The 72,089-nt window shown below is 39.2% G+C and overlaps 3 pseudogenes; 2 read left to right on the top strand and 1 right to left on the bottom strand.

Annotated features, from left to right (window-relative positions):
- Positions 1–42,407: 42,407 nt before the first annotated feature.
- On the bottom strand, positions 42,408–61,854 carry LOC134481219 (ralA-binding protein 1-like; annotated as a pseudogene).
- Positions 61,855–67,704: 5,850 nt separating this feature from the next.
- On the top strand, positions 67,705–67,896 carry LOC134481237 (thioredoxin-like protein 4A; annotated as a pseudogene).
- A 108-nt stretch (positions 67,897–68,004) lies between these two features.
- LOC134481234 (N-alpha-acetyltransferase 11-like) lies at positions 68,005–69,828 on the top strand (annotated as a pseudogene).
- The last annotated feature ends 2,261 nt before the right edge of the window (positions 69,829–72,089 follow it).

Raw genomic sequence — 72,089 nt, 5'->3', positions numbered from 1 at the left:
AAAAAACTGCATGGTATTGGTATAGAGACAGACAGATAGACCAATGGAACATAATTGAAGACCCAGAAATGAACCCACACACCTATGGGCACCTGATTTTTGACAAAGGAGCCAAAACCATTCAATGGAAAAAAGATAGCATTTTCAGCAAATGGTGCTGGTTCAAGTGGAGGGCAACATGTAGAAGAATGCAGATCGATCCAAGCTTATCACCCTGTACAAAACTTAAGTCCATGTGGATCAAGGACCTCCACATCAAACCAGATACACTCAAACTAATAGAACAAAAACTAGGGCAGCATCTCGAACACATGGGCACTGGAAAAAATTTCCTGAACAAAACACCAATGGCTTATGCTCTAAGATCAAGAATCGACAAATGGGATCTCATAAAACTGCAAAGCTTTTGTAAGGCAAAAGACACAGTGGTTAGGACAAAACGGCAACCAACAGATTGGGAAGAGATCTTTATCAATCCTACAACAGATAGAGGACATATATCCAAAATATACAAAGAACTCAAGAAGTTAGACCACAGGGAGACAAATAACCCTATTAAAAAATGGGGTTCAGAACTAAACAAAGAATTCACAGCTGAGCAATTCCGAATTGCTGAGAAACACCTAAAGAAATGTTCAACATCTTTATTCATAAGGGAAATGCAAATCAAAACAACCCTGAGATTTCACCTCACACCAGTGAGAATGGCTAAGATCAAAAACTCAGGTGACAACAAATGCTGGTGAGGATGTGGAGAAAGAGGAACACTCCTCCATTGTTGGTGGAATTGCAGACTGGTCAAATCATTCTGGAAATCAGTCTGGAGGTTCCTCAGAAAATTGGACATTAAACTACCTGAGGATCCAGCTATACCTCTCTTGGGCATATACCCACAAGATGCCCCAACATATAAAAAAGACATGTGCTCAACTATGTTCATAGCAGCCTTATTTATAATAGCCAAGAGCTTGAAGGGGCTCGAGACCCCTTATGATCAACAATGCCAAGCAACTAGAGCTTACAGGGACTAAGCCACTACCTAAAGATTATACATGGACCGACCCTGGACTCTGACCTCATAGGTAGCAATGAATATCCTAGTAAGATCAAAAGTGGAAGGGGAAGCCCTTGGTCCTGCTAAGACTGAACCCCCAATGAACGTGATTGTTGGGGGGAGGGTGCCAAAGGGGGGAGGGTGGGGAGGGGAACACCCATAAAGAAGGGGTCAGGGAGGGATTAGGGGGATGTTTGCCCGGAAACCGGGAAAGGGAATAACATTTGTAATGTAAATACAAAATACTCAAGTTAATAATAATAAAAAAAGGATGTATGTTCAATGTGTCAACATCTGGTGTTGGGGATTGTCTCATTTTGTCCCCCCAAAGCCTCACTTCTACACCTGAGTGCCCCTGTGGGCTTCAACTGATAATAAAGAGTTGCCATAGCCAATGGCTGAGCAGAAATACAGAAAGACAGGTCAAGGGAATGGGAGAGAGGAGAGGATGAACAGAGTCACCATGATCCAGAGTTAGAAGGATCAGATAAAAGAGCTACATGAGAGAAAGCAGCCTATGATGTAGGTAGAAGGGAATAGGACCCTATTGGAGGAGTGGGGTGTTTCCCAGAAGGTAACAGGGCAGCAAAGATAAAACATACATTTAAAGCTGTGAAACCTGGGATGCTGGGTGGAAGGGAGATGTATGGTAGCTGTCAGGAGAATTAGAAATGTGTCTTTCATTCTCGGCACCAGAGAACTCTTGAGCAGGTGCCATGACTGTACTAAGGAGCCAAAGTTGATTGATTAATTCACTGCTACAGTCTGGTACATTTAGGTCCCAAGTGAGGGTCGCATTACACTGGACACGGGTTACACAGCCCAGTTAGCCAATAAACAGTTTATTCAGTTTCAACTTCTTTTAAATGCAAAGCATGATAAAAGTTTTCCACCATTTCTAGTTCTCACCAGCTGCTATTTCTCTAGCAATAGCACATCTTGGATCAAAGTGACCCAAACCTCCTTGCAGACTGAGAAATCTGTCAGCAGCCCAACTCTTAGATGTGTTAGAGGTGCTGCTGTCTAATTAAGCTATAAACAGAGTTACTTTCTCACAAGAAAATGACCGTGAAGTCCATGTCCTCAGTTTCGCAGCTTATTTGGGAGACAGATCACCAGGATCCTCTGCTTGAGGAAGTTGCCTCCTCTATATCTCAGTGTGCTGAGAGTGACCGAACCATCCGAGGGTGCCCTGCAGCAGGGAAGCTAGGAGAAGTCTCCTCATGACATTTCTCTAAATTAACGAAAAATAGTGTCAACCCTAATCCCTAGAGAATGGCCAAGCAGACAGAGGGACCTGTGGCCCTGAATAGCCAGAGAAATGCTGCCCTCTGCGGATTGGCTGCCTACTTTTGGACTATCACAGGCAAGGGAAAACTCTCAATATTTGCACCAGGTCCAGTCTTTTCCAATAGTTTGGCCTGTGCCCTAATTAACTTAAAAACACTTAATAATTTTAGTATTAATAATTTATTCCACATTTCAGCTACATAATTCAGTCTGTGCCTAAAATGGGAAAAATGAAAGGAAGTAAATTCTTAGTAATCTCAGATGTAAGAGTCAGGGACTTTAGAGAATTAGCAAGCCTTTGTTGTATAACTAAACCTTCAAGAATTTCCTCTTAAACCTTGAGTGTAACCAAGCAAGACTGAGCCAGAAAGCAACATTCTGGTTCACTTTTATACTAGACTCAAGGACAGTCATATACAATACACACATCAATCACAGACATTTTCTTTTGTCTTCTCCTGCTTACATGGAAAGCCATGGAGCCAGAAACTCAGATGATAAACTTCAGTCCAAACACAAGAAGCCAATTAAAATAACAACAACAATAAAGAAACTGGTTTGATGGCACACACTTTTGCTGGGGGGACAGAGACTCCATATCCTCCCTAGCCAGCCAGACGGGCTGACCTGTCCTATTCCTAATCAAATGAAAACTCCCATTTTATAAAAACTGGTGGATGGCACCTGAAGAATAAACCCCAAGGTTGTCCTCTGGCCTGCACACATGCAAGCTCACATATGCAGAGCCACAGGACCAAACTAGCCTGTAAAAGGTTTTTCATGAGCCAGGAAGATAGCTCAATGGGTAAAGGTTCTTGTGTGGCCAAGCCTGACATAATCAGTTCACTACCTGGGACCTACACAGAAACCTGACTCCTATCAGATGGCCCTGACCTCCATCCTTTGAGGTTTGGTCTGTTGATGTGTATTGTAATGCTAACTGCAGGCCTCCACGGCCTGATTGTCCCAGAGACAAGAGAGTCCACATGTAGACCCAAGTGATACTATGTAAACTTGTGTCCCCAAATTATTTCTGATAGATGAATAAAGATTCCAACAGTCAACAGCTGGGCACAGGCAGGGTTTAGCATCCAAGGACTTCAGGCATCCAAGAAGAACCATGAGTAATAAAGAAGGTGAAGGGAGGAGGAAGCCGCCATGGGTCAGGTGGATTGGCTAATTGGAGTTAAGAGCAGCTCAGATGAAACACAGCAAATTATATAGTGGAATTATTAGCATTGAAACAGACATAACAGCCAGAGGATCCATGGCTTCCCAGCTCCTGTGCTGATTAAGGCTTAATGTAAATATGAAGCTTGTGGGTATCTTTTATCTGGGAACTAAGTGTTCAGAGGCAGGGGAGAAAACCTGGGTTGTGATTAAATAATTTCTACCACATCTACACTCACAATTCCTACTCCTCTACACACACACACACACACAAAAGTAACTGTAATTTTAAAAAAGGGGGATAAGTAACTTGTCATCAACCATGGGGTTCCAAGTTCTATTACTAACACCCATGTGGTAGGAGGATGACCTCCTCACTCATTGTCCTCTGACTTCCATATATGCACACTAACACATATAGGCATATGCACACAGAATATGATAATGTACCAATTAATGGATTAATAAATTAATTAAAGGTTTTTCAAATCATCTATTCTTGGTCCCCGCTCACTTCTGTCTTTGGTTTACACAGCTCTCTTCCCCAAATCTGCCTCTCCTTCTCGCATGCCTTTCATGCTTGCATGTGTGTTTCTCCTCTCTTAGTGTCCATGTTTAAATCTATATTCACTTGTTTATAAATTACAGATCTGGTGGCTAGACACATGGTTTCCTGGTTAAAAGAACTTGCTGTGTGATCATAAGGCTTGGAGTTCAAATCCCATCATCCTGCAAACACCGGCCACTACATCTGCCAGGAATCAGACTACATCCTCTGGGGCAGAAATAATGAAATACTGCCAGTAATTTGGAGGATCACACACTTACAAATATATGGCAAAAATGCAAAATTTCTCCTTTTAAAATGTAGCTCACAAAAGTGTTAGGACCTGGGCTATGAATCAAAGGAAAGTAAAAACCGTGGTTCCTTTCATACCATGTGAGCCAACCAAGTATTGTCATCTCTACAAACTTGTTCATTTCTCTACCCCAAATTTAAATAGTGGTTTGGGATATTAAATGGGAAACCCCTTTGCAAAGAGTCCTGGAGCATAGTCCATACTATGGAATTCACCAATTATTATTAAGTTTTGGAACAAATGTTAAAAAACAAGTAGGGTTTCATGTTCATGTTTAAGTGTCAGGCACAAGGCTTACAATCCTATGACATAACGGTGAGACTAAAAGGAATTACAAAACATTATTTGCCAAGGAGAAATGCTAAGTAAAATTACGCTCCAACTTGAGAACCAAAATACAACATGTTGGAAAACTCCTTGTAAAAATGGTAGAAAACATCACACTAAAGATAATAAGACACCTCTCCTTCCTGAACACTACAAGAAACAGAATTCCCTGAGATCTTCTAGGTTTTCCTGTCTGGATAAGGGAAGCCCCAGTAAGTTCTCTCGTCACCACAATCTATTTCCAGTAGAACATCAAAGCAAAACCTAGGAAACGCATCTGTAGCTTTCCTATTTCCAGCAATTCATTTTTATTTCATTCTAGACTTATGGATAAACTACTTAGAAAGGCAATCAAATTTTGGTAGGCAGCAAAATTTCCCTCAAAAAATAAATAAAAATGAATTCTATTTTATCTTTGGACAACAATGAAAAGTGTTAGAGAACAAGAAACAGTAACACACCTTTAATCCCAACACTCTGGAGACAGAGGTAGGTAGACAGATCACTTGACTTTGAAACCAGGCTGATCTATAGGCTACTCAGGAAAAGTTTGCGCATCACTGAAAAATCCAGCCTCCAACAAAAGGAGAGAGAGAAAGAGAGAGAGAGAGAGAGGGAGGGAGGGGGGAAGAACTGATTTTATTAAAAAGATTGAATTATCTGTTTATGTTTCTTTGCTTGGGGACTGGAGTGCAGAGGGTTTTCTAGCAAAATAAAGCAAGCAGAATTTACTTATGAAGCCTGCAGGCTTATTTCCCACGGGAGTACTATCCACCCCACTGCTAAACTCTGCAGAGCATTGACAGAGTGGGTATGAAACTCCTCCAGTTTTCTTTCAAGCTGTAAACTGCAGGCCAGTAGCATCCTCAACGCTGCCTCCCAAAGTGGCATCTCCATCTTATACCATCTCATCCCATGTGGTTGGGGGAATGAGAAGGATATGCAGGCTCTGATGCTGTTTCCACTGTGTTTACTTTCCAAATGCTTTTATATCCTTTCTGTTTTCATGTTCCCCTTATAACAAAAGCCTCTGTGGCACTATTTCTATGTAATTATCTCTAGCTTGTCACTACATGAGTACATGGTGTCCAGACTCTGCTGACTTTAATAGATACTAGAGAAAATTCGAGATCCACACCCCAGACCCCTTTGCCTTTATCTTGCTAGTTTCCACCCAAACTCAGTAGTGCATCGTGAGAGGATTCTCAGAGAGGTGTGTGCACAGTCTAGTTTCTGATGAACAACCTCTGTCTACATCAATTCCTCAATGACAACCCCTCAAACCCTAGGATATGCATCCTAGTAATGTGAGGCAGCCAGTATGAAGCCCCTGACATTTGCTTAGGGCAAACATTTAAGCAGGGCATACCCTGATCTCAGGTGCAGGGAAGTTTGTCTGCATGACAGGTGGCTTTGTGTCTTCGTGAGTAATCCCTACTTAAAGGTGGACTTGTTACAAGAAAGATACCAGAGCTGAGTCTTACATTCTTAGAACTTCATATCTTATCAATTACACTTCTGGGCTGCGTGCTTTCAGTCGCCACGTATTCAAGACACCAGTTTTGTCTGTTTATTTGTTTGTTTGTTTCTAGTATTGGACAGAGAGAGGTAGCAGTTCTACTGTGTTCTGTGTTTCAGACATATGATTCGATGGTTGCCTTTCTGTCTCTACTTCTGCAGTTAGACCATCAGGCTGACTTAGTAAATTGGAATCCTCATTTTGTAGTTCAAAAGTGATTTTTTCCCACTTCTAATTGTAGCATCAGCATCTCGTTACATGTTTAGTTTATACATAGTCTAGGATTTCTTAACAGAAAACATGTTGATACCCTCAGCTTTAGAACTGAGACATAAAGCTTTGCTAATTTTCAGTTCCTGTTCTTGAGGCCATTGTATTTGGAGAACATCATGTGATTAGTAATTGCACGGCAACTTGGTCAGGCATAGGATGCCCAGGAGCTGACTAAATATTATGTCTTACCATATATGGAAGAGTGTTCTAAAGAGCTTAGCATCCACACTGGTGGACTAAAGGACATAACTGCTCCTCTGTGTGTGTGTGTGTGTGTGTGTGTGTGTGTGTGTGTGTGTGTGTGTATGTGTGTATGTGTGTATGTATGTGTGACATCAGGCCAGTTGCTGGCTGAATAGAAAGAGGAATATAGGTGAAGGTTGATACCTAGCTTGGTTTGGGGGATTGATCTGTCAGTGACATTTTTAATTCTCAGGCTGTCAGGCTGACTAGATCTTAACTGTGAGCTCTACTGTTTTTAGATTTCTTTCAAACATAACACTGGCTTTACAAGTAGACACACATAAATAGCCACATGTAAGCAAGGGCTGGAATACAGACTGAGAAAACTGTTCCTAGGCAGTTTTGTACCTTGAGTGTGAAATACACTATTGAAAAAAACATTGTGCATCATATGACTGTGTATACAAAACACACATACAGAGAGAGACATATACAATTGGTTCTGTTTCTTTCATTTCTTTGAAGAACTCTGACTAATACTTAGTACTTGAAATCTAAAATTCATAGTTTTCTTTATGAATCTGTAAGTCAGAGGCTTTGGAAGGCAAGTTACTTGCTGTAGGTCATTCTTCAAAGGAAGGCAAAGATAAACATGAAGGAAAGGAGAACGTCATGGAGGACGTTAACACTGGGCTTGCATAGTTCCATTGGCAGGACTCATGTCTTTCAAAACACTCAGTCTTTACTTCCTGATTTCTACACATGTCTAAATGTTTTCAAAGGGAGTTCTAAGAACTCCATCTGTGCCTGGTAGTAAACTAGACAAGGCTCACACCATTCACTGTAGCAAACAGAAGTCACTGAAACCTGGAGACTAGATTTAAAGGGTGTGCACTGTCATTCACACAGTCCACAGAGTCCTGTGAAGTTTCTATGTTGCTGGCTATTGGATGTTTGCTATCCTGCAGCACCATCAGTCACTATCCTTGGTTTTGTTTTGAGCCTGAACCTGATTGAGGACCTGCTAGAACGGCAGTCTGAGTAGATCTCTGGTCATAGAGGATGAGAGAAAGATGAGAACCATGAAGGTAACCTAGAACTCACGAAGGACTGAAGCCTTTGAGGATACACTGGATGTGCACATGTCTTAACGTCTCCAGCCTTAGTAGCACCAGTATCCTGCAGAGTAGTTCAATGATCTGAAAATGTACATGACTTGAGACTTGAAGAACCATTGGTGGAGACCGAGGAGTTCCAAGTGCAGATGATGTCCTATGCAGCAGGATGAGCCAGCAGGTCAGGGGGAGTGTGGGATGCCACCAGCATGCCCAGAGACTTGCATTTTGTTTTTAGAGTGGGGACACAATGATGATGCTTCTCTGCTGCCTTTCAGATGACAGGTAACATGACACTTGCTCAATCGCAAGCGAGTGCTTGTCACAAGGATTCTGGATGGTGTTTTCTTCTCCTCTGGAAGATACAAAGAAACTCTACCATTCAGCTCCTCCAAGGCTTCAGGCATCTGCATGGAAGGCACAGCAAGAGGAGAGATAGTGTCAGTGCATCCATCCACTGCTCCACCACAGTCTGCTTTCTCATTAGGAAAACAAAAGGCCTCCCAGGAATTCTGAGACCTACAAAGAAGGAGGTAGAAACAGCTTTCAATGACTCAAAAGCGTTTTTTAAAAAAATCTATTGAGTGAGTTCTCATTTGAAGTTCATAGAACACTCACTTCCTAGTTTGAAAATTGGTATTTGAGGAGCAAATTAAACATCCAAATTTGGTAAAATCTTCCTAAAAATGTATTTTAAGGAAACCAAATAGGTCCAAATGATGACTGTTTTACTGTATAGAAGACTGTTAATTAAGAATATGGAAAGCAATACAGAATCAGAGGAGCCCACATTCTGTAATTCCTATTAAATTTAGCAATTTAGTTACTATGTTGAATTTTAATTAAAATGTTGCTGTTGGGACCTAAGAAAGTCACGTTGGACCAAAAGTAACCCTGCAGAGATTGCTTTCTTGTTGCTGATGGGGAACGAGGGGCTAAGGGTTAAGTGAAAGCTCAGACTGGACCAACAAGCTCATCAGGTAAAGGAACTTGCTACCAAGCTTCTCGACTTGAGTGTGCTCTCTGGAATCAGGTCCAAAGGACAGAACTCCTCCCAAAAGTTATCCACTGATGCCACACAGTGCACAGTGGAATTCATGTGCACAAGTGCACACACACACACACACACACACACACACACAGAGAGGGGGGGGGGACATGAATAAACATAATATATTTTGCAAAGGCTCAAATGTCACAGTGCCTAAGAATGAATCTTAGCATCCAGTCAGTGTTGCAGAACAGAAGGCAGAAGCAGGCCAAGTCTACAGCAAGCTAGAAAGTTTCTAAGAATGTGGGTCCTGAGGCAAAACAAGGTTTGGAACCAGGGTGTGTCCAAACAGATGGACCATAATAGGATTTTTTCAGAACTTGATGCAGACATTTGCACTTGCACCAGAATTATTGTTAATGTTGGCATCCATTCTACACTCCACTGAGCCAAGCTCCCTGGGCAAGCCATCCCCAAATAGGACTTGGAAGTGCCATTTCCACATCTAGCTACTAGGATAATGAGTCCCACCTCTAAATCCCCTGCCTGTGAGTTCAGAGCACTCCAGGGTTATCTGAAAAGATCTTCCCAGTACAGGCCCAATACCTCTGAGACCGTCTCATGCTCTTCCTACCCCAGCTTTAGTCTCCTTGATGGTGACCTGGGCCCTTGAAAACAAAAGAAGTAAAAAGTTCTTAAGAAGCCGTGGCTTTTGGTAAGCTTCTGGTTCTTAGTGGCTTTGATGAAAAGCTGGATTATAAGAAAAAGGTTTTGCACATTAATTTGGGATCATAGAATTCACATCCAACAAACTGGCGAGACTGGGCTCAGAGCTGGAGAGGGGAGGCTCGGATGGAACTTGAGAACTGTCCAAAGCTACATCCCATTTCCCTTTGCAACTGCAAGAGCGGGAGAGACCCATTTCTGAGTTGTGCTGATCTGTGCTATAGTAGGCTTGGTAATGAGAAAGCACAGTGCCTCCCTTTGTAGCCTTAAACTCCAGGCTCTCCTGTCTCAGTTCCCCAAGCATCAGGAGGGCAGGTGTGCACTGCCACAGCGCTAGCAGGAACAGGAAGATTTCTGTGTTCTGTCATCTTCTTCATGGGCTGAGGCTGAGCCTGGAGTCTCCCTGTCAGTAGCATCTTCCAAGGCTGTTCCTCTGCAGCTCTGCCACCTTTCTTTTTTTAATATCAACCAAGTTTATTTTGCCTTTTAAGTAGTGTTCATATAGCACTACAGGTAGGTAAACAATGTGAATTAGTATACATCATTTCAAAAGCCAGAGTTTTGTTATCATTGTTGTCATTTTTTAATGAGTTGTGAAAAAGATGCAGCCTATTCTAACAGGATAAATATTTTTAACCATTTCACTTTGAGTTGATGAAGGCTCACAAATGAATGACACTCCTCATTGAGGAAAACAGAAAACTGTTCTCGACAAGGGACAGCTCACACACACACAAGCAAAAAAAAAAAAAAAACTGTGTAAAAATAACTAACTGTTCCCATATTAAACCTTGACCACTGGGGAGATGCCTGGAGAGGTTCACTGACAGATTATTCAAGCACTTAGGCACCCTCTAGAGGAACAACTTGAAAACCTTCAAAACTTCTCTTGGAGAGGTTCACTGTCAGAATATTCAAGAACTTGGGCACCCTCTAGAGGAACAACTTGAAAACCTTCAAAACTTCATTTGGAAATAAGAAAAATCTGATTTTACCTAAGCTATCAAATTTTAAGCTCAGAGGTACCACTTGGACATTTTTATGTGGAAACCTCTTCAGAAGGTGTCTTGCTCTAAAGCACCCATGAAATGGGTGCAGCCACTGTCTTTGCTACTGTTCCAGTCCTTTCTGTACAGCAACACAGGGACAATCATCTCCAGTTTCTGAACTGCAGTAAACTGTAAGCACTGCTACAGTGTGGGACAGCTAGCTTTCCTCCTGTTCTTAGGGATAGCATTCTTAACATTTGAATGCCTGTAGCATCGCTCATCTTTGACCCTTCTTCCACCCTCCTTCCTGTCTTTCTATTTGTCTGTGCTAGACAAGGTTCTGCCATTGGACTGTCACTCCATATCTGAGTTTCTTTTCATAGGATTAAATCACCAAATCATGTAAAGTGACATCCCCTGAGATGACATCTTGTTTCCATGTCACTTCCTTATGGCTGTTCTTTTGAGAAAGGCTCTCAATGCACAGCCCAGATTTAACACAACCTCGAGATCCTCCTGCCTGTGACTCCCAGTCCACATCGCTTTCATCTGAAATGAGATTAATAGCTCAAGTTTCAACTTTTGTCCCCAGTACTGGGAGCTTTCTCTCTTGAAGATGCTCTGATAATTTAGTGGGCCAGCGTTGATTTGAATCAGTTTGACTTTGGGTTGATAAAAATTTTCACGGAGTTCATGGACTTCATTTCTTCTCTTTGAGAGTCTCTAAGAACCTGGTTGCTATTTTGTTCTTCAGGGCCCAAGAGTCCAGAGATTAGAAATATACCAAAGGTGAAGATTCTAGTAAGAAATCTTGTCCCGTAAACTCAGGCCTTAAATAGAAGGCTAAGGATGAATTAGAAGTAAAGGCAATGTATTTTTACACTCTGTTCATGGGGAGAATAAAAATCAGTAAGATAGATGGAAAGAGGACAGTAAAGAAAACAGAGACCTGCCCATGAGACCTTAAAGGTATCTGTTGGTTGGGGTTCTCTGTGAGCTTGTAGCCACAACATCATCTCACCTGGATGTTCTACTAACATCATGCCTGGTTGAGTTTACAGTTGTTTAATATCAGACATAGTACTAGTGTCGTAGTCAATGTTGTATTGTTATGAAGAGACACCATGACCATGACAACACTTACAGAGGAAAATTTTTAATTGGGACTGGCTTAACATTTTCATGGTTCTAGTCTATTATTGTCATGGGGGGTGGGAACACAGGAAGCCATGGTACTAGAGAGATAGTTGAGACTTCTACATTTCAATCAGCAAGTAGCAGGAAAGGAGCAAAGACATTGGGCCTAGCTTGACCATTGTTAGATTCTCTTTTTGATCACCAAGAAACAAATAGATTTAGGTCTGTGGAGATTTCCAGGCAAATGTGGGGGTTTGGCCCTGTAATTCTAACAACCTGGAGACAGAGAATAAGTCATGGTGAAGACCAACTTCAGCCCAGAGTGAGGCCCTGTCTCAAAAAAAAAAAAAAAACAAAAAAAAAACAAAAAAAAACAACAACAACAAAAAAAAAAAAACAAGAGCCTGAAAAAATGTACCACACCTTGATTACAAAGCCTTCTGGATACCCTGAGAGACTACTGGGGTCAGGCTAGTTGGACAATAAATCTTAACAGTGAACAGCACTGATCAATCAATTGGCCTTGACTGTATATAAAGAGAAAGTGGGTGGAGTATAAGTATTCATTTCTCTCTGCGTTCTCAGAGAGGATAAAATATAGACAGCTGCTCAACCTGCCATGGTGGACTGTGGCCTACAATTGTTGACCAACGTACACCCCTTCATTAAGTTGATTCTTGGGAATGTGATTTAGTAATGGGGAAGGAACTCATGTGGTAGGACATCTACAAATCCGTGTGAACAGGCAGGTGTTTTAAAAATAGGGAAAGGGTCCAGAGGAAGCTTCATAAACAAGAAAATCTCCAAATTGCAGGCTTTAAGTATACTGTATGTAGAACACCAATATTAACATGTAAAACATATCCAGATTTCAAGGAGAGACATTCTAGTCATGGTGGCACATGTTTGTAATCCTGGCACTGGGAAGATGAAGCAGGAGGATCTCTGTGAGTTTGGGTCAGCCAGGACTACATAGTCAGTTCAAAGACCCCTCATAGTTTGTCTAAAATGAATTTTTTTCAGTGAGATAACAAGTCCAGAATAGATTAACAGAAAAGTCCAACTATAGAAGTGTTACTGAGGACGCAGACTGAGAGGGGGCACCCAAAATCCTGGGATGTGGTGTAAGTTGGAAAACATTTTTATGCCAATAAAACTAGGTGTGCACAAACCCTGTGATCGTAAAGGCACTTGCCTGTGTACACTGCATTAGAGGATCTGCCTTCTCAGATCCAAATCCTCCATTTCAAGATGCAAGAAGCAGAGCCACACTGAAAGCTGGGTGAGTCTGCAGGGTGAGTCCAAAGCCATAAGTGCTGTGGACCCCCCTCATTCTGGCAATTCTTGAGGGAACCAGTTACTAATGGTCCAGATTTGGCTCTTCAACATTTCCATCAATTGTTAGTGAGAGCAGGGTATGTTGTCTCTGGGGCCTGAAAAACATTTGACTGTCATTCTTGGAGTTAATCTACTGTGCATGACTAAAGGAATCTGAACCCAGGAACTACTAGCTGGTAGCTTGGTGACATTAAACATGTACCCTTTCCCTGGAGATGCCCCGGAGTGACCTTAGATTGGTCCCATTTCTAGCTGATAGAATTGGAGGTAGCACTTAGATTGGGTATGAGCTCCCTGCTTCTGATCTTTTGGATTATCAGAGTTTCCTACAGAAAAAGACAACATAAGAAAAGTACAATTTATTGAGGTTGGAAGCCCACTGTGGTTGGCATCATTACCATGACATCATTCTGTGAACAGCATATGAAACTGGGCTCTAGCATTCATGTGGTAATTTGTGCCAAAACAAGGTTGCTGAGTGATCATGACAAAAGAGATGAAGTAATAGAAAATATTTGGTAACTTAAGAACATACGATTTTAAAGTTTTAAGCTTGGAGAGTTGTTATAATCATACAAATATTATTTTAAAATGTTTTATGTGTTCAAACATGTATGGCTTAATTAAATGATTAATGAAACATATAAATCTAAAGAAAATGAGAAAACTATCATTATAAGAACTGTGTCTGTTTTATCTTTAGTGGGTTAGAGACTCTGGTGATGACCTATATTCTGTAGCCCCGTTTAGCAGGGTGTCGTGACACTGGGTGCTGAGGACCGCAATATATAGGTTTTCACCATTGGTTCCAAGCTCTGTGTCAGGATCCTCTTTGTCCACATAAGGTTTCAAGTCTGGAACTTTTGGTCAAGCTCAGACATGAGCAAGGGCTCAGCCTTGTGAATAGTCCTTTGTGTCTGTTGCAGGGTCTTTAAGAATGTGACAGGGGAATGGCTAGTAACTTTTACCTAGTGAACATCTCAATATGGGTGGCATCTGACTCTTAGGGCTAAAAATAGGAGGTTAGTCCAATTTTCATAGCTTTCATCGACACATTTATTTTATCCTTCCTGGTTTTTGCAGCCTCTATGCATAATGTAATTTTAGATGAACATTTAGGGCTTTTGCCAGATTTAGGGGAAAGTTTGATCATGAAGGTGAGGGCATTGTCAAATCTCAGAGGTAGAGGCAGACCATATACAGAATGTTTTGTCTTCTGATAACAGCAGAGAGTATGGGTCTCTTGTTCAACAAGAACTGCCATCCATTTGCCTCCTGTTTCTTTTGGTCACTTGGTTTCCTCCTGTGTTCTTTCTGTCAAGGTGAGGAGTCCCCACTCTCTAAAGAGGGCCTATGGACCCTGGCATTGGCAAATGCATGTCAACTGTTTGCAGTATGCATGTCTTTGCCCTTCTCCCAGCAAAATGAATGGGATAAAGCCAGAAGGTCAGCCCTTTGTGCTGAAGTCCATTGGCTGAGGGACTGGGCCAATACCATCCTGGATAGGTGACCACTGCAACCTAGTATACCTGATTTCATGTTGAACAAAGCTGCTCCATATAAAACCTCTTCATGTCTGTAGGAAGTGCAGAGTGCAGCTGCAGTGGAGCACAGAGTGGAAGCCAGAGGCTTCCAGCCAGCCCCAGAGCAGAGCAGGATGCAGCAGCCACAACTGCAGAGGTAGCAGCAATCAGGCCTGGGTTCCTGCTTAAGACAGGAGATGAAGCTGATCACATCCACCTTCTACCACAGCTATGGTTGTTTCTGTATTGTCAGACCCTGCCGGCAGGATCTGAGCTTTGAGATCCTGTTGATCAGAACTGGAGGAGACAGAGCCTGGGGAGTTCCTGGAGTACATCTCCCCTATGTGGGTTGTTGTGGGGTCTCTCCACATCCACGGCTATGTCTCTCCTCTGTTCGGTGGAGTCTGATGACCTGAACTTGGCTGCTGTCCTGGAGTGGCTCCTTTGGGTTATCATCTGGTAGTGGGCTGGGTGGGCTGACGGCTATTGTTTTATTAAGTCAGATATGGGTCTGGCCAGGAAGACATGACTCATAATGGGTTATTTCAATGTTATGCATCCACTTACTGCATTTCCCCTCAGGAGGTCCATTACAATGATGGAGATGTAAGTTAATAACAGTTCCTGGCACAAAGTCAATATATTTATTAGTATGGTTGTAGCAGCAACTGATCGCAAAAAAGCAGGCCAAAAAAGATCAAGTCTTTTGGATAGATAGGCCACTAGCCTCCTCCAGGGTCACAGTGCCTGAGACATCCATCATAGCCATCCTACTCCATGAAACTCCTTCTGGGCCTGTGTCCACCACCCACAATACTGCTCAGGAGCCCCTACTGCTAGCATCACTTTAGCATCAGTAGCACCGACTTGCAGCCACAGTTGCTGCCAGAAGAGGGGTGCAGCATGGATGGGCCAGCATGACCTATGAGCCTATGGGAAGTTGTGTATCATCCCAGGGGCAGCAGTAGCTGTTGTCCCAGGAGTGCTCACTTCCCTTCTCTTTTAGATCTTTGACTCCAATCAATACAAGTGACAGAAATATACAGAGAGATAAATACATAGAGAAAATTATCCGGGTCCCAACCATACATTCATGCACCTGAAGAGACCATATGGACCCCAGTCATAGATCCTCACCACCTGCATCTCATTGGCATCCTAAACAGAAGGTGCCTTAACCAAACTTAACTCTAGAAGTGACAAACCAGGCAACTTTCAATTTTGATCCATTTTTGGGGTGGAGGTGTCAGATTATTTTAAAGCATTGGCCATCAAAGAGATTTCATGAAGATCATCTCAGGTTATACAACTCTCAGAGTTCTTAAGCATTACATTCTTTCCATCTCCAGGAAACTCCAAGACCACCAGTGTTTCAAGGTCTGGACCCGAGATGGAGCTATGTTACTGGGAGTGGATTTTGAGGTTGCAAAGGCCCCCACTATTCCCAGTTAGCATTTGTTTTCTTCTACTTCCTTATCAACATCAGAGCTCTCAGCTGTTCATGCCTCATGATCTTGCTCTAAAACTCTGAAATTTCAAGTCCCCAATTAAATATGTTGTTCTATATGTTGCCTGGGTCACCTGTTTAGTCCTTCTTAGTTCTAGCATTCTGTTAATAGAAATAACAACAAAAATCAAGCTTTCTGATTTTGTAGATTCTTTGCCAGGGCATGGTAAGATCTAGCTACCTTCATTGTGATGATTTTCAAGACTATACTGATTTCTAAATCTTTCTTTTCTCAAAGATTGGAATGGTCCCCTTGTCAATAAGAGATGGGGCCTGCTGATTCTTTTTACTAAGTCAGGTAATAGTGAAGGGCAGGAAAAGGAAGCTCCAAACACCCAACTGCAATTTGCTGTGAACTTAGCTTTGCTGCACATGGAGAAAGCCATCCATTCCAGGCAGTCCAATGAGAGGAAGTGATTGGCTTCATCCAGAGAATAGGTTGAGTAGAGTTAAATTTTGCATTTCTGATAATTTCCAGGTAGTGAAGCTACTGGTGCTTGTCCAGGTCACAGTTTCAGAAGTGTTGGTCTAGCATGCCTGACTGGTAAGTGAGGAGGTTGTTCAGGTTTTGATATTTATGGAATTTCTACTTTCCAGGACTTCTAGGAATACATGGCAAGTAGGCTTCAGTCTAAATGAATAACTTGTCTTCATAGTTTCCATGGTGGGTAATGTTTGTTGATCATCTCCTTGACAGCACCTGGAATCTCCCTGGAGACACACCTCTAGGGACCCAAGTGGAAGATCATTTGATTATTAGCTCTACTATATAAGGCATTGCTAGATTTAGGTTAGCCTCTGGACATGCCTGTGCAGAACACTTTTGATTAGACTAATTGAAATGGGGAGACCCACCCTCTATGGTTGACTGGGATAGTGGACTGGATATGGTCGATGAAGTGATTTGAATACCAGCATCTCCCTCTGCTCTCTGCTTACAGTCAGTACAACAGCTCTCAAGCTCCTGCTCTCTTGACTTTCCACTCTGGTGCATCTTGCAACTATAAAACAAAGTAACCTTCTCTCCCTTAACTGTTGCTTTTGTACACATATTTAGTCAGGGCAACAGAGAAGGGACAAAGCCAATCAACTTTCACTTAAGCTCCTGAAAATCCACAGGAATCTCAGCCAGGAGTCATATCCTATTCTCCAGGAAAACTGGAAATTTAGGAGGAAGAGACACTCTTTCACAGTGCTTCTCCATTCACAAGCATTTTATGGGAACACAGACACTCAAGAGACAGAAAGTGGTCAACTGCAATGGAACTGAAAGGACACAGACCCCAATCACATGGTGGATCCCATGAATCAGACAGTAGATCCCACTAGCTCTGCTTCCTAAGCCACCGTGTACTTATCTCCTTTTTCCCTGCTACCTGACTCCAGCTCCATCTTGCCTGCATCTTTCTGCCATGTGTCATGGTATTACCACTTTAATTTCCCATGATTCTGTGCTTTTCCCTTTGTATTCTGATGGCCATGGTGCCTGTTCAAAAAACACCATGCTGTGATGGATTTACTCCTGGTAATACCCTATAGCCACAAAGTTGAACTCAATCATTAACCTTAGTGGTTTGAATTCTGCTGTGCCTAACACAAGTTTTTGTTCACATTTAGAGGACAGAAGCTTTGACTCCTTTTTATCTTTGAGGGGAGTCTTTCGACTAGGCTTCTCTGCCTCTGCACATAGAGTCTCTATGTCCCCTTTCAAGTACATAAATCATAAAATAACCCTCCCTCTGATTCGGTTGGTTTCATAGCATGAAAAACCAGGGCCAGGCTCTTTACAGATTCACTACCTCCTTACCTTGTCCAGTACAAAGACTGCAGCACTGTATCAGGTGTGACACATACTCTCATGCTCCCTGGTGCCCCTGCCCTCCCCGGTCAGAGTCCACATCCCTGGGTGAGCCTCCAACTCCATCCTATCCCTAGCCTGAGCCTGAGTCCTAGCCTGAGACCCAGCCCATGTCCTAGCCCGAGACCTGGCCCTAGAACTAACCCTTGTCTGAGCACGAGCCCGAGCTCCGGACCTGGTCAGAGTCAGAGACTAAGCCCTATCCTGAGCCAGAGCACAAACCCTAGCCCTATCCCTGGCCCAAGACCTTGCCGAAGCCTGAGCCTGAGCCTGAGCCTGAGCCTGAGCCTGAGCCTGAGCCTGAGCCTGAGCCTGAGCCTGAGCCTGAGCCTGAGCCTGAGCCTGAGCCAGAGCCCGAGTCTGAGCCCGAGCCCGTGCCCTAGCCGTAGGGTCAACTAAAATACTATTTTATTAGTCTGGTCTCTTAGTCTGCAGCACATCTATCTAGGCTCTTACGGCTCTTAGAGTCTCTAGGGAGAAGTAGTGTGTAATTCTTATAGGAGGACTGCATTTATATGTTACTAGTCCTTTTCCCCTTGCAGTTTTTATTACACTTTATTTGTTCTCCATGCTTACTGGCTTAGGTAATATATGCCCAGGGGTATTCTTTTTCAACTCCAGGCCATTTCATATTCTGTTTGCTCCTTTTACTTTGATAAGTCTCTTATTTAAGTTAAGGACATTTTCTTCTGTATTTTTGTTGACAATGTTTTTTTCTTTGTTTTGTTTTTTGGGTTTTTTGCTTTTGACCCGAGTTTCTTTTCCTCCTTCTTATATACTTTATTGTCTTTATCATTTTATTATTATATTTGTTATTTTGTCCAAAACCCCTATCTATTTCTTCGATATTTTCTCACAGGATTGACTTTATTTCTTTCTTTTTCCTTCCTTCCTTCCTTCCTTCCTTCCTTTCTTCCTTCTTTCTTTTTTATTTCTTTTTTTCAGAGCGGGGGACTAAACCCAGGGCCTTGCATTTGCTAGGCAAACGCTCTACCACTGAGCTAAATCCCCAACCCCCTCTTTCTTCCTTCCTTTCTTTCTTTCATTCTTTCTTTCTTTCTTTTTTCTTTCTTTCCATTTCCTTTCTTCTTATTCCCCCTCCACTCTTTTCCTCCTTTTGGATTTAACATATTCCTCTATCTATACATCCATTCCTCCTATCATCTCTTCAATGCCTGAGATTCTCTATTCCATCTGTTGTAGTCTGTTATTAAAATCTGCCTCTGAGAGACTATTTGAGTTCCTACCTTTTACTCATCCACATCTCCCTGTTTAGGTTTTCTTTATTCGTTTCCTTCCACAGTTAGGGTTTTCACAGATTTCTTTATTTTTCTCTTTAAAGACCTCTATCATATGTGCAAATGCTGTTTTACACTCTTTTTTATTCTCGGTCTTCCGTCATGTTGACATATTCAGGGCCTTCTGTGATAGTGTTGATGGTCTCTAATAGACATTTGAATGCCCTGGCTGTGACTGGTTGTGTTTTTATACTAGTCTCTAGGTATCTGGGATTGGGAAGATTGTAATACTAGGTGCTGGAGTCTGGTTTTGTGTGATAGAAAGTATTTGATCTCAACCATGAATTTCTACCTGTTCTTTGTCCATTTAGTTTCTGGATAAAAGATGCATACAAGCTTTATATTTATGAAAATCCTTAATTAGCACATGAACTGGGCAGATAGCTATCCTGTACACTATTATGCATATTTCTCAGTCAATAATTCCATTACATAATCTGCCATGGTTTTGTCTGGACTGCTTTTAACCCTAATTAGCCAATTCACATGGCCATTATCTAAAGATTCTTACCTCATGGTGGCTTCTCCTCTGCTCTGTTTACCTTTTTCTATCTACCCCTGTCATGGTCTCCTACCATCCCCAAGCTGGGAACACCAGGGAACACCGATCTCAATTCTGCACAGCTTTTGAGTGTAGGCATTTTTATTTACAATTCAGAAATAACTTGGGGGCAAGGTCACTTAAGAATATGGATTAGTGTTTTCTTTCTTTTGTTTTATTGTTGTTGTTTTTTTTTTTTTTGGCTTTGTCTGTCTGTTTGTTTGTTTGGTTGGTTGGTTTTTGAGACTGTGTTTCTCTTATATTTTTGGTTGTGAGCCTAGCCTTTAATGGCTGAGCCATCTCTCCAGCCCGAGACAGTGTTTCTCTATTAGTATTTTCAAAAGCCAATTGTTTGATTGAGATATCTGGGGTCAGAGAAAGGACCACCCGTTTCCTTAAATCTTGTGTATGGTAATCAAGAAGTTCTACTAAAACTTCTGATGGTCCCTGTTACCCTTTAGCCCCAGGGCTTATATAGGTACCTCTGGATATTCTCTAATTTACTTTATTGATCAGGATGGTCTTAAACTCAGAGATCTGCCTGCCTCTGTCTCCCGAATGGTGGAATTAGAGGCATGTGTCAGCATGCCAGGCTAGTGCCCTGAATAATTGCAAAAACTGAGTAGTCTCTCCTTGCTAAGAAAGATTATGATATGCATGCTGTGCAGACATTTTCAGGGAGTCATGAAATCAGTATGATCTTGCTGACTCATGCCTGCTGAGGCCTGCCTGGCTCTGCAAGGTAGTGCCAAAGCTGCTGATTCATGTTCACTATCCAGAGTCTACCGAACTGGATTGCTGATGTATCTGTGAAGGGTTTGTGAGTAGATCAAGCTGCTGCTGCTGACCTGTGAACTGAACTGCCGATTTTCCATCTGAAAAAAACAGATGGGAGTTGCTCTAAAGAACCATTTCTAAACAAGTCCACTCCCCCATATCCTTTCTTTCCCACTACCTCTGGTAAAAGTGGCTGACAGGAAAGTTAAAATACTTAAGAACCATCGTTAAAAATAGGTTTTAAAATGTTTCAGTTATACTCCTGCTTTTTAGTTCCTGAGAAACATCCCTGGCTTTTTTGCAACTTGGTGTGTAGATCAGGGTCGCTTGAAACTTACAGAGATATGTCTGTCTTTGCCTCCTGAGTGCTGGGATTAAAGGCATGTACCACCACCCCATCCAGTCAACAGCTCTTGAAAAGCTTCACTCACACATGTCATGGTGCTGTTTCTACCACATGAATCACTAAGAGATAATGACACTCTTACCATCCCACTGGAGTGGTTCTGTTCAGTACCTCTATACCAATGCACATGATCCAAATTATTCTTCTGCCCCTAATGTTGTTTTACTTTTCTTCTGTTGCCATTTGGAAGTTAGTGTTGAAATTAGAAGCTTTAAAAGTCAATAAATAAATCGCAAAAGTTAAAACATGCACATGAACAATAGTCAATACTTTACATGGTACAATGGTCAAGATATTTCTAAATTTAGAAAAATATGAGGGACATGAAACATGTTAAAGAAACATAAGAGTTATCTCTGATACCTCTTCAGTTACCTACTCTAATAGGAACTAATGTTGAAAGCACCATTAGGAAATCTGTGTACTTTCCTGACAGAGACCAGCATTGGCATCCATCTGGTGTGCAAACTGAGGCAGGCAGCCATTGAGGGTCAGTGCTCAGAGCTCCTGATGGTTGGATCCAGATACCTAAAGATGCTGCTGCCAAAGGAAACCAGAAATCAGAGAGGTTACTCGGCAGACCTTTTTATGAGGGAACAACGCTTAAATTACTGGGGCTGGAACTCCCTGAGCGTACTGGAAAATCTATGAACTTTTTCTAACTCCTTGGGGCCAGCAAGAAAGAGAAGGAATGAGAGAACATTCTCTCTCTCTCTCTGTCTCTCTGTCTCTCTCTCTCTCTTTCCACACACAAACAAATACACACATACAAACACAAATACACACACGAACACACAGAGGCATGAACACATGCACTGCATGGATGAAACAAAAGACAATGTCCAGTAATTTCATATATACAAATATATGCATACAAACACACAGACGTATATGCATAGAGACCTATAGACAGATATATGTACATTCACACATAGATTAGTTAACACAGACCTCCAGCAAGCAGGCTTCAAATATTTCATACCTGGATGCATAAGTACACGCAATAGGTGGCCTGAGAAAGCAACACACACCCAGAAAGGCAACAAGCTTTACACATATACCTACATACATACACATTGTTGATGGGTGAAAGGAACAATGTTCCAGACTACTGTAGACACAAACTTTACACATACACATATGTGGTGAATGAGGGTGGAAGCTCCAACCCTCATTCATGCAAACTCTGCACATATACATATATACATACATACATACATGCATACATACATGCATGCATACATGCATGCATACAAGCACACACAATTGATAGATAAAAGAACAATGCTCTAACCATCACATACACAACCCTTACACATATTCACACATACCCCATAGTTTATGTTAGAAGAAATAATGCTGCAGCCCACCACACACAAGCCTCAACAGAGACACATAGTTGGTGGATGCTCCAATCCCCACAATGTATTCTTCATTTCATTCAATATATATCCCAGCAAAATCTTTCATGCAGTATTAAATTACAATGTGTTTGTGTTTTAGTTTTATTGTAGTGAATGGTTAGTGAATGGTGTGCTTTTCAATACCTTATAAGAAATAACATTACAAGTACAGGTAAAGAACAAAAATTAGTACTACAAACCCATGAACATTCATAACAAAGCAACTTATCATAGATTAACAAAGTGTAAGCAAGCAAGATAGTTTTCTCAGCCAGTTTCTCTTACTGGCAGGCAGCAATTAGCAATTAGAAAGAAATGAGTAATTATTTTCTTATTTTTCTTAAAAGTAATCTTGTAAGAATCTTAAAAGGATCACACTAAACTTTTATATAAAAATCAGTCATATATTTCTTATGTCCTCAGAATGCATATTGACTTATCAGAAATTCATAGTAAGTCTTATCAGGAAGCTGAGGGGAAAATGGGTGTAAGAAATTAGTTATCACCAGTCCAGCCTGAGTGAGAGTCATGTCAGCCATTAGTGCCATTGTACTTATTTTCTGATCATAAAGATCCTAGCTTAACCCATACGAGTGTGCCTTTCTGAACTTCAAATTATTTCCTAAGATTTTCTACATCATAGCCAATAGTAGAAAACATCTCAGCCTAGCTTCACTAACAACTTTTATTCCCAATATTTTGATAGGGCGGAGGTCATTGCTAATAATCTAAGTTCTTCACAGGTCCAAAGGCTTTTCCTCCTATTGATGCTGGACAGTGCCATCCTCTGCCACATATGTGACTAGAGTCATGGGTCCCTCCTTGTGTACTCATTGGTTGGGGGTTTAGTGGCTGGGAGGTCTAGTGGGGTTCGATTGGTTTATATTGTTGTTGCAAACCTTTTCTGCTCTTCCAGTCTTTTCTCTATCCTCTCCATTGGGGTCCCCTTGTTCAGTCCAATGGTTACCTACAACCATCCTAATCTGTATAGTAGGCCTCTGGCAGAGCCTCTCAGGAGACACCCTTTATCTGGCTCCTGTCAGCAAGCACTTCTTGGCATCAGCAATAGTGACTGGTTTGGTTGCTGTTTATGGGAAAGATCCCGAGGTGGGCCAGTCTCTGGATGACTGTTTCTTCACTCTATGCTCTATTCTTTGTCCCTGTATTTCCTCCCATAAGTATTTGTTCTCCCTTCTAAGAAGAAATGACACATCCACATTTTGGTCTTCCTTCTTCTTGGGCTTTTGGTCTGAATGCTCTCTGAATCCAGGGAAACCAAGGATGGCGATTGGAGCTAATTTAGAGAGTTCTCTATTCTAGGATTAGAGTGGCTCTTGGAGGTTACCACCACCCTAGAGCCTTAGCTCGTCCCCTGACTCACATGATAATGACTGCGAAACCAAGTGGACAGGTGCTTGAGAACAGCTATCTCAAGTCCTGAAAGATCACCCTGTGGCATCTTTCCTTGGGTGCTGATAACAGGGTCCAGGATCTTTGGCCTCAATCCAAAAGTAACGGGAAACTAAAAGAGAACAACCAGGGAACTTTCCTACCTCATACAGTAAGGGTAGGAAGGGAAGCCTGGTGCACATGCAGAGGCCTGCAAGGACCTGTCCTACCCAGTCTTTGTGCCCTTCCCCTTTTCAGCTTGTCAGTGGGGTTGCCAATGTCCAAGTGACCTAGCCAGGTAGCTCTTTTTTTTCTTAAATTTCTTTTTTTTTTTTACTTTACATTTCAAATGCTATCTTCTTTCCTGGTTTCCCCTCCATGTGAAAGAACCCCAAAATTTGGGGAGACTCTCGCGCCAGTCTCGGCATGGCGGCATGCCCCAGGAAACTTGAGAAGCCGATCTTGATGTAATAACAAGAGGCAGCTTTATTAACGAGATCTCGGGCCGACACCGAGGTCTTGGGCCGACAAGCATTTCACGCAGGAGATAGAGGAGCCGACCATGAGCCCCTTCAGGCAGGGGTTTATATAGGGGAAGCCAGGGAATTTCGAGCGGTTACACAGGATTGGCTAATTCAAAGAACTCACAGTTACTTTTGGCGTGGGATTACATCAGCAAAGAGTACGTGCTATCTAGCCGCTCAGCAATGTGGGTAGGGTGACTCATCTCATTCAGCAGGTTAATGACCCATCCTCAGGGAGTGAAGGAAGGGGAGGGGGTGGCTCTTTTTGAAATTTAACTCTTCACATACACCCCCTATCCCATCTCCCCTCCCCCTGCTTCTTTGAGGGTGTCTCCCAACCATCCACTCACCACTTTCTCCCTCCCTGCCCTGATATTCCCCTGCACTGCAGGGGCCCATCCTTGGCAGGACCAAGGGCTTCTCCTCCCATTGGTGCTCAAAAAGGAGATCCTCTCCTACATATGCAGCTGAAGCCATGGGTCTGTCCATGTATACTTTTGGGATGGTGGTTTAGTCCCTGGGAGATCTGGTTGGTTGGTATTGTCTTTCTTATGGGGCTGCAAACCCCTTGAGCTCCTTGAATCCTTTCTCTAAATCCGCCAATGGGGACCCCATTCTCTGTTCAAGTTGCCAGCCTCTGTTATTTGTCATGCTGTGGAAGAACCTTTCAGGAGACAGCTATATCAGGTTCCTATCAGCTTGCCCTTCTTGGCATCAGCAATATTGTCTGGCTTTGGTAGCTGTATATGGGCTGAATCCCCAGGTGGGGCAGTCTCTGGATGGTCTTTCCTTCAGTCTTTGCTCTAAACTTTGCCTCTGTATTTCCTCCGGTGAGTATTTTTGTTCCTCCTTCTAAGAAGGACTGAAGCATCCACACTTTAGTCGTTCTTCTTCTCGAGCTTCATGTGTTCTGTGGATTCAATTCTTGGTAATCCAAGCTTTTGGACTAAACTCTTAAGGTCTCTCTCTCTCTCTCCTCAGATTTACCCTCAGCCTGTGTCATCGCTGGGTTGTCCCACTTCAATTGTAGCTGCTCTTCTGCACATAGTGGAAACTAGTGCTTATTCCTTGTGAAGATGAATTTCTTTCATCTTGTGTGTGGAGGGGTCTGTGCTTAAGTGTAAGGAACTGCTGACTGGCTATGCACATGAATGGATAGCTAGTGCCCATAGACTGCAGCCTGCTCCATCTTCCCCACCCTTGCCTGAGGAAGCTTGCTAGGGATCCTGGCTTCTGAGGGCACACGTCTTTCCCCTCCATTCACTCTACACTATTTCCTATTCTTTCAAATTTTTTTAGCGAAGCTGAAAGTGCAGTTCAGTAATAGATTCCTACCTAATGCTGTAGGAGTCTGCAGAGTTAGAACTTGTTTATTCTTGGCAGGAAGGCTGCTCCTGTGGCCTGGGAAAGGGCAAGGCCTTTTCTAAAAGAATACAATGTACCATTCTTTTGGAAGTTACTCAGGACCTGCTTAGCTACTGTAAAAACACCCTAGAAAAACTGATAGGTTTAAATGTAAAGTGGATCCAAAACTTCATAATGAAAATTTCCTTAATTTTACCAGAGTTTGGCGTTAAAGGACAAAATTGAACATAGGGAAAATACACTTGAGTGCTGGCAGCTCTGCAGCAGCCTGGGAGGGAAAAAGGAGGGAGGGGCCACAGTGTGAGGGGTTCAGGTATAGGTGTGAGGCCATGTGCTTTCCCATTGCTTCCCCGCCATTGTTCACCCCATCGCTCACTTTGGACAGACTTCCGAAGAGGTGACACAGGTCAAAAAGAGTCATATTAACCAAGACAAGTAAGTGTCCCTACAACAATACAGAAAAAATAATTCAAAGAAGGCATTCTTAACTCATTCTTAACTCTTGATCTGGAATAAAATAAGAAGCTAATGGAAATGTTTATTGGAGACAAATATTTGGCACATTTACAAATAATTAATAGGTGATGCCTAAATGTTGGATATGGAATTTAGTGAAAATGCTTTTGTTAATATTATGTATAATAGCAGAAATCAATTGGCAATAGTATGAGATTAACAGGCAGGGGGATTTTAGCAGGGTTTGTTGAGGATGCTTCTAAAACATGTCATACTTGCCAGAGACACAATCCTGGTGGAAACCACTTAGGCAGGACATGTGTGAGCATCAAGTCTCAAGGCCCTCTGAATACTCAGATGGATTTTATACTGGTGTTGCTTCAACTCTACATGTTCTGCACAAGACAAAGGCAACATATGACTAAAAAATATTTAATACCCTCCTCTCCTCTCTTTCTCAGGCCCTTCTTGTTAGTTTGCACCTCTGAGTGCAAACATTAAATTAGCTATAAGGCATATCGTCTGGAGACGTTATTGAAAATTTGTGCCTCTGTAAAAAGTTGATTTTCAAACGGGGGTTTCCCAAACAGCACAACATAAGACAGAGACATTAAATAATCACTGCAATATTTAGTTTAAAAAATAGAATGATTGCAACGCAAACCTGATGGGTTCTGTTGTAATGTGGGAGATGTAAACATAGAGTGAGCAGTCAGAGAGCAAGAGAAGCCCATGGTGTTTGAGATGACTGAAGGAATACACCACGGAAGGTCTACAGAGTTCTTAGTTCTTGGAGAATTCGTTCTGTATGATACTAAAAAATATACAAGTATTGTGCTGGGTATTTTGGCACCTAATCCTTCTAAATTCCTTACAGACTAATAATATTCTGGCACAGGAGTACATTTAATGAGATTACTCAATTGCTACAAATAATGAGCACATTTTAAATACTGTCCAGCAAAAATCTTTTGCTAAGTATCCAAACATGTTGATCATAGCCCAAATATAGAGGTTGGAATTCTGTCGAGCTTATGGCCTGGTAAAACTCAATACTCTCGTGAAGCTTCAGTAGACTTACTCAGTGAGCCGACACATTGGGTAAATACATATGACAAATCAGCTCCCATTTGAAGTTCCACTTCCTTGGCAATGGCACCAGGCACCCCAGATTTATTGATTACAACCATTGTTTCTATGACTGTTGGAATCCTTAAAGGGGAGCCACATTTTTAGGACAGAACTTCTCCAGAACGCCTTCTTTCTCCACAAGAGCAGTGTTGTAGGTTGCTTCACATACTCTTCCTATTAGGGTAACGCCATAACTGTTAACTTCCTCTATACAGTTGTTTAAGTTCGCATTGGTTGTATTGTGCAGAATAAGAAATCTCATGTTCTTGTATGTGACTTCTACAGGAGCAAGGCGTTTCATTCAAGCCATATGAATTTAGTTTCTTAAAGAAACATGGAATAGGGTTATGAAAGAATTAAAAAATTGAATACAGAAATGATTCCAAGCAAAAACCAAAATCAGCGGTGGGTGGGGAAGACAAACTGAAATCTGCTTCAATATTTATATACTCCACTTAAAAGTTTAAATGGTTGAGGACAGGAAATCAATGTATTTGTCCATTGGCACAAAAGATGTGGTATAGTGAGTGGTGAACAGAATGCCTTCTATGACTAACTATTGGGTTACAATGATTTTGGGAACTGCGTTGTAACGTGTGTATTTTTCCGCCTCACAAATAATGTTTTGTCATTTATCTTAGTGAAAATAACTGGTGTGCAAATAGATTTAAAAAAAATAAAACATTCCCCCAAACTTCAGTTCCTTCTTTTCCCCCCACTGTTGCATTTCAGGACAGGGCCTGCTGGGGATGCGGCTAGCGAGGAGCTCTGTCTGTAGCTCCTGAAATAAAGCTTTTCAGATGTGTGTCCAGAGAAACATGCAACTTTCTAGGGGTAGGAATGGAATGCTGAAGTTGAATTCATAAAGGAGAGTGAGAAAGAGGGAGAGGGGGGACGTTTTTTATTTGAATATCTCTCTCTCTGGGGGAAAAGCACAGGTTTGCAAAGTCAGTTTTAAAAAGAGTACTGATTGTTTCTTGTGTTTGCAAACTCTTTTCAAATGTGTAAGGTGGGGGAACGAAAGTGTTGAACTTCAGGAGAGGAGTTGTTTGGCTTCATGTTTGAGTATTTTGACAACAATGACTACTGTAATAGTTTGTAATATTCATCCAGTTTGCCAGGTCACAGGTAGGCTGAAGGGTGGGGAATGGTGCTAAGCTGAGCTGATTGGTGCATCCACTCTTCCACCTTTTGCAGATCATGGCAGGGGCACCCATGGCCCACTCGAAGGTTCTCCAGCTTCCTCGCTCTGCTCATCCCCCATGTACCCGCTTCTCCCTCCATCTTGCTCTTAAGCATCCTGGAGTTAGTTTCTGGAGACAATGTTTAACAAACTCCCTTTTCCTTCTTACTTATCTGTCCTGTTTCCTATGCAGGTCACCTGTCCCCTGTGATGCTACAGATGCTCCATTCACACCTGTGTGTGCTGTTAAAATAGCAGTCAGTCTGGGCAGACTGAGAGCAGACGTTGTAGCTGTCTGGAAGCACATTCTTCTGTGTGTCTGGTTTGGAAAGCCGACCATCCTGTAGGAAGTTCCTTAATTGTTTACCAAACTGTACAGTTGATGCAGGTCTAGGACTTTGCTGTTTTTCTTGGGCAAGTTGTAACCTAGAATTACCATTCTATGAGTCTGCTTTCTCACACCTACTGAGCTTTGCCCTGGGAAATCCTGCTACAATACCCTTTGTGCCCTTCCAGTGCTGCAGTTCGGACACTCGGAAACTTACCTGAAGCTCTCCATCCAGAAATTCAGTTTACCTGAGTGCACTCAGCTTACTAATTGGCCCAGTTATTGGCCATTTTTCCTGAATTACTCTGTTTTCTTGTTTGTGTCACTATGTACAACTTTGTGTTTCACTATGTGAATCTTTACTTCTTTTTATGATGAGTAGCTGTTCATCTTTTAAAAGTTGGGATTCACTTTGACTTAATTGCTATGTTGTCTCAGGTAGAAAAATACTAATTTTCAAAGATAATGTATTTAAATATATATCTCCATTCCCTTAACCCCAATTGACAACTAATAAACTATATAGGAAAACAACCTCTTCTCGACAACCAATCACTGTGTTTGTTTGTTTGTTTGTTTGTTTGTTTTTTGACATCTGACAGGGTCACCCTTTAATGACTGACAATGGTGAGGCATAGCTACAGTTGACAATAGCTCACATGAATGGGACCATGCAAATGAGCCTCATGAGTATTCATGACAAACTAATGAGGGGAGAAACAGGGCTGTGATGAGGGCAAGGCTTGAGGTGGGAGTAATGAGTTCACTAGGCACAGTAACTATGATGACTGCGGCTGGCCTGGGCAGCGAGTGATTGACAGGGGAGCCATGGCTGGCACTAAACTTCAATGACTGACAGTGGGGGCTGTGATACACTTGATGGACAGTTCCCATGGGCAGAGTCTCTGGGTGTGTGGAGGGGAATGGTGACACCTGTAGCCATCACTCAGGCAGGGCTGGGACCGCACATAATCAAGAAGTGTGTGTGGGGGGGTGCGTATAATATCACCAGCAGCGGAGGCCAAACCCCAGTGTGCGTTTGACGTCAGGATTGCCCCACAGTCATGCACACAGACCTGCCCAATGCTTTCACCATTTAGTGTTATGTTTTCTACCATTTTGTACCAGATCCCATTTAGTTTTCCATGTTCCTTGGTGTTGCCTTGTTAAGTTAATGTTTAGGCAGTGATGTTGGTGAGGCTTTATGGGTGAGGTCAAGGGAACATGGCAGAAGACTGGGAGGAAAGAAGTTTAAACAATCACTTCTACAATATTGTTTCTCCTTATAACATCAAGAGTGTTATAAATTTTATCAAGCTTTCAAAGGATAGAATCAAAATGTTACTATAGGATGGTCTAGAATTTTTATTGTTTAAATCTCACCGATTCATGAACATGTGGGAATCTTTCCATTATCTGATACCTGTTCAATTTATAAGACATTTTGTTTTGTTTTGGGTTAATTTTTTTCATTTTTTTTTGTTTTTTTTAATCATAAAAGCCTTTTATTTCTTGGTTAGAATTTTCCCAAGAAACTTAATACTTTTAAAAGTTACTGTTAAAGACAGGTTTTCATTGATTTACTTTTCAGTAAGTTTGTGATTTTACAAAGAAGGAGTACTCACTTTGTGTGTTAATTTTGTATGTTGCTACTTTTGAAAGAATTTACAAGATATCTGATTATTCTTATGTTATATTTAGGCTCACTTATGTTTACTATTATATGATTTTCAAAAAGACATACTTTGAATTCTTCATTTCTAATATGTCCCCTTTGTCACATGCAGTTTTAATATTATCTTAATTGTTTACACATGCTGTATGAAACAAGAGTAAATTGAGTGTGACCAAAGATCAGCAAAGGAAGCCATTGGTGCCATAATATTTCATAAATAACTTGATGAGGGGCAGCACACACTATAAGGAAATTCTAGGTGATAGAATCATTATCATCCTTGCAGACGTAAGGCACTCACTGTTAAATATTCTTCAATTAACTCAATATGGTAAGCATTCTTATTGCTAGAAATTTAAACTTTTGATGTTTTAGACTATTGTCAATTAAGGCTAATTGTAGATGTGGAAAGAAGAAAACTAAAGTAACCAAAAAGAAGGAGTTGTATATTTATATATTTATACCATATTACTCTAGGAAAATGAATTTATCTTGTCAGAGAGGAGTGAAAATGTGTGACTTGGACAAGTCAAAGGACCTGCACAGATGATCCTAAAGAGAAATAACAAGATACCAAATGTTGAACTTTAAAAGCATACTTAAGAATAACATTTTTTTCTGAGAAACCAAATGAAAGACCCAGAACCATGTTCAATTCTATGGTAAAGAAAACACATTTAAGTCTAATCAAAGAACAGTTGTTTTGAACTGAGCTATTAGTGTCACTTATTGAACCTATTCTGCTATCTTGCCATACTGGTTATCATCGTACTTTATAGGTATTACAGGTGGGTACAACGATCAATTGCTTCCCTAATGTGTCAACTTGCCTACTGTTTTATCTACCTTAGAACTTTGACTAAACCTACAGGCTTCTAAGACATATCCAAGTAGATTGCTGAGATTCCTTGTAAGATTTATTGGGCAGCTGGCACTCAAGCCAACCTTGAGAGAAATCCAAGTGCTACCTGACAAATCCATATTTTGGGGGAAAGCCACAGGAAATACTTTAACAATTGGTAGAATTTCTCTCACCAGGATTGGAATCACGGCTGGAGCTAGATATCTAGTCTGATTTATGTAGCTAGTTTGGTCATAAACTTTAAAATTGATGACATTAATTTAATTTAAATTAGTGACGTTCCTTCCAGCTTTTAAATATTTGTCTTTTATGTACCAACAAGTGGGGCCATCATCCTACATCAAAGAAGCCTCTTTGTATAGAAAATGGAGACCATTACAGAAAACAAAAACTTGGACACATGAAGAGATAATTGCATTATGAAAAATCCAGCACCAGTGAATACATGTACATTAGAGCTAACTGCTCTGTAGCTCAGGGACCATTGTAGAAGAGGGCTTACAAACACTGTAAGACCCAGCATACTTGAAAGTCTGTTCTGAAATTGCCTCTCATAAAATTAGGTGCAAAATCACAATAATAGCAACGTCAATGCAGTGCTAAGGCAATGGTCAAAATTTCACTTGTCAAAAGTTATAGGCAGCTAATTATGACTAACAGAATATTAATTTTTCCAGAAATGACCTGCATATGGATTGTCTAATAACACTGTATATCATGGAAACCATATTCACAAACAGAACAAAACGAACTCAAGTAATATTCATATTTGTAAAGATAAATATATATAAAAACATGTAAAAAACAATATTGAAGTGAGTATGAAAGTGCAGTGACTGTGATGGACTTAAGGGAGAAAAGTCAGGCTACAATGCTATAATTCAATTTTTGATAAAAGTTTAAAATAATACTATTAATAAATGAAAACATTGTAAACTTATAGTAATGGGAGTTCAGGAAAGACCAAGAACAGTAAATATGGAAATTATCAATTTCTTTACTGGAGGTTTTCTCTAAAATTTCTGTTTCTCAAATTTGTATTACAGACACTTTTGAGATAAACAAACCATGAATAAAGAATATTTCATGTTGAGGCCTCAGGTGATGAAGAGTGATAGAACAAATATGCTTTATGCTTCTGTGCATTTCTCAGTGTATGTAATGCATGCGTGCGTGTGTGTGTGTGTGTGTGTGTGTGTGTGTAAAACACGTGCAGATCATATCACTCGTGATAAATATTTTGAGCTTAATTAGAGGTTTGAGCTTATTAACATATGAGAAGCCTCCAGTATTGGTCTTTCTCTCTGTCTCTTTTTTTCGGGGGGGGGGTCTCTTTTGATCATTACTGAACAATATGTCAGAAATATCTGTCCAATAAACTTCTGTTACTGTCTGTGACTGCCATCTCTATTCAGGTAGAAACTTCTCATTTAGAGATGATTGTGCTACAATACCTAGTTTTGTTTGTTTTTTAATGTATGTTTTGATGATCCAAATTCATGTTACAAAGTCTAAATCTCAATTGTTTTAGACACTGGATTATCTTTTCAGGTCATTTTGTATATTTTAAAACCATGATCCAACTCTAAGTTCATCATGTGTGATGATTAATTTTGATTGTTAATGGAATTATATTTATAACTTTCTATGGCACGTGATTCTATGCAGAATTCTGAGGGATTATTCAGTGTCATTAGCTTCTGGCCACACATTGGTAACTGAGGTGGGAAAACTATTACTATAACTGGGCTGTAGAGGCAGAGACTGAAAATTTTTCCAAAGACTGTGTAGGACCATGAACAAGGCACATTGGAGTGTAAGCAATAACCCAATTTAATAACATTTGTTATAATAGCAAACAATATGAAATATGCAGCATAAAATAAGTACAGTGAGTGAAAATTATTTGTAACTAATACGGTGAATTATAAAACTAACACAGGATCTTGGAATAATTCTTCTAATATGACTAAACCGGAGGTAGAAGGGAACATTAAAATACAATGACCTTAGACCTTCTTAAATCATCCACTACCACTTATATGTGGTAGTTGCTCTGTTTTGTCCTGCTAAATGAGATATAAAATGTGATTATCAGACAAATATTCTCAGATGATAGATTCACATCATTTAAAATAAGGGTAATATTTGGGTATATTTTCTTAACTCTATAGAAAGAATTACTTCAGTTAAAAATGTATTTGAATTTGTGTGCTACCAACTGATAATCAGGTGAGTTTAACCTCTTTATCATACCTCTCATTGGTTTTGTAGTGGATCCTGTGCAAATTTTTTTATCAATGATAAGATTTTGACAAATATTGTTTCTCATAGTAAATTAAACAAACATTAGTATTTTTGTGCTACGAAACCAAAGCATGTTGACAGTGGTGCAGGGCTTAATATTGCAGAATGTTTAATCAATTTTTAAATCAAATCATTGTTTCTAAATGATCTTACCAAAAAAAATAATTTCATATGCAAGAAATTCTCTAACTTAAGGACCATGGGAAGAAAGGGGGAAAATATAGCAGACAATATTGGTGGATTCTCTAAATAAAGAATGTGTCATATACCTGAATGTATCCAGATGTATTTCAGTATATGAGTGTATATATATATATACATACATATATATACATACATATATACATATATATGTATATATGATGTTTAAAAACTTTTCCCATACTCTAATAATCATTTTGTGTCCCAAAGCTTCTCTGATATACACAAATTTATGACATCATGAAATGATTTGATCAAATTATTCCATTCATTTGATGAATAAATAAATCTTGTCTTACCTGTAGGACCTTCTTCCTGCAGTGCAGCATATGAAATATTAAATTTTTCATCAATATCATTGGTTTTCCAGTTGTGTCCAGCTATGGCTTTTGTCATGATAGGAGATTTTCCAGAATAATTTAGTGATTCTTTGTATGTGTTTAAGTCTTCAGACCTTTTGTCAATGTGTTTACTAAATGTATCATCATTTCCAAATATTTGATCATAGTTGTCAATCATGATTTGTATAAGAGACTTCTGTAACACCACAAGGCAAAAACAAGATTGTCATTTCACATAGTTTACAAAATTAATTTAAAAATGAAAAGAAATACTAGGAGGATAATTACAGATAAGATCCCATGAAATGAAGTCTCTGAAATGGAGACTCTAAGTCTTTTGCATCTTTACACAACTTGTTAAAATTTCATGCATATTGCAAAGAGCAGAAGAACTACTTAACCAAAGAAACATTTCAGAACTGATATGCTGCAAAAAACTGTGAGTGTACCAAATTAATGACTGTTGTGTGTTAATTTTTAGTGTGTGGGTGGGTCTAGCTGTTTATTGTGATGTTTTGAATGGGATGCCTCTCTAGTTTCAGGCATCGCAATACCCTCTCGCTGACAATTTTCTGGTGCCTTGATCTGCCTGGTGAAGAGTGCCATTGCTTAGAATTTATAGTTACAAAAGGTAGGTGCCCATTTTCAATGTACTTTCTCTGCTACATTTTTGCTTCCCAAGATAAGAACCATCAGGTCTCAGCTTCCTGTTTGTTTTTTCTTCTTTTCTGCAGTCGTGCACCTCTGTCATGACACCAAAGTGCTATACTCGCTCAACATTTGTAGGTCCCAAATAACCACCTACTTCAATAAGTTTCCCTGGTCATGTTGTTTTATTTTTTATTGTTTATTTCATTCATTTACATTTCAAACGTTATCCCCCTTCACAGATCCCTTCCACAAATCCTATATCTCCTCCCCTGCCTGTATTGCAGTTTTCTCTCACTTGACCACACACTCCTGCCTCAACAACCTAGCATTCTCCTACCCTAGATCATCAAGCCCCTCAGGACTAAGCAGCTCCCCTCCTAGTGATGCCAAATAAGACAATCCTCTGCTACATATTCAGCTGGAGCCATGGTTCCCCCATGTGCACTCTTTGGTTGGTCTTTTAAATCCTGATGTTTTATTAAGGCAATAGAAATGTGACTGAGAGAAGTTGGTGAGAAGAGGGTGTCTTAATTGAGAAAATGCCTCGATCAGATGGACCTATTGTATAGTGAAGCCTAAGGGATATTGTCCTGATTAACCTTGGAATTTGTAGGGCCCAGATTTCCAGGATGGTGCCACGCTTGAGTTCTTAGTCAGAAAAAGAAAGATATGAGATACAAGGCAGGAGGCAGTGCTCCTACTAGGCTTCTGCTTCAGTTCTTGCCTCCCTGTTTTATTTTTGGCTCTGACATTTCTCAGTATTTAACTGGTAACTGCAAGTATATTGTGGAGTGTAACCTGTCTTCCATTAGTTCCTTTTCATCAGTGTTTTGTCACAGCAATTGTAGAAAATTATGACACTTCCTAAATTGAACAACACTGGTAAGTTACTTTTCTTCTGAGATGATGACTTAGGTTAAGCAAACTCTATTCATCACATATGTTTCTTCTCAGCATGCACCTAAGTTTATTTTTGAGCAGTCCTGCACAGGATAGTCTTATTTTATATGCAGATTGTACAGAATAGTTTTGTTTCTTTGTTTTCATACCTGACCATACAAAAGAATATATTTGAAAAGAACTGTCCATAAAGGAAGAATCTTTAATAGGTATTGAGATTGAAAAATACATTTTATTGTTTCATTTGGACTAAACATGCAGTTTGATATAGTCTTGGATTTTAGGTTTCCTGTACCTTGGTAATTAGAAATTAACTAAAAAAGCTACGTTTCTAGTTCAAGCCAAGTATAGTCCTGAGCAAGAATCTTATTCAAGCTTTCCCTTGGGCTACATCCTCCATTGTGAGTAACACCATGATATCTTCTTTCCTGTGAACCTAATACCTGGGAGCTACTATTTAACATTTACCTTGCTTTCTGTCATATTTACATTTTCTTTATCTTCTATCCTTTTCAAAATATGTGTCCTTTATTAATTCTCTGAAATTTCTAATCATGTTACCAAGTAACTCTCATTTCATTTTTCAATCCTTCCATATATCCCTTGGAAACAATCCCCCCTCACTAAATTTCAAAAATTAAAATTAAATAAAAATTTAAATTTAATTAAAAAAAAATCAAACTAAAATTAAAAAAAATAAAAAATACAGTGTGTGAGATGTGTTGTGCCATAAGTGGTCACACATTATACCCTCTTGTCCAAACAGATTTTCTTGCAAATGTATAATGAAATAAGTCTGGTTTAAGCTCTCTGTATTTTACTATACTCTCAATACTGGAACCTCCTGGAGATGCCTCTCCTTCTATATCCTAGTAGCTTGCTGTAGCCTTTAGTCATTGTGATACTTCAGCTTTGAATCTGCAGGATCTCCCCCATCATATGTTCCAGCAGCAGGATCTAGGGCCCCTATATATATGTAGCAGATATGCAGCTTGATCTTCAGGTAGGTCCCCTACCAGTTCGTATGCAGACTGGCTTTGACTCTGTAGTCTACAACTGGATTGCTTTCTTTTATCTGGGCTGCTTTGTATGGCTTCAGTGGAAGGTGATTCACTTATTCCTGTTGTGAATTGATGTATGAGAGTGGGTTAGTGTCAATGGAAGGTCTACACTACTGAGGTAAAGAAGAATGGAGGGAAAAACAGGTTGCAAAGATAGGACTTGGAGGAAGGGACTGCAATAAGGATATAAAGTAAATAAATTAGTGAAGAATATTGATGTATATGTGTTTATAATAAAATTAGCAGCTACAGTATACCTGAGGATCATAAAACTGTACCTGAAATAGGTTAGTGCTAAAATAATGGAAAGCATACAAAATAATATACACCAATTATTCATCATTACATATGTATATACATATACATATACAAATACATGCACATGTACAAGTACACTTACACGTATATGTACACACACAAACTCACACTCATACACAGACTCACACACACATATATATGTATACACACATACATATATCTATATCTATCTATATCTATATATGCAATGTGCTTTAATAGGACCAGGAATTCACATGATGTGAATATTTTTATTAATATCATGGTCTCACCACTGTGAAACACAACTATACTATACTCCAAAAATAGGGCTACAATGGAAAAAACAAACAAAACCTAGGTAATCCGGATCTTCTAAAATTTCACTCTAGTCCTCTTGGATTACCATTATATGTACAGATTATTGTTGGCTAAAACATCAATATCTAAGAAGAAACAATGAAAGAACAGTAGAAAGAAATGATTAACTTACTTTAAACTACATTAAAAATCTCCCTTCCAAAATCTTCCTGAAATAGATCAATACATATTCTACTCTACTCCATAGGAATGCAATCCTAAGGTTTCTTGTTAGAGAAATCGTCTTTGTAAAGTATTCCCAATTACTGAATAATAATTAGACTTTTGTTCCCAAAGGCAAATTTCAGATTCCCTTACTTTCTTAAGACATCACTCCCAAATAATGAATTTCTCGAAATCTGACCCCACATTACATGTGGAGCTATGCCCACAGATAACCTGTAACTGTTTAAATTATTCATGGAAGAATCTTTTATTATTACTAATACACATATGAGATGTTTTAGTAGTATAAAGTTTGGTTCTTGGATCTGTTGCAAAAGGCTAAACAAATAAAAAGGAGAATTTTAGTTTAGACCATCTTGAAAATAATGTAAGTTAGAAATCTAACTACAAAGAACAAATAGCGTAAATGTTTTGTAGACCAACTCATAGTATAATCATAATTCAAAAGAAGTAAGAATATATAGCTAGAGTATTACATAAAATATTTTCTGCAAATCACTTTTCTGTACAGAATCATGGAAAAAACATTTTTTCAAATTATTTAGGAATTTCAGTGTACTAGATGTGTGAGTGCTACCTACAGAAGCCAGAGGAACATGTCAGGATCCCTGGTAACAGAATGAATGAATATTGTTGCCAACCATGTGTGCTCTGTGTGTGAAAACATCCAGTGTTATCAAACAGCAAACCATCTTTCTTGCCACCATGGGGACACATTTAATATCTAATGTATTATGAATCAATGACACACCCTTATAACAATCTAGAACATAAGGAGCAAAATCACACTCATGACTCTACTCAATGCCCTGGTATTAGAATGAATGAAGATCTTTGAAGACCATGTGTGTTCTGTATATGAAATCATCCAGTGTTATTAAGCAGCAAACCATCTTTCCATCCATCATGGAGTGGAGACACATGTAATATCTAATGTAGTATGAATCCATGTAACACTCTTGTGACACTCTAGAACATAAGGAGCAGAAATCAGACTAATGACCCTACAAAATGCAATTATAAAAGCTTTGCTACAGCAAGACAGAGATGCAGGGCTCCTGGGTTGCAATGGGAGCTCAAAGCTCTGGTTAAGTATGAAATCATTCTATGTATCACACAGAAAAATGATTCAAAAAAGTCAAAGCTATACCTGATCTAGACTTCTCTAGGTAGTTATAGTTGAGAAAGAAGAATTAAGTAAGAGGTTCCTGTTCTAATCAATGACATATATTGACCATGTGAAATATTCACAATGCCATGGTAACAATTCTAGGATGCAAGTAACCCACAGGTATTATACACACTTACTTCTTTTAATTTGTCTCACACAGGAACTAAACCAATACTCTAAACTGACCTGAACACGTGGTGTTACATAGACTGTCTTCTAAATCATGACATTTATAAAGGAAAAGGCTCCCAGGTAAGATTACAGACCTGGTTCAAAATGCTAGCTTGAGAAATGGAAACGTTTAAAAAGTGACAATACATGTCTGACCTAAGGAAACCTCTTGGCATAGAACATCATTCTAGCTTACAATCCTGTAAACACAAGCCTATATACATTACAAAAGCATTGCTTCTATATTGGTGCAGTTCTCCAAGTGTTTACTGTATCATTACCTTTGAATGGCATTAATTTTTCCAGCCAGAGTTCCTTCATCTGGGATGCTAGGCCAATTTTCATAAAAATCCAAGGTTAGTAAGCTTCCATCAATAGTAATAATACAATCCTTTTTTTATTGAAAATAAAACAAAAATAATAATGGTCAATGTACATTGTAGAAAGTACTTGAAAAACATTTTTGTTTAAAATTAGCAGTTTAGACCAGTGATTCTCAACTTGTGGGTCATAATCATTACGGGGTCACATATATTTTCTATATCAGATAGTCCATCCATTTTTCTTTATAATCACATCAGGAGCAAAATGTGAATTATGAAGAGAAGCAAAATGAAGTAATGGTTGAGAGTCACAAAGCCATGAGACAATATATTAGTGTTACAGGATTAGGGAGGCTGAGAATCATTGGTTGAGAGTGCACTTCCCTAAAGGATTCCCCAACTGCCCTGGCTCCAGAATCTTGGCTCAAAAGTGGAACCTATATATGCAGCATCTTATTTTTTTTCTTTCCTAAGACTAGAATCAATGAAGCAGAGTCCTAGTTGCTATAGCAATGAAGTAAACCTACCGTCTGTTCAAATTGCCTCTCCTGGCTTCTAGACTACACCACTCCTTGCAATCATAGATCTCCACTCCACTTCCCAGCCCAAAGCTCTCTCTGCCTAAAAGAAACCAGCTCCTACATGGAATATCCAGACAGGAGCCTATCATAAGTGCCCTCTGAGAGGCTCCATCCAGCAGCTGACTGGAATAGGATATGAGGAGCCATAGCCAATCATTGGATTTTATGGATCAATCAGGGACTTGTAAGGAAGAAATGGGGGAAGGATTCCACACCCTAAAGGAGATAGGAACTCCATAGGAAGAGCTACAGAATCAACTATTCAGGACCACTAGGAGCTACCAAAGGCTGAATTACCGTCTAAAAAGCCTACAGAAGCTGTACCATGACCTACTGCACATTTATAGCAAACGTAAAGCTTACTCTCCATGTGTGTCCCCCATAATGTGGAGTAGGGCTATCTGCAAGCTCTTGACTTGAAACCCCTCCTCAACTGGCCTTAGGGGAGAAGATGGTCTAACCCTGAACAGAGTTGAGGTGCTAAGGTAGTAGGATAAACCAGGGGCCCGTAACTGGCTCAGAGAAGGAAAAAGACTTTGTGAGGAGAGAATGGGGGTGGGTTGTCAGCATAGGAGACATAAAAGTAACAAATAAATACATGTAAAGTAATAATAATAATGATTATAATAATGATGATAGTAACTAATAAAATAAATGAACAAAACAAAGAAACAAAGACCATAGTCTTCTTCTTGGAAACAGGCAACTGTCAAAAAATGGCAGCACCAGAAATTACCTGATCCTAATTGTATAATTTGGTGAATGTGTAGAGTACACACAGAGTAAACCTGTAATATACATGTAGACCTGTACTTACAGACCACCTGGAATAGTGATGAAGTTTCTTATATGTTTTCCAAGTGAGAACATCTCAGTTTCATATCTTTTTCTTAAAATTGGTAAATATTCAACAATATAAATTAAGTTGTAAGCATCAGTTTGTTTAAAGAACAGAAACTGTCTTTGTTCGTAAAATACCGCAAATAACTTTCGTGTTGTACTAAGGGTAGTGAAAGATCCCACGCAGAGAGACCCTTACTCAAGTCTTGGGAAATCTCGGACCCTAGACACAGAGACACCATTTTGGATGTAATAAGCAAAGGCGAGGTTTATTACGGAGACCTATTACAGAGATCTCCGGGCCAACACGTATCCCATGCAGGGGACAGAGGTGTCAACCCAAGAGGCTGGGAGAAAGAGTATTTAAAGGCAGAGGCTGTGAGCCCCAGGGGATGGGGGGGATGTCAAAGGGGAATGCAGGCAAGTTATAGGATTGTTTTATGCCTCCAGGAGATAAGGGGACGCCGAAAGGTTTTATGGCCCCCTGGTTCCTGGAACAGAGCTACTAAATCAGGAGAAGGGTCTGGTCTTCAGGTCCTCATTATTTTTAAAAGTTTGTCAGAATTGAAGGAGCATCTGTATTTGAAACACCTCTGGTTAGGCTTGGGCCGCTGGTTTCCTGGGGTGCTCTCTGTAGGACACAATGGCTAGAAAGCATAAGTAGGGGCTTAAATAAACATCACAGGGGCAGAACAAAGAACAGTTAACTCACACCGAGTGATAAGCAAAGTAGTTCTCTTGCATTTTTAACAATCTGTCTTCCAGAGACAGGTCCTGTTGCTGAGTTTTGGGCTAATTTAAAACTCTATCTCTCAGTAGCAAGTCATAAAATTGGAAGAATCCCAGGTGCTCTTGTACCTGTAAATTGCTTTGAATGCACATGGCTACCTTCAGTCACTGATCTTAACTTTCTCCCCATGATGTGGTCCTAAGTTTCTGGCAATTTGAATCAGACACACTTGGCAAGCTCAAGAGCCAAGGAGGAATCTTTGGGTACCTTTGCCCAATGTTACTAAACATAGTTAATCGCAGAACATTATGTTTTCTCTTGATGTCTGGGCCATAGGTCCATAGTCTTCTGAGAGGTGAATTCACATCAAGGCCCAAACAGAAATAAAACAAGGATATATGCTCTAGAGTCACTGCAGCTCCCTGACAAATTAAGAGTGGTAGACAGGTTAAATGTAGCTTAGGTTAATTCTTGACTACTTGACATGGAATTAGAATGTCAATATCCGGCAAAAGTGAAAGTGCTGGATTGTTTTTTGATTGACAAGGAAAACAATTTTGTTTATCTACTGGGCAGAGGGCAATATCAAACATTGACAGCCTATTGTGGGTCAGTGGTGGACTAGCCATTTTGAACTGTTATTTGTGAGGGATAATTTTTGGTAAGTATTATTTAAGACATGAATTTTGTAAAACAAACTTTTATCACTGTTACTACTTGTCCCGCTATTACTTTACAATATACAGCCCGAGGTGAATCAGTGGGAATATATGTAACGCCAAACTAAAGCCGATCTGTTATATGATTATTTTACCTTCCAACAGAAGCTGTTCACCTGTGTCTTTGGGATGAATCTTGTGACATTCTAATCTTTATCAGACTTTTACCTGCCAGGCATCTTATCAAGAGATCATGAGTCCATGGTTCCAGGAAACAGAGATCGTACAACAAGCACCCATTCTTCATTCCAATTAATATATCATTCGGTGTCTATCTTATCACTCAGGGACCAGTGTGAATATTCAGATAAAGTGAATTGCTGTTTAGTTTTTTGATTGGGAATGAAAACAATTCCATGTAGGGAGGGCAATATCCAATATCGAACACCAATTCTTTTTTTTTTTTTTTTCTCAAATGGCTGTTGAATTTATTTCCTTAATCAATAATGGTCCTGGCAAAAATTAGTTAACCAACACTGAGACATTTGTAATGAAATTTTAAAAACCCATGATACCTTGATAGAAATTAGTTTACACAAACAAAAAGAATTCTTCGATATTGCCAGCAAATATAGAATGAGTGTCGTACATCTGACAGGTGCAGCAAGGCATTTATACATTTTCATTTGACACCTGACCACGTTTCCAGTCTCCATAACATCTTCTCTCCAGACTTAAAAAAATAGTATGCTGATTTCTATAACAAAGCTTTTTTTATATACAAAAATCAAATAATGGCCAACAAGTCACCACAGTGCAATAGGTAGAGGCTAATGAAAAATCGCACAAAACAGGTGCTGAAATAAATACTAACTAGGCATAGACTGGAGCCCTCCTGTGGGTTTGTTGCTCACTTTAGAGTGTGGGATCTGTCTTCAGAGCCACAGGGGACCTCCCTGGGGGCCACTCATCTGACAGTGAAATCCGGTTGCCCAAGAGTCAGGCCTCCCAGACCGCTGGGAGCAGTTGTCTGGGTTAGAGGCAAACACCAGGTGGGATCAATTACAGTTATTCTTTCCTTCCTTCCGCTCAGTTCTGTCACAGTCCTTAAGCAGCCCCTTGAGATGACATGGACAGGTGAAAGTTGTGCATGAGAGCATCTACATGGCTTATCCTGGCAGAGGTGTGGGTATCCTGGCAGAGGTGTGGGTATCCCAGCCCAAGCTAGCAACTGAAGTCACTGTGGAAGGTGACTTTCCTGGAAGGTCAGTGTGGAAAAGGACTCTGGTGTGAGAAGTGTCCTGTGCAACCTCAGGGTCACCTCTGAGAAGAGGCCCTTGCTGCTCCCTGGCAGTGAGTGGGTGGCCTGCGCGCCCAGGCTGGTGGCAGGCAGCATGATAACCTCTGTCTGCAACCAAACTGGGTCATCCTGACTCACACTGACAGACCCGGAGCTGGAAAAGCAAAGTGGTACACACAGGGCAGGTACAGGGAACCCCAGCGAGAGCCTTTTTGTCCAGTCAGAGAATATGAGGCAGCTCCCCACTGAACAATCTGCACCAAAAGGTGTGGAAGGAACAAGCAAGAGTGGCCAGGGACCCTGCAGGGCTGGTGACACCACGAGCGTCCACAAGGCAGGCGCAGAAATGACCTGGTTTGGTTCCCACCCTTTGATAAGAAAGAGATCATGATTCTACTGTGATTTCAACAACAACAACAACAACAACAACAACAACAACAACAACAAAAGCAAAAAGTTTTTTGGTTTAAAAAGAAGCCACTCAAGGGTGAAAATAGTTATTTTTATAAAAAACAATTAATTTTCAAATAAGCTGACACTATCTGGAAATGCCTGTGTTCCCTGCAAGCCCCCCACCCCCGAGTGTCCACCGCTTACCCTCCCAGGACCTGAGCCTGACACGGAGTCAGACGTGTGCAAGAGTGAGCGTCTCTGAGAGCCTTTACAGAACGCTGCCGGGCAGGACAGGCAGTGGACTCTCGCTTACACTATGATGCACAGGGCCGGGGCAGTTCAGATGTGTCTCCTTCGGGTCTTTGCTAGGCGAGGGTTTCACCTGCTCCTTGGCTGCTATCACCTCAGGGACACCTTCACAGGGCAGTGGGCCTGTGTCCCCTTGCCTCTCGGGCTCCTCCTCCTGGAGCTGTTGCTCAGACTTGGCTCGCTGCATCTGGAGCAACTGGAGCTGCACTCGGAGCTCAACGATGGCCTCGCGTTCTTCACCGACTGCTTGGTTTAAGTGATTGATTGTTCTTTATTTCTAACTCTTCATTCTGCCTCTGTAAGTCTTCCAGAATGATCTGTAGCTCCTCCTCATCCTTGCTTTCGCTCTCGCTGTCAGAAGAGTGCTCCTCTGTCTCGCTGCAGCCATGCTGGTGACTAGATCTCTGCAATCTCAGCTCGGAGGCGGTGGACCTTTTCTTTCTCCGAGGCGATCTGATTACGCAGAAACTGCTCCATGGCCAGGAGCTCCTCCTGCTCAGTCAGGATCTCATTCTCCTGGGCAGGGAGGATATTTATGACCTCATTTTCGTCCATTTCTTCTTTGGCAACATCCTCGTTCGAAAGGCTGGCTATGTCCTGGGAAATCTTGGTCTCACACTCTTGTCTTTCAGCTTCCCTCAGCTTTCTCTTGAGGGCAGTCAGAATTCTCTGTACTTCCCATAATCTTTCTTCTTTAGATAAGTCCTATATCCCGCGCTGCAGATCTCGATGTAAACAGTTCAAAAGGAACTCCTGTCTCTGATCTCTTCCTTGATGCCTGCTTGGGTCTCTGGCAGTGTTGGCATTGTGGCCATGTTGGACCAACGCAGAGGTCTTGTTACTTGTTTCAGGACCACGGTGCCAAACAGCTCTTGCACGTGTGTGAAAAGCACATACAGGACCCGATTGCTGATCTGGACAGTTGGGCTCAGCACTAGAGAGATGTTCTGGATGTTCATCTTGGTTTCTATCTCCTTCGCAATGATGTGGTCCATGTGCACAATGACCCAGGAAAGCAGAAGATGGTTATACTCCGGCAGTTAGGGAACTCCTGCACTTTCTCCGTCTCTGTGATCCTCTGAGAAGCCTCTTCAAATCGGGGCATAAGCTCTCTGGTAAGCAAATTCTCGGGAAGGTCTCGCAAATACTGCTTCAGCAAGCTGGCTACAGTGTTAGGGTCATATTCTTCCAAGTTTGGAGACTCCTCTCGGTCATAGGCTGCTTTCAGCTCATCTACCTTTGATTTGACTCCTGACCCTCGGTAGATGCCTTCACACTTCATGCCGTGCTGCTCCATGTAGTCCACGCACTCTCGGAAGACAGCTGGCAGCCGGATGCCGTCGTACATCATGGTCCTCTCTACTGAGTCAGCCAAGGGAACGCCGAAAATGGGTCTGAGACTTGGGACGTCCGTCTGAGGCACCTCTGACTCCTGAGTTGGCTTTTTCTTTTTCTTCTTCTCCTTCCACTGTTTAACAACATTGGCTTCTGTCAAGTCTTTACATTTTTCTTTATGCTTTTCCTCTTTATGCTTTTCTTCTTTGAACTTTTCTTTGATTTTAAAATCCTTTTCCTTCTTTTTAGTGAAGCTGGGCTTTTTGAACACATGGATTCCCATGGACCTCTTCATCTTGGAAGGACTTTCAGCTTCATCTCCAGAGCTGTCTTCCTAGAAGGCAGCTCAGCATTCAGTCCTTTTCTCCTTTTCCTTAAATTTTCCTTTTTTCTTTCCATGGTCTTTCTCATCATCTGACACGGTATCAGGAGGCTCATGGAGGATGTCATGGGGAGGCGAAGGCTCACCGGTCCAGTACAATCCAGGAAATTTTGAAGGGCTATTCTCCTCGGAGCTGGGAGTCCGGGTCAACCCGCTGCCTTGCTCAGCCCGGCGGTGTTCACTAGGGCTGCTGTTGGGGTGCAGGAAGGACTCGTTCATGCTGAAGCCCTGAGGAGGAAGAGAAGTGGTCTTCTGTTACCTATCCATTCCATCAGTGCCTGCAGCAGAGTGACAATCTGCTCTGCTGAAGCCGCTGCCTCCTGTGCTGTCCCCCTGGCCGGATGCAGGAACCCCATTCCCACCCCGCCCAGCCTTTGCCTGTTTACACCAATTCCTGATCAGTGGTGGACTAGCCATTTTGAGCTGTTATTTCTGAAGGACATTTTTCGGTAAGTGTTACTGAAACATGTGTTTTGTGAAACACACTTTTACCACTATTGTAACTTGTCCCACTATTACTTCACATGGTATGGTCAGAGGTGAAATCAGTAGGAACTTTTGGAACGCCAAACTAAAGTCCATCTGATATATGAGGATGTTAGCTTCCAACAGAAGCTCTTCACCTGTGTCTTTGTGATGAATCTTTGAGGTTGTCAGACTTTTAAATGTTATGCCTCTTATCAAGACGTCCTGTGTCCATAGCTCCAGGAAGCAGACATTGTCATGTAATCTCAAGGACAGAAATGACATATGCATCTCTACAGGGATGTTAATGTTGGTGATGTAAAAACCTTCCTTACCTTTAAGACAGATGCTGTTATAAGCATGTATTCTTCACTCCAGTCAATGTGTTGTTCACTGTCAAGCCTACACCTCAGGGACCAGTGTGATTCTTTAGGTAGAATTTCTAATATGTAATCTGATTCTTGTCCTTTCTCTGCAATTATGGATAACATACCCTGTGTGGGATAAGGATAAGCTTGTATTAATAGAGATCCATATCTGAAGCACAAATATGTCTTTTATTGTGATCCTGAGCAAGGACAGTTTTGGGTGCACAGCAATAACTGAGAGGAATAAAGAAGTCATTGAACTTTTTTCTGTTTTAGCTTCCAAATACATTTTCTTCCCTAATCCATTTTTCCCCAATTTGTAACATCACAGTTTTGTTTGGACTCCTGTTCCCCAAAGCATTTTGGTGAATGGTCCTTTATTACTTTCTGTTTCCTTCTATGAATATCTTTCTCAAGTATGGCATTCTAAGTAAATATTGGGATATTTCCCTTCTAGAGATCAAGTCAGTATTTTACTTCCTGTCTGTCCTGGCCTCTATTATGTATCCTAAGTTTTTTATTTTTATAAATATTATTTCCCTACTTCTAAGACTTTAATTTCATTTTCTCTGACTTCTTTTTTTTTTCTTTTTTCCGGAGCTGGGACCCGAACCCAGGGCCTTGCACTTGCTAGGCAAGTCCTCTACCACTGAGCTAAATCCCCAACCCTTTCTGTGACTTCTTATTTTTAACTATGTCTAAAGATGCAGTCACATTTAAGAACCCAAGTATTTGTCAATTATTCTTCCATAATTTTATTCTGTAAAAATGACTACCATACACAGATTTATTCCATATTTTCTCCATTTTCAATTGATTACATGATTAAAAACGTGGTTACCAGAAAATTCTGCTCTAAAATACCTAAGAAATGGGCAGTAATGCTCATGTGTCTGACAAGATAAATTGGTTCCCACAAAGAATAAATTCCTAGCTCAGCTATAGTGCTAAAATAGAGGTGGACAGTAAATATATATTTCCAAAGAAGTTTAGTAAGTAGTTTAAAATAGATTAAGCCATATTAGGCAGCATTCAAATCTAGTCCACTATAATAAAAGATGTTAGTATATAGCAAAAAAAATAATGTATACATCTAATTCATTGATAAAGTAAAGTAAAAGTCTACAGATATTAATTATAAAAGATTGAGTAATCTCAGAGGCCATGCTATTAAGGGATCGACTCCAGAATATATGGAGTCATAAAGAAGCTGGAAGACTTTACAGTAGGGTTATCAACAGTGTACTTCCCTAGACCCATTTCCTCCAAGAAGCTGGTGGGTTAGGATCTTTGATGCAATCACTGTAAAACGTGGGAATACTATTTCTTTTTATTTTGTATTTTTGATTTCTTTCAATTACATGACTCATACTTCAGTGCAAATTATTCCTATTTTACAAGGATCTTACCTTCATGTATAGGTTATCTAAACATTAATCTGTTTAATTAAACGAAGGTGCTGTAGAAACCCAAAATGATACTCACAAGTTTTGGAGTAGGCAACTTTTTGTCTTCTAAAAGACCCGAAAGAGATTTGCTAAACAAACATTTCTGTTTTGCTTGTGGTGGATTAATAGATGTTACTCTTGGGTTAGTATATACATTGCCTTTGTATTTTTGTGAATCTAAGAAAGAAGGGAAATCATTGCTGTAACTGAACTCATTTAGTCTTCATTTAGCCCTAGCGTACCCTTTTCCTTTTATCACCTGCATGCCTTATGCAATATCACAAACACGCAGAAAATAACTAATTAATATTATAACATTTATAATGAACTTGCTTCATAAGGCACTTGATATATAGTTCTATATGGTCCATTCTTCATGTATAAAGAGTAAGTTATTGTGTTTGCCTTGAAAGCTATGCTTATAGGAATTAGAATCAAACAGTCATATAGTACCAATCTTTTCATCCCCTTGGGTGACTTTCTGACTGCCATGGACAACAGTAAATTACCAGCAGTATCTGTACTTCACAACACAATTTGTCTAACTGCACTTCTGTTATATTCTTTGGCTTTCTCCACTGATCTGTGAGCTCAAATCTGAGATCGTAGTGTCTATGTCAACCATATGGGTTTATTATGCTATATTTTCAGATTTTCATAAGAAACTAGGATGGTGGCACATGCCTTTATTTCTAGATCTCAGAAAGCAGAGCCAAGAGGATCTCTGTAAATTTGAATTCAGTTTGGTTCACTGATCATGACAGCCAGAGCTGTTACATAGAGAAAAATCCAATTTGCTATTGAGTTGCTATTTTCTTATATAAATTTATGAGATTCCACCTCACACTAGTCAGAATGGCTAAGAACAAAAACTATGGTGACAGCAAATGCTGGCGAGGATGTGGAGAAAGAGGAACACTCCTCCATTGTTGGTGGGATTACAGACTGGTACAACCAGTCTGGAAATCAGTCTCGAGGTTCCTCAGAAAATTGGACATTGAACTACCTAAGGACCCAGCTATACATCTCTTAGGCATATATCAAAAAGATGCTCCAACATACAACAAAGACACGTGCTCCACTATGTTCATACCAGCCTTATTTATAGTAGCCAGAAGCTGGAAAAAACCCAGATGCCCTTCAACAGAGGAATGGATCCAGAAAATATGGTGCATCTACACAATGGAATATTACTCAGCTATCAAAAACAATGACTTTATGAAATTCATAGGCAAATGAAGGGAACTGGAAAATATCATCTTGAGTGAGGTAACCCAATCACAGAAAAGCACACATGGTATGAACTCATTGATAAGTGGCTATTAGCCCAAATGCTTGAATTACCCTAGATACACCGCACATGAAACTCAAGACAGATGACCAAAATGCGAATGGTTCACTCCTTTTTTAAAGGGGAACAAGAATACTCTTGGGAAGGAATAGGGAGGCAACGATTAAAACAGAGGCAGAATGAACACCCATTCAGAGACTGCTCCACGGGGCTGGAGAGATGGCTCAGTGGTTAAGAGCACTGACTGCTCTTCCACAGGTCCTGAGTTCAATTCCCAGCATCCACATGGTGGCTCACAACCATCTGTAATGGGATCTAATGCCCACTTCTGGTGCGTCTGAGGACAGCTACAGTGGACTCATATACACAGAGCCGGCCCCACATGTGGCCCATACATATACAGCCACCCAATTAGACAAAATGGATGAAGCAAAGAAGTGCAGGCCAACAGGAACCAGATGTAGATCTCTCCTGAGAGACACAGCCAGAATACAGCAAATACAGAGGCGAATGCCAGCAGCAAACCACTGAACTGAGAACGGGACCCCCGTTGAAGGAATCAGAGAAAGGACTGGAAGAGCTTGAAGGGGCTCGAGACCCCATATGAACAACAATGCTAACCAACCAGAGCTTCCAGGGACTAAGCCACTTCCCAAAGACTATACATGGACTGACCCTGGACTCTGACCTCATAGGTAGCAATGAATAGCCTAGTAAGAGCACCAGTGGAAGGGGAAGCCCTGGGTCCTGCCAAGACTGAACCCCCAGTGAACGTGATTGTTGGGGGGAGCGCGGTAATGTGGGGGAGTATGTGGAGGGGAACACCCATATAGAAGGGGAGTGGGAGGGGTTGGGAGATGTTGGTCTGGAAACTGGGAAAGGGAATAACTTCTGAAATGTAAATAAGAAACACTCAAGTTAATAAATTAAAAAAGAAATGTAAATAAGAAATATTCAAGTTAATAAGGATGGAAAAATGTTAAAAATCTATATATCACTGTAAGTATCATTTCTTTACATATTCTTAATTTCTTAACCTCATTTCTGTGTTTAACCTCTAGCATAAACTCAGGACCAGTGGAAAGAGGTACTAAAATTTGGATGCAAATTCTAACAATAGGATAATATCTATAATGCACAGGTGAAATTTTCCCTCACATGGTAAATCCTTCATGGCTGTTTGTTATAAATCATATTTTCAGTGCTCAATGATTTAACTTAAGTTCTGGGAGTAGAACATCCTATAAGGCCCTCATAGGAAAGAGGAGCAGCTGGACTTTTCGGCAGTGTATTATAGCCAGGAGTGCATGTCCTCCCAATGGGGCAGCTGCTGAGTCCATGTTCAGTTTCCTTAATGTTTCCAATATTTGTTGCATTATTCTGGGAACATGAGGACTTTCCTCCAGGAGGATGACATAGTGATGTTCCATGTCACACTGCAGCCAAGTTTTCTCCAAAAACTTTTGGAGAATTTTCGATCATAAATTATACTAGAGAAATCTATGAAAAAACAGGGCAAACACAGAGGGTCTCTGTCATTTTGCATGGTTGCAAAATCACATTTTACTTCTTAGTCTTGGACGCTAAAAATATGCCGTCCAAAATTCTGAGAAAAATTTAGCTGTTAGAAATAGGGGCAGGCTTTTGTCAGAAATTTAAAAGATTGTGAGATCAGATGTTCAAGTGTGATCATCACAGTGCAATGTTACATAAGAGAATGATTTCCAGTTTTTACATTGTGATGGCCAGTATGTGATACATACTGTACACTGAAATAGCTTTGGTTACATTTTACACATATATGTGTGAGCATGATTATAAGGCTGCTTATAGAAAGGCAGAGCTAAGGAGGGAAGATGGCCTCTGAATGTGGGTACCATCCCATTGAAAGTTCCCATGGGCTGTCTAAAAAGTAAGAGACAGGCAAACCCATCTGAGAAGTGAAATTCATGTGTCTCAGTGCAGTGCAATGGTAACAGCTGCATCAATATATCACTGTAGGTACCATTTCTTCACATATCTTTAGTTAATTATTTAATCTTAATACAGTGATGACTCAGTGCAGACGCAATGGTAACATCTTGATTTTATGATTCATTATATTGGGAGGTCTTTGAAATAAGATCTACTGGGAGGAAATGGGATAATTATGTATCTTCAATGGCAGGTAATTTGGAACCCTGTCTTCTCCTGATCTTTGATTCTTCTACACAATATGAGGAATATTATTGTTTCTCAGTTGAGTTGTTTTACAGTATGTTCCCTACAGGTCCAAGGACAGTTGGTCAATTAATAATGGATCAGAAACTCAAATACTTAGAGTCAAAATAACCATTTGATCACTATACTGCATAAAGTTAGGTAGCTTATTATAGTACTTGAAAGATGGCTAACATAGAAAATTATACACAATAATTTCTCTAAACCAATCAAAACCAGCATCCTGAGGCCAATGGTAATTTACTCACATTAATCAGGAATTCTTAAGGATCATATCTGATATAAAAAAATCCAAATTGTATTGCCTTTTTTGGTTGGGGAAACCACCTTGAAAACAAGTAGAATTTCACACATTCTACACGGAATATGTCAGAATTAAGTCTTGACTGCTGAATCCAGTACCTAGGATTTTGTATCATTTCACAGCATTTGTTCTCACTGGGTTAGTGTTAGGATATTCTCAATGACAAAGACAAAAGACTGAGTCTCTGAGCTCAAATACCCATTTATATTTTACTTAAAATTCACCAATGATTCCTTCCCTCCAGAAGAACACCTTTCAAAGCTGTACTTACTTTACAAAATGAAACAAAACAAAAACCAAAACAATCAACAACAACAATAACAACAACAACAAAATAACCAAGATTCTCAGGGTAATCCTGTTTTCCTGTCTCATTGAAAAGGCTTATCAATGCTAGGCATAAAGTTCTTACCTAATTATCCTTTTGCCAATATCATTTGTCACTCCATTATTGCAGGAGCTGGGCACAAATAAGAGACATGGGGATAACCCAAAAGATAGGTGGTAAGAAGACATTTCATTAACAGAACAGTTACTTTTAATTTCATATAATATACAAAAAAGTTGCCTCAGAAGAGCCGCATTTTCAGGTGGCATTTTATCTAAAAGACTGAACACAGAGACAGTTATTTTAAAACAAGTATACTCAATTTGTAAATATGAAGGAAGGGAACAGAGTAATCATATCGTATGCAGGATGCACTGTAAATAAAATGAAAGAGTTTGTACTCAAATTATTGCTTGAAATATTTACCCAATTCAGAAAAGAGACAAATCTAATTGGAATATGAAAGTAAGATTATAAGCCTGGGCTACTGTGATTCCCACTGTAACTCACACTCTTTTGAAACTGTCTTCCATGTCTGTGAACAATTGAAAGCTTTTGCTGTCTGTCAGTGTTCTTGGTAAATGTTTCTGTGATATATAATCTCTAATGTGTGTAAGCAAATGTTACTTCTATTTTGTTGAGGTTGTTCACAGTTTCCAACAATTACCTCTGCACTGCAGCTAATTTCTCTTCATCATTGACCTTTTCGGGTACAGCAATCCACTCATCATACAGTTTTGAAGCCATTAGACTTCCCTTGAGGTTTTGGAGGAAGTCCTTATGAAGAGAGGAAAAATATTTTTGTGGAAAAAATTAAACATGGAAATTATTCAAAGTACATTCGCCTGTAAATTTCAGTTTAGTTCGAACTTTCTTCACAGTTCCCCAAATTTCCCCTAGTTAGAACGTTCCATGATATGTGGGCCCAGTAAGTTTCATCTATTTAAGCTAGAGACCAAAGAGTACATTTTCAGATTTACTTGGACTATAGAAAAATCTTTCCTTAGCTCAGCATGCCTCTAGTGGACAGCTGAGCAAACTAGCACATATAAGCGATTAATACTCCAGTTCAAATACTTTTTTTAAATGATAGAAACATACAATTATGATACCCACAATAAAGACAACCATAGGAAGTTATTATCGGATTTCTCAGGAGCAGAAAGCCATGTCTGGTACTGGAAGCGTAGAGGCACACGTGGTCATGGTTCTTAGATAATGCCCTGCCCCTATTTCACTAAACAAGTGTAACTCCTAACTCTATTATAAATATTTAACTTAATGTTCACAGATAATATACCCTTACCCATCAAAAAAGGTTCTCTTTGAAATGGATGGAGACTATTACTGAAAACCACAGCTAGTCAAGGTACAAAGACTCTGAGCCCCAGTTTATATATATATACATAATAACTCCTGAACTGTTCGCTCTGAGCATAGGTTGAGACGGTCAGAAAAATTGTAAACCAGAGGATAGGGACATTTGCTTTGAGATTTGGTCTCCTAGAAATGAGGAGAGGTTTCACTTTTGATAGTTCAACAATCACATTGCTTAAACAACTTCTGAACATCATCCATGTTATTAACACTAACAGAGGAGACTTTGAGCATATACGATTTCTCTCATACATATCTACTGTCACTCAAGGGAATGCAAAATGAAGACAACTACTCCCATAGACTGAGAGGAATCCTGAGGTGGATGATGGAAGGACATTCCCTTCCTTAAAGATCCACGCCACTACATTAACTGATTGCTTGTTCATATCCACCTCCTCTTCCGAATCCAATTTGTCCTTTACTGTTTGGCACAAAGTTATACTCGGAGGTTCTAAAAAGACACCCGTGGTTGTGGGCCCTTTCTTTTTTAGTAGGTACAGCATGTCATGAGAAGAAGATAGAGAAATATCTGTCATGCTTCACACACCACAGACTACTATTTGCTCCTTGAGAACCAGACCAATGGTGTGCACGGGTGCAGTGCACGTGCTGGCATGGACACTGAGGACTTCAAGCTGGTTTTGTGCCTCAATCTTTTGTTGTACACATCCCACCCTAATATTATCCCTTAAAGATCAGGCAACATTTCTTCATATTAGATTTTCCAAAATAGTTAAGGGATTAAATCCAACTTTTCCAATAGATGGTTTCTGAATAGCCCTCTCTCATTTTCCTACTGGAAAGCCAATGATTTGAGACACAATTTTTACTCCACATGGTGATAGAAGTGAAGGGGTCAGGTATTTAAGAAGCAGGATTTTGTCTTAGGATAGCCAGAGAAACACCATTTGAGACATACCAGAATTGGAGCGGGCAGGATGCCATCCTGACAAATGGAACTGAGTTCTCTTCCAAACAGTTTTCTTCCCTTTTTAACTGGTGGGGTGGTGCATACTTGGTCATGGTGGGGCACAGAGCCACTGTCCAACTGCTATGTTATAGAAGTTCTTTGTTTCTTAAAAGTTTTTTCCTTCATATCTGAGCAGGAGTTGAGATCATTACACGGGATAGTGTAATTTATAAAGATCTTTTACAAAACCAAATTTCAATTGCAAAATGTCCCTATTATAATGGGTTAATCATCCTGCTGTGCTTATGTAACCTTATTCTCATATGCCCTACAATGTTATTAATCTTAGTGATGTCTCTAAGACATGGTCTTGTGTTCTGTAGTGGGAATTCTCACAAGATGATGCTGTCTAACTCAATACTGTATCATGAAATACTAGATACATTGATTTGAACAAGCTCCCTGAACTATGTATAGGCTGTTGCTTCAATAATTATATCCATTTTCATAGCCACCCTTAATTTTATTCTCATTTAAAAAAATTTCTATTTTTTCAAATGTCATAGTGAAGCTCTTTTCATCCTTACTTTTCTTATTCAGCATTTTGAAGAACCATTGTTAAGTGTATTTCAGCAGCAGCATGTCCCCCTCATGAGAAAATATACATGACTATACACTATAGTGTTAGTTCAGAGCTGAAATAAAGTTTTTGCTTCTGAGTTTTCTTTTAGAATATTGGACTATAATACAATTTTAAATATGTTACTTAAACAAATAAATTAAAAGTAAACAAATGAGTCATATAACACAATATAAAATAGTCTTCTTCACTGAAAAACATAGTGTCTGCCTGGCTGTCTAATGCAAAATTATGAGGGCTGAAATCACAAGTAATATTAGATAGATGGACAAAGATGTCTGAGTGTGTGTGTGTGTGTGTGTGTGTTTATATATATGTATACCAAAACACATATCAAAATTTTTGACTCCGAATTGTTTCTGTCTAAGGAAAATGCATGGACAAAAACTGGAGCAGAGACTGAAGGAGAGACCATCCAGAGATTGCCTCAATATCTGATCTATCCCATCCATAGACACCAAACCATGACAGTGTTGATGATGAAATGATATGCTTGCAGACAGGAACCTGACAGGGTTGTCCTCTGAGAGGGTCTACCAGCTTCTGACAGAGAAAGATGCAGATACTCTCTGCCAACCACGTGACTGAGTCCTGGGACCCCAATGAAAAAGTTAGGGGAAGAAATGAAGGAGGAGAGAGGGATAGCAACCCCATAGGAAGAACAAAAATATTAATTAACTTGACCCCTCAGAGCTCCCAGGGTCTTAGCCAACAACCCAAGAGCATACATTGCCAGTCTGCAGTCCCTGCTACATATGTAAGAGATGGCTGTCTTGTCTAGCCTCAGTGGGAAGGGATGTTCTTGTTCCTGTGGAGGCTTGATGCCCCAAAGAAGCGGGATGCTAGAGGGGTAAGGTAGGAGTACGTAGGTTGGTGGGGGTGCACCCTCTTAGAGGCAAAGGGGAAGAGGGATGTGGTGGGGTATTCTTGGTAGGGGGACCAGGAATGGGACAACATTTCAAATGTAAATAAAATTAATAAAAATAAAAAAGCAAAGTTTAAAAGAAATCAGGGGTATAAGTGGGAGGTTTTCAAGAAAGGAGAATAAGGAGAAATAATTATAGTATTCCATCATTTGAAAAAATATTTAAAAAGCCCCAGTCTATCAATGTTAGGGCCATTTTGAATCTAGATATAGGTCTAAAAGTTATTAGTTATATGATTTGAAATGAGATTAGAGACTGGGCTACAAGCCTAAGGTGATTTCTAGTCAAGCCTGCAACAGATTATCATCAATACCATACATCTTGTTTTTCTATGTAGATTACATTGCAATAGATTGTCAAAATATAGTTCATGAGTAATTTTGTGCTCTAATCACGAAACCACTTAATGGGAACATATCACGATCCATGTCTTAGACCTGCTTATTCTTATGGGACAAAAATGTGTGTACACAGTGTTTTGACATACCAGTTTATGGCAAATATCTGCCTGGGAAAAATGAAATGTTCTCCCTATAACCAAGATTAGTCTTTACATCGGAATTTAGAGTTCTCTTAATATGGACCTGAAACATACTGCTTTAGTGTGTTTTTTATTACAGTGTCCCTTTCCTAAGCAAGAAAATGATAGTATGCTGCGATATTTTATGACAAATTAAAATGGGAACTAAGACAAGCTACCTGAAGGAAGATGACAGACTCACTTTTTTGCTGCTGGCTTCTTGCTGAGTTTCTGGGCTTCAAGATGAATTTCCCATGTACATGAGCGTTTAGATATTTCATGATTACCCCAGGTAGGGAAGGAAAGCTGTAAAATTTCTTAAGTCCCGTAAACTGAAGTTCTTTTGAATATTTATCATTCTAATGTCATGCGGAGAGAAAAAAAACATGAATTGTAAATACTGTAACTGAGTATAGGCAACCCTTCTGATACAATTTAGAATGTTTTGCTGTATTTCTTCTCCTTGTCCTCCCCCTCCCCCTCCTTCTCCTCCCCCTTCTCCTTCTTCAGGATAATATAGACTGTACATACTAGAACATTAGAACCTTTACAGGAATACTATAATAAATTAAGCTGAGAACTCTAAAAATAATGAGGAGAAAATTTTCAGTGTACCACTTTGTTTAGAGAATATGGACCTAAGAATGCACTGTGTAGGGGGACTTTTGCTGTATTCTTCTCTAACCCTTTTAAGACAGGCCTGTTGGAGAATTAATACCAATAATATTTTTACATCATAAGAATCCTACTTCACCGGGGTTGGGGATTTAGCTCGGTGTTAGAGTGCTTGCCTAGCAAGTAGAAGGCCCTGGGTTCAGTCCCCAGCTCCAAAAAAAAAAAAAAAAAAAAAAAAAAGAAAAGAAAAGAAAAGAAAAGAAAAAAAAAGAATCCTACTTCACTCCTCTAGCTTCATATTAAGAAATTTAAATATTTCACACTGCATACATAAAATAAAATATGAGCACTAATTGTCTTCACAAAGATAATTGTCATATCCTATACTAGCAACTTAAAAGCACAATGAAAATCTAGATCAAAAATTAGAACACACACTAAAGAGAAGCAGACAACAGGAAATAATATTAAGTCTGAAATCAATTAGAAACAGAATCCATAAAACCAAGATCCTGTTCTTTGAGAAAATCAACAAGATGCATAAACCTAAACTAACTAAAAGTCTCAGAAATAGTATGCAAATTAACAAAATCAGAAATGAAAAGGGAGACATAATGGAAATTGAAGAAATTAAAAAAAATCATCAGGTTTTACTACAAAAGACTATGCTTGACAAAGCTTGAAAATCTATATGAAATGGATGATTTTCTACACAGATACCACATACCAAAGTTAAATCAAGATCAGATAAACTAAACAGTCCCATAACCCCTAAGGAAGTAGAAGAATTCATTAAAAACAACCAACAACAATAACAGTAACAAAAAGACTAGGGCACGATGCATAATTCAGTCCATATTTCTACCAGACTTTCAAATAAGAGCTAATACCAAAACTCCTTAAACTATTCTCAAAATAGAAACAGAACTACAGAATTTGCTGGTGAGATTGTAGAGAAACGAGAATGCTCCTCCATTGCTGGTGGGGTGGCAAACTACCACCACTCTGGAAACCACTCTGGCTGTTCCTCAGCAAACAGGAAATAGTTGTACCTGAAGATGCTGATATACAGGTCCTCAGCATATAGCCAAAAGATGCTCTACAGTACCACAAAGATGCAAGCTCCACTATGTTAATAGCCTTATTTGTAATAAGCAACCCTGATGTTCTTCAACCAAAGAATGGATTCAGAAAATATGGTTTATTTATACAATGGAATACTATTCAGCTACTAAAAATAAAGGACATCGTTAAATTTGCAGGCAATTGCATGGATCTAGAAAATATTCTGAGTGAGCTAACCCAGACTCCAAAGGACATGAATGGTATATATTCATTAATCAGTGACACTACACAAAATATATAGAATATCCATGACACTAAAATTTAAACCATAAGGAAAGCCTAAGTAAGGATGCTTCAATCCCACTTAGCAAAGGGAAATAAATAACTATGGGAGGCAGAGGGAAGGAGAGATATGTGTGAGAGTGGAATGAGAAGAGAACAGGTCAGGATCCGGTATGGGAGAGACATGAGAGAGGACAAGGGACCCAAGAGAACAAATGGAAATATACAGCACTCGGGGTTGGTGGGAACCTCTAGAATATCCCAGAGACATTGGATAGGGGTGCTCCCAAGAGTCAAGGTAGGAAATTTTCCCCAAACGCAAAATCACACAGATGTAAAATTTGAAGAGACCACCTTTTTAAATCAGACAGGACACCTGTGGATGGATAGGGACACTAACACACCTACAAAACTTTCAACCTCAAATTGCTCCTGTCTAAAAGAAATGCAGGACAAAAATGGAATTAGAGTCTGAACCAGTGACCAGTCAGTGACAGGCTCAACTTGGGATCCTTCCCATTATTAGGTACCAATCCCAACTATTATTACTGATGCAATGTTGTGCTTGCAGCCAGTAGCCTAGCATGGCTGTCCTCTGAGAGGTCCTGCAAGCAGCTGACTAAAACAGATATACATATTACATCTAACCATTAGACTGAGGTCAACAAGCCCTGTGGAAAAGTTGGGAGAATTGAAAGAACTGGAAGGATTGGAAACATCATAGAAAAAACCAGCAATATCAACCTGGACCCCTTGGAGCTATCAGAGACTGAGCCACCAACTAAAGAGCATACATGGGCTGTTCAGAGGCCACAGGCACATATGTATGAGAATGTTTTCTTATCTGGCATTAGTGGGAGAGTGTGCCCTTAAATCTGCAGAGAGTTATGTCACTGGTATGAAGGTCAACTTTATGGGTTAGAGCTTCAAATTTTCAGTAGCTTTTAAAAGATCAGCTTTGCCAGATACTTTGTGATCTCAAATTTTTAGTTCTTATTCAAACTTTTCTGTTAATTTTATTAGTATTATTTATTTGGTAATAATCCGGTGAGAAATAAAAGAAGGCAACAACAGAATAGCTGTAATTAAGTCAGGTTGTCTCCAGAAATCAGAATATGATTTCATATTCAGTTGCAAAATTATTGGTCATAGGAGATGTGAACTGAATATTTTACATGGATTTGGAGAAAGGGCTATATTTCTACTATTCATTACAAAACAATCTACATAATTTGGAATAAATAAAAAGTGAAGATTTTACATTTTAGATTTAAACTTGTTTCTCTGTGTAAGTCTTTCGCTCATATATATACCTGATCACCATGTTAAACTTGGTGTCTGTGCAGGTCAGATGTGGGAATTAGATCCCCTGAAACCGGAGTTATAGACGGTTGTGAGCTACTATGTGAGTGATGGAAACCCTTGAGATAGATAGCTAGGAAGAGTTTCTGTAATGATCACCAAATGACTTTCTTAAGTTGTTTTCTCCAAAAACAATATGTCTAGAGTTTTGTTTTGTTTGCCTTATCAGGAAAATTCTGTTTCTGAAACAGAAAGCACAGAAAAATTCCTATCATTCTAAGGCTGTTGCTTATGAGGTATTAAATTGTTTCTGAATGTTATATTAGTAATTAATTATGATTTAAATGAATGAAATTATACTTAAGTCATTTTGCTTTAGTGTTTATTCAAGTTTAATACTAAATAATGAAAATAGTGAGGATTCACCAAACTCAGCTATTCCCTCCTTAGATTTTCCTGTTATTACCTTGGAGTACTCTTGGAGCTTTCCCAGGGCCAGGACAGAACCACAGTTGGTAATCTTCAATGTTCTGGGAGGCAAAAAGAACCAACCACCACAAATAAACTGACATCAGAGTCTTGAAGAGTCTAGCAATTTCCTTTACTTACAATTTCTAGCTCTTTAGCAGGGAAATTATTTAAACCAGTACTAATGATACTTCTTCTGACCACAGATTTGAGAAAACAGGACTGATTTCAGGAGAAAATCTTTGGGTACTTGCCTTTCCTCTTGGAGGGAACCTTGATCTACTGATGCACAATAAAATAAGAAGTTGCATTCAGCCATTACCACTAACCGAGACAAATAGTATTATGAAATTTCTTACATCTGTGCAGACTGTGTGTGGTATTTTGAATTTCGACTTAACATGAGCACAGAACCTAGTGTCCACAGAGGCATATACTCATGGTGGCTATGATGAGTTTAGCAAAGTTAACATTCAAAAGATATGATAACTTTGACAACAGTGAACACAAGATTCAAAAACAGAGACTCTTTGAGGGTACCTAGAAGTGAAAACAGCCTTTGGCTTTCATTGAGAGATGTCCAGTCTGTGGAGATAAAGGACATGTGTCTATCCGGGAAAATAGGCCTCATGCAAAAAAGAAGTTCTAGAACATAATTACTGCACACAGTGTTTTGGATCCATTTGAAATAATCATCTAAATAGAACATTCTGTTGAAATATTGAGCACCCTCCAGGAATGGCTCTAACTGGAATTATTATTGATTTTATTTTCTTGTAGACTCCTATTTAAAACCAATGATATTGTCCCATAGAGTTTTTAAGTGTTAAACTAGCAGACAAGAAGCACTCAAGCAGACACACCACCAAATACCCATTTACACCCCAACATACATGGAGAGGGTGATAATGAAACAGAAAGAGAGTGAGAGAGAGAGGCAGACAGAGGTAGAGGGGCATAAAGTCAGAGAGACAGACTGACATGTGGATTATCATTGTACAAACTCACAGAAAGCAATAGACAGGGATGCATAAACATAGAGAAACACACACACAGTTACAAAGACATACACATGCATATTTAAAAATAGAAAGACAATATATACACAGATATGTATGCAGAAAAGACATAGAAATGTAGACTCATTTATTAAAGATTTATTAAAAGTTAAAAATAAATACACTGGAACATGTACACTTACACATTCACACAAGAGAAATAAATACAAGAAGAAATGGGGAAGACTACAGAATTACATACCAAATAGGCAGTATAGTCTAATTAAAAAAAGAAAGAAAGAAAGAAAATATTCCCTCTAACATTGGCACCCTTTAAATTAGGTGTGAGCATATGACAAATTAATCACAATTTATTACAGTGGATATGTATTATATAGTGAAACTACACATACAGCTCAAACCATTGGGCTCTGACTTTCATTTCATATAAAACTAGACATGAATTCAAGAAAAAATGTCACTCAAAGGACTATTACTATGTCTTCAATAACTTCTGATTAAAAAGGAGGCATTTGTAAAATATGATTTGTAAATGTATCATGATCAAATTTCATCTGTATTTACACATTTCCACATATGTGAATCTCAAAAGCAAAATTTAATTTTAACTCAAAATAGATTGAAAGTAACTTACATGCTTTCTTATCATTGGTAGTAACTTGCTGATTATGTCATTCACCACATCAAAGTTTTTTGCTGTTACATACAGAGGCTATAGAATGCACAGAGAGAAAAATGCTATAAAATAACCTGAAAGCTGATGAATACAAAATTAATATGATCTACTCATTATTTACAATTTATAATCTATAACAACTCCTCTAATGTATAACTCATTTTCTTCCCATAGGCTAAGTCTGGAAGTCACTAAGTCTAACATATTTATCTTAGAATTTAGTTCTTGGGTACTGAAAAATCAAACATAACTGTAACAGGTTGTGTATGATAAAGGGTGACTGAGAAGCCATGGGTGCTAGAGCTCAGCATCCTGATTTCTCTTTCATTATGGCAGAACGTAGTCAGGGAGGACACTTAAAAAGAGAGCAGAGACGTTTGCTTCCTCTCCAACTGGACTTCCATCATTACAGCCTTACTCCCATGTGCTTCATATGCACAGTTCTAGGAAAATGAGGTTGGGAAGCAGCACAATTATTTTTATAAAAATTAAAATTAGTGAGCACTCTTATCATATCAGGGTTTGTAAATACTTAGATGGCATACAGATCTAGAGTGTTGAATTCTTTTATGGTGATAGATCTAGGGATCCAAAATGAATATTTTAGAAACAAGACGCCATTTCTTAACACTCCCAGGAAAAAACAAGGTACTTGTAGTATTAGCTCTCTACTGCCTCTCACATTTAGAATCTGCTCCAGAGACCTAGGAAGACAGCAGCAAGAATATAGCATGAAATCAAAGCATAGTAATCGGACAAGAAACCACTGATGTACTAGAAATCTAATAAATAACCAGACAGTGAGCAGATAAGTATATTTTCATGAAGTTAGTATCTATATTATCAGTTATCTTTGATGAGGATTGTAAGTATCTAAGAAACAGTCCCTTAAATGAGAAACAAGAAACACAGCACATGTGCTCTCTCCCTATCCATAACAACCTTGAACCCAAACCTAAGAAAACCACTTCACAAGCCATCTCTTTTACAAAGAGTTCATTCATTATTTTTTAATTTTTACTTTTTATTAATCAACTGCTATGCATAATCTATTACTTTGAAAGTAATATGAGTGAGTGTGTCTGTGTCTGTGGTGCGTTTGCATGTGTGTGTGCCTATGTGTGTGTATGTGTGTGTGTGTGTTTGTGCATATGTTTGAGTGCTTCTGATGATTTATCCAAGACCCCAATGTTACATGTCAGCTTAGTAGAATTTTATAAAAAGGACAACTTACACTAACTGACTTTGTATCTTTTTATGCAGAGGCTAACAATTATGCAAAAGCATCTTAGAATATGAAAAAAACCAGCTGTGATCTTGTGGTTGGAATGTAACAAGAAAGGAACAAATTTAAGGTTTTGTTCAGAATGTAAAATTAATCACCTATGGGTGAAAATATAGATCAGGGATCAGAAACCATACGTCCCAGAAGGAAATAATCACCTGCAAGTTTCCTTCTTACACCAATATGGCACATTGAAATATGTACATATATTCATAAACCACATACTCATAGGAACACACACACACACACACACACACACACACACACACACGGTAAGCATAGAACATTTAAAGAAAAGTAAAGCTTATGATATTTTGATGAATGTCTGAAAACATTGGCATAATTTTAAGACAACAAAGTTTTATTATAAAGAATTCCGCACATGAGATAGAGTAATAATTCACATGGGACTTTAATTCACATTATTTTAAAATATTTTGTTTTCAGAGCAATAGAAACATATTAATGTCTAATTAATATCTGCAGAGATGTGTACATCTCTTTCTGATGGTGATTTTGTTTGTAATACAGATTTCAAGACAAAGAGACTTTTTAAATAAAATATTTCTACAAATAACATTTTTAATGCATGAAAACTAAAATAGAACTAGTAGTTTTATTATATATGCTAAAATATTTCTTGACTCATGATGAACCACAGAAATGTAAACAATTCTTAAGAGAGAAGATCAACCTTAGAATAGTTCACATGCTCCTTCTATGAGGAATAAAATGTTTTAATTGTTCAAAGACAAAAACCTTTTAATGTAAATATATTTGCCTATATCTTCAGATAGAAATAATAACTGTAAATATTGAAATTACATATTAATAGACTAAATGTGCAACAGTGAGGTGATACTATTACTACCAAGGTATGAATTTTAAAACAGATTACTAAAATCATGGAGGCATGTAGTAAAATGCTGTCCCCCAGCCATGGCATAAGCATTGACTCATGAGGACAGTGCAGTTGTTTTCTATACAATGCTAAGACCAAAAGTCAATATTTTATACATTGTTAATTATTAAAGTCAAGAAAAGGAAAGAACATGAATACAGGGAAAGGTTTGGGGATATCTTGTGATTGTTCAGGTGATTTGGCATTTCTATACTTACATGAAATTATCAAATAAAGATAATTCTAAAATCATCTGCATCTATCTATTTTAAAATATAAGCAGTGTCTGAGAGATCTACATTCAATCTTAAGAGTAAAGGAAAAAAATTTAGGCGGAAAAATCCTAATATAAAAATAGGATTAAAACATTTTCCTAATATATCCATAGAAAAACTTTACAGGTTTATCTTAATTGTAATGAAATACATTGATGATTCAAAGAATTTTCAAATGATAAAAGGCTAAAGTATAAGCAAAAAAATCAAAGAAAACTAATAAAAAATTTATATATTTTTTACATATCAATTATATAGATATATAATAGTATAAAATCTATTTTGTACTATTTTTAGTTACTGTTTTGTGTAATGTGGACCTGGTATGAGTAAGAAATTGCTTGGTGATCTAAAATATCTTCATTATATTCCCCTTTGTAAGTCTAGTGCAGTGTCCACAGTGACATGTTAGAACACTGACTCTAGGTCCATTTTGTACCCATTAGTATTTATGAAAGGCAGAGAGGTGGTGATCCCTGAGTCACAGTCTATTCTGCTTTACAGCAGGAAATGTCTTCAATGCTCTACATGTTACATAGTAGTTACATTTTTGATCTGCACTAAACCCAATACTGGAAAGTGGACAATAATATAAGCCTGAGAAAAATAGACAATTATTCAATAGATATTTATGTTTACCTCAATGATAGAACTACTGTACAGTATTGTGAGGTTGTGAGTTTTATCCTAAACACCATACACAAAGATGAACATGCACACATACACACACACACACACACACACACACACACACACACACACACACATACCACTTTTAAATTTATAAAGGTAATTTCTGAACAGAAGACACATACAAAGATACCCTCATGACTAGATTATTCAAATAAACATGAGGATGAAAGCCATAACTTTGTAGCTGGTACTCAGAGGAAGGTATAAGGATGCATAGTAAGAGACTTAGAGAAAGAGCACAGAATGGAGATAAAGAGCTAATATATCATTGAAAACTTAGGTATGGAGAGAAAATGTAATGCTTTATGATAATATTATATAATAAAAATTGTTTATTAGACATAAATATTTTAAAATGAATAAGAATAGTGGAAACAACACACAAATCTATATATAAGCAATAAGGACTCAGGAAGGGGCAGTTTAATTCTACTAATAATACTTCACTTGGAAATATATGCTGTTGGAAATATTTGGCTCAATTTTCAGTGATATAACAAAAATATTTCCTCTTTTTGGATCTCTAGTACGTGAATCAGTCTTGTTTCATGTTGCTCTCTACACATCACATATGAGAGTCCTATGTCTGCATTGACTACAGATATAATGTAATATAATTTAATGTAAAATAATTTAATTAGTTCCACACAATACTGTCTAAATTCTCTCCCTCGGTCTCTCTGTCCCTCTGTCCCTCTCTCCCTCTGTCCCGCTCTCCCCATCCATGCTCTTCTTATGTCTCCATCTTCCATTACTTTACTAACTGTCTCTCTCCTAGTCATGAACATGGAATATTATTTTGGTTTTGTATTCACATACAGTGTCACAGCCTGCAATGTCCTCAGTGAATATCTGCATGGGAAGTTCCATTTTGTTGGGTTTCTTGGCTTCACGAATGGATCTGTGAAATGCAACAAAAATATACAATACAGCAAGATTAATTAGGAACTTATTTCAAGCTAATCGCTGTTAATATTTTTTCAGGATCATCTTAGCTTTCAATATAAGAAAATAAGTTCAGCAATATTCATTATTTGACTGGTGAATACTCAAAAATGTTTCAGAAACAGATATAGTCAGGTAATAACACATTGACCTAAGTAGTATAGCCAGTCCTCAAAATGATGTGCCTGAAACAGACAGAAGGATAGAAATTTGCTTGACCTCAAAGGAGGAAGCAGCAGATGGTTGGAGTGTATGATAGAGTGACATCTACTTAGTGGAACTTAAAATAAGACTTGAGAGTACTGTTTACTCTAATACAAAGAGGAAATAATAAATGCAGAACTTCCACCAAATTAAATAAAATAAGGAATGGACAGGAGAATGCAAAGAATTTTCCATTGACCATCTAATTAACAACTGATTTCGAGACAGAATATCAAATATATATATACATATATATATATGTATATATGTATATATATATTGAAGCACATACTACCATTCCTATATCACCAAGGAATTAAAATATTAACAAAAGTAAAATACCTTTGTAGAAAGGAATACCACCAAATGGTCTGTTCCATGGAACTGTGAAATTGAAAACTATTAGAGTCATGATAAATGGTAAGATTTTTAAGGTTATTATGCATAAAAATATCTTACGTCTGTGGCCATCAATTATGGTATAGGTATATTTGGCAGCCTCTACATGATTCTACCTCTAAATGACCTAATTTTTGTACTGCCATGCTGTCATGTGACACTTTACCATCCCTAAATATAATATTTCTCATATTTGATAAGAGAGAAACCATAAGCATTAAATAACAATCTTTTGAGATTTGACCAGAGGAATAGAAAACATTAAGAGAACAAAAGGTGATTTTCTCTTTTGTCAGAGTCTATGACAAATGCTTTTCCTTGTAAAGAGCAAAGTCACAGAGCCTAGAATGCTCATAAAACTTGTGTTTGTGTTATTTGAGTCAACTGTGTGATGACACTAAGAATTTGGATAGAAGAATGAAAAGAGCTCAAATTTGGGGTATGCATGAACTTTTCATGTGGAAAAAAATTTGAATTTTGGTGTATGTTTGATTAGAGAAGAAGGCACATGCCACACAATCCCTGTGATTCCATCAACTAAACTCAATATAATATCTATATGCCATGAGCACATCTTCTTATGAACGATTAGAATGCAAATTTGAAATTTTCCTGAACTCTGAAAATTATACCTGACTCTGATGGTGTAATGACACCGGTCCTTTTTAATTGATTATAAAAATCAGTGATATTCTGCTACAGAGACATTCAAATAATTGGGTATTGCATGAGTAACTTTTCATCATTCAACTAAATACTAATTTTTAAGAAAATGTGCGAGTATATAAAGTATTTTTCAAATTTAATTATGCTACACAATATTATTGGGAAGAGATAGATCTTTGTACTTTTAAGACACAGATAAAAATCAGATCATTTTGGGAAGAAGAATGTCTAGGATAAATAAGATCTTGTCCTGTCCACATTCTTCTAGGAAAATGCACCTCTGTCCTGCCCCATGGATCTTGTGGAGTCTTGAACATCACAGATCAAAACATAAAGCACGCTGATGCTGGGTGGAGGGTCCGTTGGTCCGGCCCTGTGGGCTCACACGAGGTTAGAGATAGCTCGCGAGGTCATGCTTCGCAAGCGCGTTCAAGATGTTGTACATGCTTCTGCATCTACACAATGGCTGGCAGTTAGACCAGCCAATCCTTTCAGACGAGGACTGCGTGGTCGTCATTTACTTCGGACACGACTAGGACCCCACTTGCATGAAGATATACAAAGTTCTGTACAGCATCGCCGAAACGAAATGGAAGATAGTGAGAAATCTTCCTCATCTTGTATGAGTTCCGTTTGGATAACCCAGGTGTCTTAAAGCAAATGGTGCTGGTGTCGCTTGTGCTCTGTGGCATCCTCTCTGATTTTCCCGAGTCTGATAGGCTTTTCTGCCGCCAATATGAGCATCTGCTGGGCTCGGCCTTATGACCTGATAAACATACAACAGTGCAACCTCCTCTGCCTGCCCGAGAACAATCACATGAAATACTATTATCATGGCCTCTCGTGGCCCAGCTCTCCTACATTGCTGAGGATGAGGTTGGGAAGATTGTGGGTTATGTTCTGGCCAAAATGGAAGAGGATCCTGATAACGTCCCTCATGGACACATCACCCCACTGGCTGTGAAGCGCTGCCACCTAAGCTTAGGCCTGGCCAAGAAGCTAATGGACCAGGCCTCCCAGGCCATGATAGAGAATTTCAGTGCAAAGTATGTCTCCCTGCATGCCAGGAAGAGCAACCGAGCAGCCTTGCACCTCTGTTCCAACACCCTGAACTTGCAGGTTAGTGAGGTGGAGCCCAAGTACTATGCAGATGGCGAAGATGCGTATGCTCTGAAGCGAGATCTCTCACGGATGGCAGCTGGTGCTGGAGAAAGGCAGGTATGTGGTTTTCGGTTCCAAGGAGAATCAGGGTAGCACACTTCCTGGTTCCGAAGAGGCCTATCAGCAGGAGAACCTGGTTGGAGATGACAGTGGCAGTGATGGCAAAGATAGCACTGATGTCCAAGACAGCTTGCAGACCTTGGGGTCCGCCCCTTAGGACCTGCTTGAGCACTACAGGTCCTTGTATTTTAGTCATATTGTTCTTGGGAACCTTGTTCTGCAGTCCAGTGACCTAAATGACTCTCCTTTCGATGCTTAGCAACCTTCTGCATAACCTGTGTGATCATGGAGGCACACCTGGACACAGAACCTGTTGTGTCGGAGTCAAGGAGGCCTGAGGACTGCCATGCAGCGCCTTTCTTGGCTTCTTCATGCTGCCATCAGATTCTGTTCAGTGCTGTACTGGTTCTGTATATCCTGCAGGTTTCCAAACCCTAGAATGCTAAAGAGGAAGTGGGGACAACTTGAGAATACCCCAGCATCCTGCCTTTGCCATTGTTTATCTGGGTTTTACTTGGAGTAGAACCGTCAAGCTAGTCCTCATGCCCTCTCCCTTGTGGGGAGTTACCAGCTCTTGCTTTCTGGGGAACTGCCTGTCCTTGCCCTCCCTTCTTTTGAAGAAGAATGCTCTCTTTCCTGGTGGGAGACGGTGATAGATTCTGGACAAATATGGGAGCAGAATTTGTAGATCTTAAGGAAATGACAAGCAGAAATTAAACTGCAATCTCTAACCTGAACAAATAAAGATATAAGGAGAACAGAAAAACCCAAACAAACAACAAAACAAAAAACAAAAACAAAACAAAAAACCATAAAGCACCTACCTACATGTGGAAATGGATATAATGAAAAGTATAGAAAATCTAGGATCATCATATAAGGGGGAAAGTTGAGTTGGCATCCTGTATACAATCAGACTAAAATTGACTCTATTTTTGCAAACATGTTGGGTAATGAAAGTATTTGGTGAAAGGAGTTACTAGATAGATACACACTCTTCAATGATCACCAATAGCCAGAGCCTGATTATTGTTTTCTAATTGGAGAATATTAGAATGAATATACTCATTCACTGGGAAGTGAATTACACTCTATTAATTTGACCCACAATTTCTGAAGTTATCATCTTGTGATCACAGGTCTGAACTCTAGGTCTTACCAAAAGGTGGCAACAATATGTCCCATCGGCCAGTATAGGTAAATGGACTTGGAAGCAACAATGTTGTCTGACCTGAATGCATCCACTTCATCACCAATCCACAGGTAAGCCAATGGAATGACATGTTTTATCTTAAATTTCTTATTTCTATAAAGAGAATCAAATATCTGTTAGTTTAATTTGCATTGTAGTTTGTGTTGTGGTAAAATGACATGTTTTATCTTAAATTTCTTATTTCTATAAAGATAATCAAATATCTGTTAGTTTAATTTGCATTGTAGTTGGTGTTGTGGTAAAACCAAGTTCTTCCTGCCCCAGAGCAAAAAAAGACACATCCATTGCTAAAACTAAGCACAGCGGCACTTACAGAAAGCCACCTGTATCAATATTTCTTACCTGGATTTAGTTAAGGAGTAACTATTTTGCTTTGTTTTTTTCCCATAATACACAAAGGAAATTATTTCAAGATTTTTTATTTTAATTCATTACATGGAAAAATCTTTCCAGAATATAAACAAAAATATTGTTTGACTTAGTAAAATTTTCTGTTGTCTACCTCCCTGTACTAAAATATTCAATAACCTCATTCCAGTAGCTCCTGTAGAAAACCCGCAAATTATATATCACACAAGTAACCAAAAAGGCGATCCTTTTTTCCTTTAATTTAGCCAAATAATTAGAATAATGTCTTCCTATCAAGCATTCTGGTATTATTAGAAGTGTTTTTAAGAAACAATAATCTTTGAAGCATAAATTTTCTCCTTTTGTCATTCTTTTTCTGAGTAATTTGCTCTTCGAGAATTCTACATTAAAATACAATGCATTTGATGATTATTTTTGTCACTTCCTCCTTCCATTCTATCTCCTGACAGATCTCCCCACACTCATGATTTTTTTTGTATTTTTTTAGTGATGGATGGTGCATTTGCTGTGTAAACTTAGGTATTGAACTTTCCTTCAGATACTCGTGAACTAATATGTGGCTAGATAACTGAGGATAATGACTCCCTCTCAAATTCAGGGGACAGAATATCACAAGAATAAATCGTGGTTCAAAAATCCTTTATATAAACCTTTAATATTCAAAACATGGGAAGACTAATTGAACTACAAAGAAAGATTCCTCAGATAATCTAATGTAACATACTATAGTTAAAATACAAGCCATCATGCAACATGTACTTCAAGATATACATACACACGTCTCAATAATGAGATGTTTATATTTACATTTTATATTCACCATTTAAACATACACACACACACACACACAAACACACACACATATCTCTCAAAATTCCCAAGAAATGCTTGAACCTGAAACCTCTAATTCCAATGTCTGATAAGAGATAATCTTCCTTGAAAATGGAAATAACAATAATCACTTCTTATAAACTTGATAAACTTCTTTCCATAATGTGAATGAGAATCTAAAAATAGTTTTAATTACAATTGCAACATGACAGAAGGGACCATATGTACTGCCTTTAAGAAACCAACCATTTCTGTTTCCTTTATTCTCAACACAAAGTTAAGTTTACTTCCTTCCATCAACTACACTTATATGGCAAATGATCAGTTTATTTCTTTTTACATTTCTGATGAGTTGATTACTATCTTTTAAAATAAAATGTGAAGATTTCCCACTGTGGAAAGAAAGGGAGCTCTGTACCAAAAAAAAAAAAAAAACAAGAAAGATGGACAGATTGACAGACACCCAGTCCATTCTTTTATATTCAGCCTGCCTCAGACAATAATTACCATTTTCTGTGAAGGAGCTTACATGACTGATCAGGGTTGCCAGAAAAACGTACCCAGTTGGTATATTTATAATGTATAGAAGAACTCTCACCTGAATATTTTATTTTTCTCACAATCTGTGAAATGGATCTTCTGGAAAATAATTCACTGATGATCAGAAAATTTAACCCCTGCCACCCCCAAAACGGAATAGACTATTTTACTGATGTTTGTCTGATAAATTTATGTACTTATGAGAACACCACTTAAGATATTTACTTGATAGTATCAATACCAGCATCACATATTCTAGAAGGCTGTGATCATAAGTAGTGGAGATTATATATGATGTGCTCCCAGAAAACATCTCTATGGCCATAAATTCTAATATAACCAAGTAAACCGTTTCATTCAATCACAACAGTTTTCTGTAGTGTCTGCAGAATCACCAAGCAAGACTTAGTGCCAGCAGTTTCCCTTGATAGTGGAGAGATAGAAGCTGCTTCCTGTCTCTTCATGCTAATCTGGAAGCTATGAGGTCAGGAGGCTTACATGTGTAGCCCCTTACGACCAAAAATCTTGCTTCTGTAATCTATTTGTAAACACCAAGCAAGAAGGCTCCTGCTTATCAGGAGTTTAATATTTTATTTAGAGAAATGTGTCACTATATAGTTCACAGGGCTCTCATTACCAGTTGTA

Source organism: Rattus norvegicus, chromosome 12, assembly GCF_036323735.1.
Source record: "Rattus norvegicus strain BN/NHsdMcwi chromosome 12, GRCr8, whole genome shotgun sequence".
Taxonomy (NCBI): Eukaryota; Metazoa; Chordata; class Mammalia; order Rodentia; family Muridae; genus Rattus; species Rattus norvegicus.
The sequence above is the reverse complement of the archived record's forward strand: the minus strand, read 5'-3'. Positions and strand labels throughout refer to the sequence as shown.